Source organism: Phascolarctos cinereus, unplaced genomic scaffold, assembly GCF_003287225.1.
Source record: "Phascolarctos cinereus isolate Bilbo 61053 unplaced genomic scaffold, phaCin_HiC Scaffold_3;HRSCAF=262, whole genome shotgun sequence".
In the NCBI taxonomy this organism is placed as follows: Eukaryota; Metazoa; Chordata; class Mammalia; order Diprotodontia; family Phascolarctidae; genus Phascolarctos; species Phascolarctos cinereus.
In genome coordinates, this window is record NW_027555736.1 from 213,482,188 (window position 1) to 213,554,276 (window position 72,089).

Genomic DNA, 72,089 nt, shown 5'->3' on the forward strand with positions numbered 1-72,089 from the left:
ATTATACTGCATTTTGCTTGGAACACTGAAATGAAAGGCTCCAGGGAAGTTGGTACATATGCCTCCTTCTGAGCACCTAGGAGCAAAAACTAGAGTTAAGTTTTGCTTTGCTTTAACTCTAAAATGCTCTAAATTGAATGTGACAATTTACTTATGGTAGAGGAAACTACTCTGAAACCTGACATTTATGTGAGTTTTTCCTTTTCTTTTTTTTTTTTTAAGGCAGTTAAACATACATCAAACTACTCCCCAATTTCACAGAGTGGGGGACAAATAGCACAACATTAGACATCCAATGTCTCCAAAGCTATCATCAAAATAAAACTACAAACCTTAGAATATTTTTTGTAATGAGAAATTCCTTTTCTTTAAGTAGTGTACAATGTTTATATCTGAATATATGTTAATGCCTCATTTTTTTTTCCTAGCATTGTCATGAAATTAACATTTAGCCCAAGAAGTAAAATTTCCAAGTTGTAGAAGTTTATCCCTGTAAGTTATACCACATTTTTAAAAATGTCAACCACTTTTTATCAAAATCTTTCTAAAATGTATTACAGACTTCCTTGCCTTCTTAAAGGATACTGAACAAAATTTAACTTTTTTCTTGATGACTCAGGGGAGTTATCATGGACATGAGTTCTTAAGATATGGAATTAGAAGTAACTTTTATCATTTCATAACTGAAGAAACTGAGGCTCCGGTTGCAAAGAGTGGGACCAGAGCTCCAAACCAGGTCCTCTGACTCTAAGCTCACTGGTCTTTTGGTGTAGTTGTGTAAGCAAATGGTTAAATACCGGGAAGATAATAGTCATTACAAGTGGGCTTTCTCCTTTGGTCATCAAGGCAGCAAAAGTGGAAGGAATATTTCTGCAATGTCAGATAAAGGTATTTCCTTGAAAGAACTTGGGACTATGGAGTGGGACTGAGGCTATCCAATGTCAATTTCCTAATACACTCTTACTTTCACTATAATGAATCACTTTCCTAACAACTCCCCTCTCGTATTAACAATAGGAAGCATTAACATAGCCCCTTAAAGTTTTCAGATCATTTTAATAAATGCTATCTACCTCTGATCCTCACAACAACCCTGTGAGGGAGGTGTTGTTATTATACTCATTTTATAATCGAGGAAACTGAGGGAAAGAGATTAGGTGACTTGCCTAGAATCAGAGATCTAGTAAGTGTCTGATGTAGAATTTGAATTCTGCCTTTCCTAATACCAAGCTCTGCACTTAATAACTATGTCATCCAGCTGCCTCTAACCTGCAGTTCCAGAAAAACAGACACTATTTTTTCCTCTGATTCTAATCTCCCTTCTACTTATATTCTGAATCTGACACTTTTCCACCTTCTTGGGTCATTGCTCTGATGATTATTCCTGTCTTCTCTAGTATCTTCAATTTCTCCTTATTTTCCTCTTTTCTTTTTTCCTGCTTTCAAATGTGCTATTATTTTATCCATTTATTTACTTACTCTTCCATTTATTTATTTACTAATTTGTTTTTAATGTATCAAGGAATAGATATTCCAATTCAATGAAGACCAATTATTGTATGTAGAACTATTTCAAACATACAAAATGCTACTTGACAACACTCAAAATTGAAAGCAACTGATATCATGCTAAGAAATATATATACACATACTATACATTAAATATAATATGTATATATACATATATATGCAATACTTGATTTATAAAAAAATTGACTTGGTGAAAATGATTCTGTAAATATTCGATCTGGTGCATATTGTTTTGAAAATAAACATACATACACACAGTTCTTCCTTAACTTTGTGGCAATTCTTTTTCTTTAGCTTTATTTCTCATAATTCCTTTTCACTACCATGGGGGAACTTACTACCTTGCCAGGAAAATAAGGTAAACATATAATAACAATAATACAAATTAGAATGCCTGGGGTAGGAGCTTTGTCTCTGGAGGCAGAAGATCTGGGTTCAGTTCTCACTATGTGACCTTGGGTAAGTCATTTAACTTGCTTGGGCCTCACTCTCCTCATGTAGAATGAAGGAACTGGACTAGAAGCCCTTTGAGATCTCTCTGGCTATAGAGCATTGATCCTAGATTATGTAAAGGGAGGTCAAAACAAATTCTTTGCAAGATTAGAAGAGGGAGAAGTAATTTGCATTTGGAATTAAGAGAGGTTCTTTTAAAGAAAGTAAGTAATTCAACAGATACAGAAATTGGGGGCCTTCATTCCAGGCAAGGGGACAAGTTCAAAAGGAAAAGTGAAAGAGGACAGGATAAGAACTAGAAATAGGAATTACTCTAATTTGACTAGACTATAGAGTGTGTGAAGAGAATTATTTCGAAACAAAATGTAAAAGTTAAGGTGTATACTCATTTCCCACACCCTAACTAGGGATTTTGCTAGGGTCAAGCCTAGCCACGAGCTATGGCTCAGATTTCTTCAAGTAAAGGGGAGCAATTTGACTAGTTGAAAAAGTCTAAGCAGGACCATTTGCAGTGGTAAAACTTCCATTAATTAAGGGATTTAATTAAAAACTAAATGGTGAATTGTTCAAAGACATAGAGTCATTTCTTATAAGGTAGCAAGCAGGCAGAGAAAATATGCATGAGAAGTATCCAGGGTCCAGAGATATGATTTGGCAGTCACAGGATTAAAGGAGGAAAGCAAACAAACACATAGCCTAAGATCAGGCATACCACCTAGAAAATGAGTGACTAAATAGGACTGATCTTATTTCAGAGATATATTTTACAGTATTACTTGCTTAACACATTAACTACACCAATGTCTTTTTGTACTCTAAAGGCCAGAACTAGAGAGAGGCTATTGAGACTTTGTCCCTGGGTACTCCCTTTCTGCATTCGTCCAGAGACCACTCTCTCTGTACTTCACAACCCTTTGCCAATCTGTGCCACCTTGTAGAACTCTGCTTCCACAGTCTCATCCCCAGAATATGATTTTGATGTTGTGTTTCTTTAAGGGATAATGTCTGGAGTGTCACGCCTGCCACAACACCATTAGAGTCAGAGATTTCTAGAACAAGGCTACTCTGTCACAGCACAACCACTGTCTTCAGATGAGCCTATATCTCTACAAAATGTCTTCTCTCTTTGGCGTGTGGCCAATGTATTAGGTTGGGTGCAATGGAGGCAACAATGCAGTAGAAAATTTAACCTCTTCAAGGAATTTCTTGTCTAAGTAAGGACTAAATATTACACTAAATATAGAACTAGTAACATACTCAATGAGATGTCCATCCCTAAATGTGTCATCCATTTTGCCATGCTTTTCTTTTCCCCTTTTTTTCCCTTTCAAGCTGGAAAGGCTTGAACAGATGAACTCAGTGCTGTTTGTACATTTAATAAATATGTGTTGCTAGTCTAATTGGTTGGCTTGCATTATGAAGTCACCCTTGTTAGGCCTTTTCTTTTTGAGCACCTGCTGGGTAACTGTCAGAGATTGATACTGCTGAAATACAAAAGATGTTTGAGTCCAGTAACAGGATACAAAACAAATCTACAAAAATCATCACCAGCTGTGCGCTGAACTCCTCCTCTTCAATGCAATGTCCAAGAGATAGCTCAAGCACAACGTATATCAAACAGAATTCATTACCTCCCCCCAAAACTTTGTAAACCCTTCCTTCTTTATTCTTTGCTATTCTTATTCTTTCCTTCTTCAAATGATCTTGTATTTATTTATGTTTACCATTGTATTCCTTAGTGGAATGCAACCTTCTTGAGGAAAGAGCTTTTTAAAAGCACTATTGGGAGTAAAAAGAAGATCAGAGAAGAGATGACTTTTTTGGTGAATAGGATAGAAATAACAGGTGAAAGTGAGAAGAAAACATTATGGGCCATCTTATATTCTTCATTTTTTTCCCCTTGAGACTAGGAAGGATAAAGCAAACAGCAGAAGGAAGTGAAAACTGGAAGAGCAAAGACATTAAGAGAACATCTAATTGATCATAATTAATTTGTCGTTAGGACTGGTTAAATGATATCTCAGGATAACAAAATAACTGTCAGATATGATTGCTGAGCCACTATCAGTAATCAATAAAAAAAAAATTGTGGAGAAAAGGGCATGTGCTGCAGGACTGGAAATAGACAAATGTTATTTTTATTTTCTAAATGAGGGAAGAATGTTGAGCCTGTAAATTTGATTTTAGTTCCTGGTCTAATTAACATTTAGTAGTATTATTAATTATTGTTATTTAATATTAGTATTATGTTAATATTCTGACTCATTCTCCTAGGGGCAATCTTGTTGCATTTCTAAATCTAGTTTCTAAGGTTTCCTCAGGGATTTGAAGAACTCTCCTCTTTAATTCTATTAGCTAGACCCTCCCTACTGGTTATGTTGTCCTCAATATTAACCTCAGATCCATCTAATCACTTAACATAGATTAGCTTTTTTTAAAAAAAAAATCAATCTTATTTTCAGCTCCAAATTCTCTCTCTCCTGTTTCCCTCCTTTCTCCTTCCTTTCCCCCACTGAGAAAGCAAGAAGAACAAAACCCATTACAAACATGTGTAGTTAAAGCAAAACAAATTCTGGCATTAGCTGCGTCCAAAAAGAAATACATCTCAATTTGCATTCTTGAGTTCATTGCCTCTCTATCTGAAGGTGAAGATATTCATGATGTTTTATCAAGAGTCCTCTGGATTCATTATTGGTCATTACACTGATCTGAATTCCTAATTCAAAACTGTTTGACTTCACAATAATTTTATTTTTGTGTAAATTGTTCTCCTGGTTCTCCTCATTTCACTCTGCATCAGTTCATACAAGGTTTCCCAGATTTCTTTGAATCCATCTCTTTCATCATTTCTTACAACACAATAGTACCATCCCATTCATATATTATAATTTGTTCAGGTCACTTCCCAATTAATATAGCCTCTCAGTTTCCAATTCTTTGCCACCCCAAAATGAGCTGCTACATTTTTGTACACATAGACCTAGTATTGTTGCATCAAAGTGGATGCACAATTTATACCAGTTTTCCTACATTCTCTCCAGCGTGTCATTTTCTTTTTTTCCTCTGACTTTGCCAATCTGATGGGCGTGAGGTGAAATTTTACAGTTGTTTTAATTTGTATTTCTCTAACCATTAGTGATTTAGAGCATTTTTTTTTTCATATGGCTACTGATAGTTTGTATTTTTTCCTCTGAAAACTGCCTATTCATATCCCTTGGCCCTCATATATCTTTTAATTTGTGTATGTGAAAGGTAGACATCACAGTCCAATAATGTAGATATCTGTATAAAATAACATCTGGGATCCAAACATGATAGCTGAGCCCAACTTACAGGGAAATTCTGTCAATGCCTCTAGTAATTAAACATCTTGGTTGGAATGCAAAACAGACCCTCTACAACAGGGCAATTTCTTGCCTTTGTGAGTCACTTTCTAGTAAGGGACTAGATTTCTCTACATCTGTGTCTGCATTACCAGTTTATGACAATGCAGTATTTTGCCTGACTGGCATTTCCCTTCTCAAGGCCTCAGTTTTTCCATCTGAAAAATGAAAAACAAAAAAACATCAAAATAAAAAAGGCGCAAAAGGGCTTAATAAAATATGCCTAACATGCTATTACTATAAAGGAAACCAAAGTTGGACTCACTGAACTTTAAGGTCCCTTCTGGCTCTAATATTCTATGAGTGTCTCAGCAATAAGAGCTTAAATTCAGGGGCTGAATGAGCTTCTATAACATTTTGTTTAGTAACATCAACCACCTTGATGTTTTATTCCTGAGCAAAGATACTCTAGAAATGCAAACTCTGCTTGTTACACTGACTCAAGATCAGAAAGTTTTAATTGATGGCAAATGTTTTTAGCTGAAATATCAAAATCTGAACATTTAATGGATTTATTTTATACTTTAACACTTAAATATAGCCTATTGATGAGAGAACCTTCCTTAATTACTTGACTAATTAAGATTTCTATCAGAAACTTTTGAAATAACCGTAGGCCATAGAGGAAAGACACATTTTACTCATCCAGTCAACAACCTTCTTACCCAATAACAGACAGTTAACTGAATCTAGATATAGTATCAATAGGAAGGTTTTAATTACATTTTGAAATTAAGATAGAGTGGGATAAAAACTTAGTCACAGGATGATTAGATCCCAGTTATTGAAAACATGCAGTAGAGGATGGCACCTTATTCTTTTGTTTCCTCTTCCTGATGTAGATCTTGAAGTGCTTCACTATGACAATCTTTCCCAATCATTTCTAACAAGCAGTGAACCTCAGTGTTGCTTTATAGAACATTCTTGTTACTGGTTGACTTCTCATTTGTGAAATCTCCAACTGCCCTTACCTCGAGGGTATCCCACTCAAAGATTCCCGTGGATGATAGCTGAGGGCTGTTATAAGTAGAACAACTAGGATTTGCTTTGTTGTGTCCTTTCCCAAAATCATAATCAATCCAAAGCCTAAAGTAATTAAATTGACCTCCCATGCGCAATCCATTTGGTATAGTCTGTTGTCCATAATTCAAATACATATAATGATCATTTGTGTATGTGTACCTTGCGATGTTGGGGGAAATGGTAAACAAGATTTGTCGTTCCTTTGAAACTGGTCCTTGACTTCCCAGGAATGAGATGAAAAGCCACCAAATATATAGCCATCCCTGTCCTTTAACACTAATAATCATGGACCTTTGTCTATAATATTCCCACAAAGTTTTGCAAAGCTGTAGCCATGAATTTGAGAAGAAAAAAAAATCAGTTTCCATGTGTGCTGTAGTTTGGTAGGCAGGTTGATTTAAAGAATGATATGAATGTTAAGAAGGGTCATGAATTCTTTATCAAGCTCTGTGTGAGAATGCAAAAGAAGGAATACTTGTCGATGATCACATGTAAAAATGTGGAGATCTGGGACACTTTAAGCAGCCAGTCACCAATCAAGTTGTTGTCATAGCACCTGTGTGTGCTCTTCAACCTGGGCAGGGCAGGAGTTGGGAGGGGGGGTAGGGCTGGTGTTTGTTTCAGTAATAAGAGCAGTTGAGCCAACACCTTTACACCAGAGGCAAAATCTTGCCTTTTCTTCACATTCCACCCTTTCAGTTCATTGCTATAGTCCTGCACGTGTACTACAGAGGTAATCAGATCCTCTATAAACTCTTGGATATGACTTGCTTTCACATGCTCAAATGGTACATGTAACATCTTCCTGATCATGTAGCTCTTCTCCCCTGCATTTCCTTTTAATAGTTCTAACATCAAAATTACAAACTATTCTTTGGTGACATATTCACTAGTATCCAAGCTAGTCCCCAGCAGGTCACTATTTCTCATTCCTTCATAGAGCCTGGCTCTCATTTTCTTAGGTAAGACATCCCTAGAGTAAGCTTATGATGGAATCCTGAAGTGGCCAACTTGCCTCAAGCAAAATCCTCTGGCCTGGCCAGTTGCCCCTGAGCTCCCTTGTAAGGCTTTCCAGCCCTGAGGGCAGTGCTGGACCACAGCAGCCATCCTTGTCCCATGCAGCCACTCCTCCAGCCACCATGGGCTCAATTAGCATTTTAAAAGGGAGATTTGCAATAGAGAAATTCCATTTAAAGTTACTGTAAACAATAAAACATATTTGGGAGTCTACCTGCCAAGACAAACCAAGAAACTATATGAACACAATTATAAAAGGCTTCACACAAAGTCAGATCTAAATACTCTGAAAAATATCAGTTGCTCATGGGTAGGCTGAGCTAATATACTAAAAATGACAATTCTACCTAAATTAATTTATTTATTCAGTGCCATACCCATCAAACTGCCAACAATTATTTTATACAGCTAGAAAAAAGTAGCAACAAAATAAATATGGAAGAACAAAAGATCCAGAATATCAAGGGAATTAATGAAAAGAAATTCAAGGGAAGGTGGCCTAGCCATACCAGATCTTAAATTGTATTATAAAGCAGCAATCATCAAAACTACTTGGTACTACTTGGTACTGGCTAAGAAATAGAGTGGTGGATCAGTGGAAAAGGTTAGATACACAAGACATAGTAGTTAATGACTATTAATAGGCTGTTTGATAAACTCAAAGACTACAGCTTCTGGAATAAGAACTCCCTATTTAACAAAAACTTCTTGGAAAACTGGAAAATAGCATGGTAGAAACTAGATATAGACCAACATCCTATACCGCATACCAAAATAAAGTCAAAATGGTTACAAGATTTAGATATAAAGGCTGATACTGTAAGCAAATTAGGAGATCAAGAGATAGTTTATTTGTCAGATTTATGGAGAATGGAAGAATTTATGCCCAAACAAGAGATAGAGAACATTATGAAATGCAAAATGGATAATTTCGATAGCATTAATTGAAAAGTTTTTGTACAAAGCCAATGCAACCAAGATTAAAAGGAAAGCAGACAGCTGGGAAACAATTTTTACAATTAGCATCTCTGATACAGGCCTCATTTCTAAAATATATAGAGAACTGAGTCAAATTTATAATAATACAAGCCATTCCCCAATTGATAAATAGTCAAAAGATATGAACAGGCACTTTTCAGAGGAAGAAATGAAAGCTATCTATAGTCATGAAAAAAATGCTCTAAATCACTACTGAATAGAGAAATGCAAATCAAAACAACTCTGAGGTAACACATCACATCTACCAGATTGGCCAACATGACAAAACAGGAAAATGATAAATGTTGGAGAAGATGTTGAAAATTGGAAAACAAATGCATTATTGGTGGAGTTGTGAACTGATCCAACCATTCTGGATAGCAATTTGGAACTGGGCTCAAAGGGCTATAAAAATGTGAATAACCTTTGACACAGTAATACCACTTCTCGGTCTGTATCCCAAAGAGATCATACAAATGGACAAAGGACCCACATGTACAAAAAGATTTATAGCAGCTACTTTTGTGGTGTCCAAGAATTGGAAATTGAGGTGATGCCTATCAATAGGGGAATGGCTAAGCAAGTTGTGGTATATCAATGTGATGGAATACTATTGTTCCGTATGACATGATGAACAAGTAGACTTCAGAAATACCTGGAAAGACTTTTATGAACTGATTCAGAGTGAAGTGAGCAGAACCAGGAGAATATTGTACACAGTAACAGCAATTGGGTGATGACTATCTTTGATACACTTAGTTCTTCTCAGCAGTGCAAGAATCTAAGACAACTCCAAAAGTCTCATGATGGAAAATGCTATCCACATCCAGAGAAAGAACTGTGGAGTCTGAATGCAGATTGAAGCATATTATTTGCTCTCTCTCTCTCTCTTTCTCTTTCTCTCTCTCTTTTTGTTTCTTCTTTTTCATGGTTTCTCCCATTGGTTCTCATTTTTCTTTACAATGTAACTAATGTGAAAATATGTTTAATAGGAATGTATATGTAGATTTTACATTAAATTGTATGCCATCTTGAGGAGAGGGAGAAAATTTAAAATTCAAACTCCTATGGAAGTGAATGCTGAAAACTAAAAATTAATTAATTAATCAATTAATAATTAAAATTTTAAAAAATAAAATGGAGATTTGCTTTGGAGATAAAACAAGGACAATGGTACAAAGATCTTCACTTAACAGTTCAAGAGTACAGTCTTGGGGGCAGCTAGGTGGTGCAGTGGATAGAGTACCAGCCCTGGAGTCAGGAGTTTCTGAGTTCAAATCCAGCATCAGAGACTTAACAGTTACTAGCTGTGTGACCCTGGGCAAGTCACTTAACCCCAATTGCCTCATCAAAAAAAAAAAAGAGTACAATCTCCCATAAATCACCTAAATCTCTAGGAAGAGTGGGCTATGACTTAGTACTGTTTCTACATAATTTTGGTGCTGCCACCACCACCACCAAACAAAAACACCAGCTTATAACATTTATGTAGCACTTCAAAATTCAGAACATGCTTTTCAAATATTAAATCATTTCACCTTTGCCATAACCCTGGGAAGCAGCAGCTATTGTCTTACCCTTTTTACAGATGAGGAAAATAAGGTATATAGAGGTTTAAGTGACTTGCCTAAGGTCAAATAATTAGTAGACATCCTAGGCTTGTTTGAACCTAAAGTCTTCTTAACTCCAGGGCCAGACCTCTCTGCATTGTGCCACTTACGTACCTCCAAGTTACACCATCTTCACATCAAGATACTCGTGTGACAACACAAGAAGTCTTTACATCAAAACCCTTTATGTGGATCCTGAAAGATTCTCTCAAGGTCACATTTTCCTCCTTTCCCTATATCAGTGCTGGGCTGACTGCAAAACCTGGCATGAACTCTGACTCCTTGACTCCGGATTCCTAGACAACTGGAGATTCCCTCCCCTGACCTTTTACATTCTCAAGCTTAGGTTCTCCAGATTAATTTCTTTCACCTAAAATGAAATAAAATATACCAAAGCCTCTCTCTCAACTGTATTGTTTTTCAACAAATGTTGCCAATATTTCTGTTCAAAACATTACCATTACATTTCATCATGCTTGTTTTTTTGTTTGTTTGTTCGTTTTTTCCTGAAACAGGCTTCTTAGAGCTTGTTCCATATGAGGAAATTGCATCTGTCAAGCATACAGATGCACTCTGCACATGTGCTAGTCCTTTTTTATATTGGTGAAATTAGAGGATTGTTAAGATATTAGGAGACACCCTGTTCTTCAGGCTGTGCCCTGAGCTTGATATAACAACAATCCTTTGCACTTACTCTCTTCATGATCTCAGCCTCAGCAAAATCCCAAAATTGTTTCTGGTCGTGAAATTCTGCTATGAATCAAACTTGTCACATTGTTGCTGTTACCCTTCAATGTCAAGGCTACTGCGTAGCCATAGGTATTTGTGTGGAGATGTCCCCACACTTCCTAGGCTCTCCCCACTAAGGGTGAGGCTCCAGCACCTGTGTCCTTGCCTACAAGCTGTTTCCTTCACTTTGAAATTAAATTTCTGTTGCTTTCTCTAAGCTGCTTTTTTCAGCTCCAGCCACCCACAGGTTAGAGACCAGTTCCAGTTTGGTTGACAGAATATATTATTAAGGATATGGCTTAGCAGCATCCATTAAATTATCACTAAGAGCAAAAAAATTAAGAACATATACAGCCAGACTGTCCTCATTTTATTTTTTGGACAAGATAGCTAAACCAGCAAGTGAAAGGAAAGTTGTAGATATAGTATACCTCAATTTCAGTAAAGCATTAATGAAACAAAATAAGCAAACAAACAAAAAATAACAACTTTGCAATGCTGTGACTGTGGGCAAGATGGAAAGATATGAAATTGATGACTATGCAGTTGATTGAAATCTATAGTAAAGGATCCCAGGGTTCTATCATAGGCCTTATACTGTTTAGCAATTTTGTCAATACATTGAATAGAAGCTTGGAAAGAATGCTTGGCAAATTTGCAAATGATATACAATTGGGAGGAATGAACATCCTGAATCCTAATCTTGAAAGACTAAACAAGGACAAATTTAACATGCTACTGGCAAGCATCACTATGTCCCTCCCAGCATAACATTAGACTCTACCCATCAAGTCCCAAGATTTAGTAGGTAAGTTGTTTTATGTTGCTAGAGACCAGCCCTTCCTACAATTTCTCAAGGCATACTTATGCCACTTCCTTTACCTCCTTCTCTTCCCTTAGCAAGATACTCATTTCTTAAGAGAAGGGACTGTCTTGCCTTTCATTTGTAACCCTAGTGGTTAGAGCAGTGCTTATACATAGTACACATTCAATAAATATTCTATCTATCTACCCGTCTTCACTTTAAGATTACTCCTGAAATTCTAGACTTCAAAACCAGCTATTGTCTCATCCTTGAATTTCCCTCAGGTTCTGGGGCCCTCTCACGCTAGAATATCCATCCATCTTGATAGCCTTCTCTCACATTATAATATCTCTCTGCCAGACCAGCCTCCTCTCTCCTAGGTCAGTTTCTCTTGGGGGTCTCCATTTTGTGAAGGGGTCCACTGTCAGCCAGCTTCCATCACCTTCCAGGTCTGCTCCTTACTTTCTAAACCTCAAAGCCATACCAAGTCATTTTTAGAATCTTTTTCTGTATTGTCTTCCACACAGGGACAGTCTGTCCTTTTACTTGTATTTATATTCCCAGTGCTTGGCACAGACATTTCTTGAACACTGTGTATTGTTTTGTTATTTTTTTTCTTATCCATTCTTTCTTTTCCTCATTATTATGTTGTATTATTTAAGCCATTCACATTTAAATTTATGATTGTTAAGCTTTTGTTTTCTTCGTTTTTTTTTCTGTGTTAATTTTATTTCTTTCTGTTAAATCAGGTACTTTATCTCTGTAATTAGTTTTGGTTACACTAGTTTAATCCACAAGCTCCCCCTCCCTGGGATCTTATGTGCCTATGCTGTCCTAAGTTCCTAGAGTTTACAAATTTACATGAAATTTTTCTTTCTTTTCCTTCTTTCTTTCCTTATATCATTTTTCTTGCTTGCTTTCTTCTTTCTACTTCTTCCTTCCTTTCTTTATCCCTTAAGTTTTTTTTTCCTTTATGTATCAATTTCCCCTTTTAATTCTTTTCTTAGCCTACTTAGCTAATGTTATGGTTCAAAATCTTATGCTTTCCTCTACAAACCTCCTATAACTTCCTGTTCTGTGTATTTTCTTTGTTGAACTTTTCTCCAATAAATTTTTCTTTTTTTTTCTCATTATTTCTTCTCCTTTTTTTCCTGAAATTTTTTCATGGAATATTTCATCATTTATATATATTTTTACTGTGTTCCTCATAATCATATAAAAGAGTATAAAATTGAAATAATTTCTCTATCCAGTTCGAGTATATTTGTAGCTCTTAACCCATCCTCCTCTTTTTCTTTTCTGTCTCAAGCCTAAAATACCAAATCAAAATTCGCAAAGAAACAATGCCAAAGGGAAGCAATATCTTATGATGGGGAGAATTACAAAGATGAATGCTATTTAATAAAAATGCTTTGAATAAGGAGTTGAAGGGTCTCTGGTGTGAGAAGCAGTAAAGTAGCCTGTGCCACTGGACAATATAATACATGTAGGGAAATTAAATTGTTAAAAAGACTGAAAGGTAGAATGAAGTCAGGTTATGAAGAGCTTTAATAGACAAGTAGAAGGTTTTATATTTCATGGAGGAGGTAGTAGAGAACCACAGTAGTTTATTGTAAAGGGGAGTGGCATGGTCAGTCCTATGCTTTAGAAATATCAATTTGACAGATGGATAGATGGTGGACTAGAATAGGCAGAGACTTGAGGCAGAGAGACCAACCAGAAGATGACTGTAATAATCCAAATGTGACATGATCATGGCCCATACCAGGATGGTTGAAGTGTAAGATGAAAGAATTGGGCGTATATGAGAGATTTTTATGGCATGATTTGACAACTAACTGGATTGAGAGAAAGACAGGGTCAGTGAGAATGAAGAGTTGAGGATGACACTTTGGTTATGAGACTGGAAGGACTGCAGTTAAAGGAGTGAGAAAGTGGGAAGGGTTTAAGAGTAAAGATAATGTTTTGGACATGTTGAGTTGAAGACGACTAGAAGACATTCAGTTTGTGATATCTAATAGATAGTTGTAGATGTGAGAATAGAGATGAAGAGAGAGGTTAGGGATGGATAAATAGATCTGAAAATTCTCTTCATAGAGATTATAATTGAATCTTTGTGAGCTGATGAGATCATGTAATGAAGTAGTTGTTGTTCAATCGTTTTTCAGTCATGTTAAACTCTTTCTGATCCCATTTTGGGTTTTCCTGGCAAAGATACTAGAGTGATTTGCCATTTCCTTCTCTAGCTCATTCTATAGATGAGAAACTGAGGTAGAATTAAGTGACTTGTGGAGGGTCACACAGCTACTAAGTGTCTGAGGTCACATTTAAACTTGTACAATGGGTCTTCATGACTTCAGGCCCAGCCCTGTATCAAATGTGCCACCTAGCTGTGGGTAAATGAAAAAGTACAGAAAGATAAAATAAAAGATCCCAAATAAGAGTTTTAGGAGACACTCATAGTTAGTACCGAGAAGAAGATTCGGCACAGGAGACTAAGAAGGAGAAATGAGACAAGTAGGAGAAAAAAACCCACAGGAATGAATAGTGTCATAAAAACTAAATACAAACAAATAAAATACTATCAAGGAAAAGAGCATGATAGACAATGTCTCAAAAGGCTACAAATTGTTCAAGAAGGATGAGGATGGAGAGAAGGCCATTAGATTTGGTAATTAAAAGATCAATGGTAACTTTGGAAAAAAAGCAGTTTCAGTTGAATGATGAATTTGGAAGGCAGACTGCAGAGTGAGAGGATAGAAATCAGAGGCACTGATTATAGAGATCTTTTTAAAGGAGTTTAGTCATGTATAGGAGCTGAAATATAGGATGACAGTTAGGTCTTTCATGAAATACCTCTTTTCTGATCTCCTGCCTTTCTGACTGAACCTCTAGATCATTTGCTAGCTTATCAACCATATCACTTCTTCTAATTATGGATAACTCAAAGGTTCTACACTTTCTTAGTTACATCATCAGCTGCCATGGGTTTCACTATCGTTTCTATACAAATGACACACTCTCTCTCTCCTTCTCCCTCTCTCTGTCTCTCTCTGTCTCTCTCTCTGTCTCTCTCTCTCTCTCACTCTCACTCTTTCTCTTGTGTGTATGTATACATGCATGCATGTATGTATGTATGTATGTATGTCTCAGTCTCTTCTCTGAGATTCAGTCCAGCATCACCAATTGTCATTTGAACCATTCAAAGGGGTGATCCTAGGGACATCTTAAATCCAAAATGTCAAAATTGTACTACTTCTCTTCCTCTTCTCCCAGGTCCCTTGACTTATGAACTTCTATATTCCTGCAAAGGCAGCATCATAATTCTGATGACCTTGGCATTATGCTCAACTCCTTACTCTCCCTCTCCCCACATATGCCATCAGTTGTCAAATCTTGCCATTGATACCTCTACCATACCTCTTACCCCTGACCCCTTCTTTCTACAAATAGAAATACTTCCTTAGGTAAGGTTACACCTTGATCACTGCAGCAGTCTCCTAGCTCAAATCCCTCACCAGTTCAGTGCATCCTACATACTACTGACCAAGTGATTTTTAAGTGAAGATCTTACCATATGAATCCCCTACTCAATCAGTTCTAATGATTTTCTTTTTTTAAATTTTCATATTAGTCATGTTGTAAAGAAGAATTAGAACCAATAGGAGGAACCACAAGAAAGAAGAAACAAAACAAAACAGAAGGGAAAAAAAGAGCAGATAGTATACCTCGATCTGTATTCAAACTCCATAGTTCTTTCTCTGGATGTGGATAGCATTTTCCATCATGAGACTTTTGGAATTGTCTTGGATCCTTGCATTGCTAAGAAGAGATATGTCTATCAAAGTTAGTCATTGTACATTGTGGCTGTTACTGTGAACAATGTTCTCCTGGTTCTGCTTACTTTGCTTACCAGCAGTTCATTCAAGTTTTTCCAGGTTTTTCTGAAGTCTGCCTGCTCATCGTTTCTTATGGCACAATAGTATTCCATTACATTTATATACCACAAGTTGTTCAGCCATTCCCCAACTGATAGGCATCCCCTCAATTTCCATTTCTTGGATGCCACAAAAAGAGCTGCTATAAATCTTTTTTGTACATGTGAGTCTTTTCCCCATTTGTATGATCTCCTTGGAATACAGATCTAGAAGTGATATTGTTGGGTCGAAGGGTATTCACATTTTTATAGCCCTTTGTGCACAGATTGCTCTCCAGAATGGTTGGATCAGTTCACAACTCCACCAACAATGTGTTAGTGTTCCAATTTTCCCACATTGTCTCCAACATTTGTCATTTCATGCTTTTGTTATGTTAGCCAGTCTGATAGGTGTGATGCAGTACCTCAGAGTTATATTGCTTTGCATTTCTCTACTCAATAGTGATTTAGAGCATTTTTTCATATAACTATAGATAGCTTTACTTTCTTCATCTGAAAACTGCCTGTTCATATCCTTTGATGATAATGGTTTTCTATTTACTCTAGGATAAATAGCAAAATCATCTGTTTGGTATTTAAAATCCTGTACGGTTTGGCCTTAATGTATCTTTCCCACTTTATTGGACATTACTCCTCTTCTGGCACTCTGTAATCTAACCAAATTGGCTTTCTTATTGCACCAGACACACCATTTTCTGTCTCTGGTTATTGTGCCTTTGTATTTACTTTCCCACATGCCTAGAATACCTTCTTTCTGTTCACCTCAGAAAAGTACATTTCTTCTTTTAAGTTGCAACTCAAGACCATCTTTTGCATGGAATTTTTCCAGAATTATCCCAACTGCAAGTGTCTTCCTTCCTCAATTACTTTTATTTAACTATATATTTTTTCATTTTTTGTTGGCATTATAAATATTTATATATGTAGTTTCTCCTCCATAAGAATGTAAACTCCTTGATTATTTCATTCAGGAATTATTTACAACCTTGTACTTGTACCCCCAGTGCCATGCATAGTGTCTGGTACATACTAGGTATTTATAGACACTTATTGATCGATCAATTGATCTTCTTTCTATAAGCAGTTAAACTGCATTCATCCCCTGACCATAAAAACAATTCTTGTGTCTGTATCACTCTAATATACCGTAGCTTGTCACACTCAAAAACAATCAGCAAATATCTCCGAATGTTCAATCAGATGATTTGTTTCTCTTAAAAGACTGAGGAGATTTACTCAGCATATGAAAGGGCAGTACCTTAAAAAGATAGCATCTTGCAGCAGGGCAAATCATTATTTTTAACACACAGTACAGTGACTGACACATGGTAGTCATTTCTATATTAATGACAAACTCAAACATTACTTCTTTCAGCACTGACTACTTTGTGTACTACTCCATTGTGTGTGAGACATCCTCCTTGTTAGACTCCAATCTTCTTGAGAACAGGGACTATGTTACATCCCTAATGTCTAGCATAGTGCCTGAGAACAGTGGATGTTTAATGTTTGTTTGTTCAATCTAATCTGAATGATGTATGTGCAGTAGTGTTGAGACTAGAGTAAATCATAATGTGGATGTTGAATATTGAGAAATAAGATTGTTCTGATAGCTATTGTTACACTAGGTTATGCATAAGTCTGAAAGCCAGGTAGTGGAATCTGGGCTTGATGTGGGTGGCAATGAGTTGTCGTATGTTCATGAGCAAGGTAGTGAGATCACAAAACTGATTTAATAATTTTAAAAAGTGTTTGAGAAAGATTAGGCTGAAAGAAAGGCTTTTACAATGATAATCCAAGCATGAGTTTATAAACATATGGACTGGAGTAGTAGCATTCCCATGGTGTCTGATTGTTCTCTTCAAAAGAAACCTATGGAATGTTCCATGATATATTGAACATTCTACATGTCATATACTTTTTCAAAGACAATTTCATCATGAGGTAGAGAATGGGGAAAGAGAAAGTTGGAGAGGCACATGGCTGAGTTGGCTATAGTGCTATAGTTTAGGAATTTTTGTATTTTTTTTTGAGAACCATAGAGCAAGGGAAAAAGTTCAGAACTATGGAAGAGAGGAACTGAACCAGAACAACTGATGTGACAGGAAGCTGTTTATAGATCGGGTACACCTGAGAGCTTGATTCCTCTTGGTGCAGGCAGGTGGTCAACTTCTAAGCTTATTCAAGCAGTGTCCGTGCTGGAGTAAATACAGTCCAGTAAAAGCTTCCATGCTGGATGATGAAACTAGGCTGATACGTGACACGGAATAATTAGAATCTTCACCATATCCTATTCAGCACTGTAGGAGAGGTATATATATATATATATATATATATATATATATATATATATATATATATATATATATATATATATATATATATAAAAATGTGAGTTTTCTATGTATTTATCCCTTTATTCATTGGCATGTGAGTCAGGAAGGTAGGGGTTAGAAGAGTTTGTGTGAAGGGCCTTAGGATGATTTTTACCTCAGGCAAGTTATTTAAATTCCCTGGGGTTCAGTTTCCTCATAACGAGGTTATTAGCATAAGATTTAGAGGGTAAATTCTACCACTTTTGTAACAATGACGTTTAACAATGTGCTTTTCCAATTGTATTTTGTGCTGTGTATTGAATGTGAGTTGTCAGTCCAACTGCATGTCACAATCTGAACAACACACATTTTTTTCATCCACTTGGCCTTTCCTGTGGCATTGTCAAATCAAACTCTTGAGTGATTATGGCTTTGCAAAGTCCCAAACCCTGGTGAAAAACAAATGATGTTATCCAGAGGAAGGAGTGCCTAAAAGACCTGATCATCTCCAGGAAATCCACCTACCATTGCATTCTTTACTGGTTCTCCTTTTCCACAATGGCATAAACCTTTGGCAAACACAACGCTCCCCCTTTTTATGTCTCTCTTGGCATTTTTGATGAGAAAGTTATTGAATAAGGTTATTTTTTATTGGCATGTCTTATTAAAAAGTTTTTGAATAATCTTGATTTCCCTAATGCATCTTGTTACATCCCAACAAATGGTCACACAACAGTTTCCAGCCACTGTTGGGACATTCCTTAATGCTATGACCTGACTGGTTATTTTTTTTTTCTGACTTTAAGTTTTACTATCTTTACCACAATGTAACAGTACTATGTAAATAGAGTTGAATAGAGGAAGAATTGATTTCTCCAAATAGTGAAAGAAATAATGCTAGGGATACAGCTTAGAGATAGACTATGTCAACATCTAAAAGTAATTTTGAGTGTCAAACCAGAGACTTTATATCAAAAATCTCACAGATTTGTGCTGAACAAGTCCTAAATCTTAGATCTAAAAGGGACCTTAGAGATCCTCTAGTACAACTCCTTAATTTTACAGCTGAAGAACTGAGGTCTAAAGAGATAATGTGATTTGCCTAAGGTCACAAAGGTAGTAAGAGTCAGACCTCCTGATCAGACCTTTACCATGCCACTTCTGGACAACTACAAACTATCTCAGTTTTTGGGACTTGGCAAGCTGCAGATTCCCTGGTGTAAACCTGGCCTGCCTGTTGGATTGCATTTGTTCTTTTCCCAGTTCCTCCGCTATATCTTTAGCCTTAGGAGAAGATTGTCCTCCATCATGCCCCACTACTACAATCATTGCCACCTGTTGACCTTGCCCCAGGAGAGATATAACACTGTGAGTCTAGGGTAGAAGGGAAGTTGGATGAAACCCAAAAGGATCATGGTGGGAAGAATTCAATGGTGGACCCAGATGCTGCTCCTGGGTTCACTGAATCAGCAATTGTTTCTCCCATCTGCTCTTTTCCTGAATGCCACTAGAGTAAGGGGAAAAAAAAGAGTCAGGTTTTCAGGAGCTAACACCTTCTTCTCCACTAGCGAGTGAGGCATTTTCTCCCTCCAATCAGCCTTAGGAAGAGAATTATTAGGAGGAGAGTGGATAGTTAAATATTACTTGCTTGGATGGTAAAAGGGGAAAATTAGGGCAGATGGCAGGACAGATGGAATCAACTGTCACCTAATTCAATTTTTTCCCTGTTTTTTGTTTATTTGTTTCTGATCCAACAAAGTCTCTTCCTACTTTGACTAACCAGCTGGCATGGGAATGGAATGCTTGAGTATACAGCAGATTATTTAATCTCTACTCTTAAATCTCTCATGCTACCTAAGTAGCAGAAACAGAGATTGAGGAGAATGCTTTTATACTGTTTTCGATTAAGGTAATGGGAGGAGGTGTCAAATTTCTTTTCTATTAATCACGTCATTTTAATATTATAATTTTGTCGATGTTCATTTCACATTAATCGATCTATAACATATTTGAATCTATACAATGAGCTCTATAATAAATCAATATTTTAGCTTATTGACTTGCATTAATCATTTTCTTTTGAAAATATCCTATATGGACATCCCTTAAGACTTCAATTTAATATTCTTAGATTTTCTAGTTCAAGTCCTTAGCAATAAGGATCTTCCATTACATATTGTATTAAGATGAGTGTATGTACAATAAGTGTTTATTGATAGCATGAACGATTGAATGAATGAATGAATGAATGAATGTGCAAAGTTAAAAAGTCTGGGGCGATATTAAAACATAGCATATTTTTAGAATTTTTGGACTAGCTAAATATTTCTTGCTAACAGCATGTTATATATACACCCCAGAGAAAGAGAAAGACATGTATGCAAATCCAGCATCTGACACAATGGCTACATGACCCTGAGCAAGTTTTTTCAGCTCTCAGGCAGCACTCTAAGACTTCAAATTGCAGAGACTGTCCTGACTTGCATTAGTAAATAGAGTTTCCTATGTCAAAGAAATCATAAATATTTCTTATATGCACTCAATGTCTTAGAATAGAAAGTTAATGTTTTAACGAGTTATTCATATTATGTGGTTTGAAAATGTCAATTTACCCAAATAATAGCAGTATCAGAAGCAGCAGTAGTAGTGGTGGTAGTAGTAGTAGCAGCAGCAGCTAAGATTTATAGAGTACTTACTATATGTCAGGTATTATGCCAAATGCTTTATAAAGATTGTCTCTTTTGATCCTTAACAATGCATTATTATCCTCATTTTAGTGAGGAAACTGAGACAGACAGAAATTAAGTGACTTGCCTACAGTCACATAGCTGGCAAGTATCTGAGGCCAGATTAGAACTCAGATCTTCGTGACTTCAGGCCTAACTCTCTATTCATTGTGCCAGCTAGCTGCGAAGAAACATATTAGAAAATTATTCATTAGAAAAGTGCCTATTTATCATATTTTTAATCAGGATGAGAAGTTGCAAGAAAACTATTAAAAGGCAACTTGGAAAACTTATTTATTTGACTTTTATTTTGAAACAATAACATCTTCATATCCAGTTGCATGATTACTTTGGCATTAGACTCTTTTTTCCCCTAAACATTAATGTGGAAACCTTCTCCCCAAAATATTCCTAATCCTATGTCTTATCATGGTGTTACCTATTAAAAGCAATGCCAGAGAATTCCAATTTCTGAAAGTTCTGAAAGCACCATGCTAGAAATAAGTTGAGTATGTCCCCAACAATAGATTGAGTTTATGTTCGAAGGCTCAACCTTGAAAAATTGGAAGAGGCTGCTTCATTATCAGAAGGCAAGGTCGTATGGGTATGAAATATTTGGCCACAAGGATCCATAAAATAAAGAAAAAAATAATAGACTAGTTCTGATAGCTTCTCCTACTTCTGTAGTGGCAGAAGAATCAGTGAATATTAAGAATCCCACAGTTTTTGAAATATCTGCAAACTTAAACTTAGCTTTTTGTAAGCTAAATGTGAGTTCCTTATGCAATGACCAGTAATTGAATCCACCACAGAAAGAACTGCATCATATCGCTATACTCATTCTTGCTATAAATAACATTTTTTTAAAAAGGAAAAGACCATTGGAACTTAATGTAAAAACCAAAAAAAAAAAATAGAACAACTCTCTAAGATATTTGGAACATTAGTTTTTTACCAGTGTTTGCTGCAGAGGATAATGAGATAGATATAGTTAATCAAAAGCTTATAAAACCTTCTAAACTAAATAAACATACACTTTGGTACTCAGTCACTTAAAGTTTAAAAAAATAGAAATATTTAAAGATAGTGAATACCACATTGGTAAACAGGAATGAAGAAAAAGGAATGAGGGAGACCAAAGGATAATAGACTACAATGAAGTAGCTTTACAATGTTTGTCATGAGTACTTTCTTTGACAAAAGAATTTGTAAGTGATGGACATAAGTAACAACCATTAAATTATAAAAATGAAATGCGTTATATTTTTAACTGATAGAAAATAACCCATTGCTGATATGAAAGTTATTCCTATAAGAAGGTAGGGGTCCACCTTGACCCAAACTAGCATAGAAAATCCAGACTTGTCAATTAATTAATTTATCAAATTTATGAATTAGATGAGAATAATTCTTAAAGATCCTTATTAAATAAACTAAAGGCATAAAGGTCTGTAACTACTTTGGAAAGATTAAAAGGCTTTCAGTTAGCAGATGAAATGAGATGGCAGTGATTGAATTGAGATTGGTGAGATTCAGTCATGCCCTGTGGAAATCGGATAAAATAGCAAGCTCTCTTGAAATAGAATATTCCAATTGCACTTCAGCCTAGTGTTAGAACAGTTTCAACCAAGCTCCTGAGAGAATGATTTGAGATGAGGGAGGGAGGAGGAGGAGTAAGCCTTTATTCTGCACACCTTGACCACAGTGTGGTTTTGTGAACTTCAAAAGGTCAAAATATTTGGAGTTTATCATTGGAAACCTAGCAATGTCTTCAGAATAACAATGGCTGACATTAGTATCTGCATTGAGAGACTAGGATAAGCTAGAAGCAAAGGGTAAAGGATGCTTCTTGACTTTTTCAGGAGTATAGTAAAAAAAATGCATATACATATATACATACATATACATATATACATATACTTACATACATACATATATACATATACATATATACATATACTTACATACATACATATATACATCCATACATCCATATATATATATATATATATATATCAAGAACTTCATGAGCATCTCACCAAGAGAAAAGAGGACTCCTTCCAAGCAGAAGCTGTGTTACCCTTTGTCATATGTGCTCGGTGAAACTTGAACCCATTTTTCCTCTGGATGCTGGATATATTTGTGGCAGAGTGTACCCCTGATTTGGAACATGTTAAGTAGCAATTATTCTTACTATTTCACATTAGTAAATATTGGTTACTAAAAGCTAGGTAACTTTGGCTGGCTAATTGATATTAACTAATAATCAAAGAAGAATATTGTAATGTGGGTTCATGAGTGACAATGTTAGAGAAATACCTCCCCCAATCCAATCATCAGAATTACCCTTAGAACACTGGGAGATGAAGAAGAAGAAAGTTCCCTTACTTCAAAAGTTGAAGAGGAGATAAAACATATTCCTGGATTTAATTCTCAGTGAGAGAATTAATTGTGAAAGAAGAAATGATTGAAACTCTGGAAAAAAGTAACTCTCTCTTGGAGTTTCCAATAGATGAGAAGAAATCCAAGCATTTCTGATACCTACTTAGATTTTGGGAAAACTGATTTCAAAGAGTTCATAGGAAAGAAATGTAGGTTCCCATCATCAAAAGTGCTATAAGAAAAGTCATACTCAAAGAGATATACGATGGTCAAGGATGATATTCTGAAGACATAAAAGAAAATAATTCCAGTGATGAGAAAAAATGGATGTGAAGAAATGGAAGATATGGATGCAATAGTAATCACTAAATCTAGTAAGATTTTTAAAATGCACAGAAGATATGCCAAACAACAGAAGATAAAAGTAAGAGTATGGCATGATTCCATAAAAACAGTATAACAAATGTTAAATTTCAGTTTCAGCTGAAGCAATTCAGTAAAGCTAAGGACATTAAAAAGAATATTTTGTTTGGTGGTGTTGGTGGTGGAGTTTTTGGGGGGATTTTCTTTGTTTATTTTTTCTGCTTTGGGGAAAATAGGATCAAGGAAGAGATAAGTCCTTTGATGATGGTAGATAAGATAAGGATAACTGAAAAGAGAAAAAAAGACTAAATTCTTATTTTGTTTCCATTTTCTCTCACAAAGAAAAAAAACACCTTTGTCATAGGGATGATGGAACAAAATGACTAATAGGCTATTCCCAATATAAATAAAACATAGTAAGGTTTATGAGTAATAATGTTAGAGAAGCCACCTCTACATTCTCAGGGTTACCCTTAAAATCCTGAAGGGGAGGAAAATTTCTTTTAATTCAAAGTTGAAGGAAATAAGGAATAAGGAAATAAGAAATAAGGAAGAAAAATTATAGTAATTCTCAGTGAGAGAATAAGTTGTAAAAAAAGAAATGATTGAACCTGTGGGTTAAAGTAACCATTTTCTATTAGCTTTGCAATAATGAGAAGAAATCCAAGCTTAGTCTCACACCAACCCTTTATTTTGAGAAAGATGATATCAAAGAATTCATAGGAAAGAGAGATAGCAAACCGTGATTAAGTCACCTGGTCCAGATGAATTATATCAAGTACTGAAAGAATAGGCAGACCTGATTATAGAAACAGTCAGTTATATTTCCAAGATCATGAAAAAAAGAGAGTCACAACAACCTAAAAGAAAAAATTTCCTGCTTTTCATCTTCTAAACAGGGAGGTAGGAGGGGAAGGGGTTAAGAGAAACAGAGTGTGGTTGTGATAAGAGGGAAGTTGGGAAATGGTCAGAAATAAAACAGACTTTTGAAGAGGGGCACAAAGGATAAATAGAAGAGAATAAGATTACCAATCACAATTGTAAATGTGAATAGCATGAACTCGCCCATATAATGGAAGAGGGAAGAATATATTAGTAACTAGAATCTGATTATATGTTGTTTATAAGAGACACACTTGAAATAGAAAGATTTAAAATAAGGGACTAGAACAGAATATATGATGCTTTATCTGAAGTAAAAAAGGATAGGGGTAGCAATCATGATCCCAGACAAAGGAAAAGCAAAAATAGATTTAATTAAAAATGATAATTAAGAAAATTGTGTGTTGCTAAAAGGTATCACAGATAATGAATTAAAATCAACAATGAACATATGTGCACCAAATGGCAGAGCATCCAAATTCTTAAAAGAAGAGTTAAGTATGTTATTAGGAGAAATATACATTAAAACTATAGTGGTGGGGGACCTTAACTTTCCCCTCTCAGAAATATCTAACCATAAAATAAATAAGAAAGAGTTAAGCAGATGATCAGAATTTTAGAAAGATTAGATATGATAGACCATTGGAGGAAACTGAATGTGGACCATCATACAAAAAAAAAAGTATTTTCTGAAAGACTCTTGGAAGTATACATTAAAAATTAATTGGAGACAAAGTTCCATAGGCAAAGCCAAAATAGCGGAGCAGAGAAAGCACTTAACTGAGCTCTCCCAACATTTGCCTGCAAACAAATTTAAATTAACACCTCAACTTAAATTCTAGAGTGGCATAACCAAAAAAAGGAGGAAAGGAGGGAGGGAGGGAGGGAGGGAGGGAGAGAGAGAGAGAGAGAGAGAGAGAGAGAGAGAGAGAGAGAGAGAGAGAGAGAGAGAGAGATTCTTGTAGCCCAAGAGAACTTAGGAGGTAGGAAAGAGAGACCTGCACACAGAAGTGGAAGCTGACCTGAAGCCCACATGAGTGTAACACCAATGATGGTACTATGTGATAAAAGAAGCAGTAGTAGCTTTGGGAGCTCTCAAGTCAGAGAACTGGTAAGGAGAGCTGGCAAATGGTGAAAAAGAAATACAGGGGATCCCTGTGCTAGCACTGGATGTAGGAACATATGCTGTTTGGCAACTTTATTACATATACCCACTTCTGGGTCATATTTTAAATGTGGAGAGGAACATTTTCAGTCAAGAGAAAGTGGTAGCCTTGCGGCACAGTATTATTTCTAGTCCCGATGGAACAGAGACCTTTTTGGACAAGGACAAGAGTGAAGACCATTAGAGCAGTGAGCCAACCTCTCCTTAGATCACATCACATTAAAGAACCAAAAACTCCTAAATCTTCAGAAGTAGCTCTGAAAACAGCAGTGTGAAAAAATCTGAAAGCTTGAGAAAGTCCCTCTTCCTGTCCCTATGCCAGAAACAGAGCCTAAATTTAACATAAAGTTCAAAGTAAAAAAAAAAAAGAAAGAAAAAGAAATGTTCAAACAACAAAAAATAATCTACCAAAAAAAAAACTTCTATGGTTATGGGTAAGTTCCAGGTACAAATTCAGGAAAAACAACAACACCACCAACAACAAATGAAGTGAAAACAGAAAGAGGGAAAGCCTCAAAGGAAAAAAAAAAAGAATTTGACACAATCCAAATAAAAATCCCTGGAAGAACTCAAAAAGTTTTTTTTTCAAAATCAAGTAAGTATGGTGGATGAAAAATTAGGTAAAGAAATGAAAACAAAGGAAAAAATGTATGAGAAGACAATGGCGTGGCAGAGGAGGCGCTAAAATACTAAAGAAAATAAGACTTTACAAAAACAGAATTAGCCAAATGGAAAAAGAGGTACAAAAATTTGCTAATGCAAAGAACTCCTTAGAAAGTAAGAATTAACCAAATGGAAAAGAAAGTTACAAAAGCTCACTGAAGAAAAGAATTCCTTAAAAATTAGAATTGGACAAGTAGAACCTAATGATTCCCTGAGGAATCAATAAAACACTCAAATAATGTCAAAAGACTGAAAAAATAGCAAAAAAAAAAGAGTGAAATATCTCCTTTTGGTGGTGGTGGTGGTGGTGGTGGTGGTGGTAGTGATGGTGGTGGAAAAACAACTGGCCTGAAAAATAGATTAAGGACAGAGAATTTTACAAGTATTAGAGTACCTGAAAACCACTATTAAAGAAAGAGACTAGACATTATATTTCAAGAAATCATCTAGGAAACCTGCACAAATATCCTAGATAATAACCAAGAATAATCAACCCAACAAAACTGAGCATAATACTTGGAGGGGAAAAATGAGTTAATCAAATAGAGGACTTTTAAACATTCCTGATAAAAAAAAAAAAGACCAGAGCTAAGTAGAAAATTTGACTTTAAATTCAACAGGAGTGTCTATTATCATTACTATTATTCAATGTTGTACTAGAAATACTAGCTATAGGAAGCACTTGAAATTGAAGTAATAAAAATATGCAACACAGAAACAAAACAATCATTCTTTGCAGATGATATGTTGATATACTTAGAGAATCCTAGAGAATCAACAACAACAATAAAAAAACTATTGAAACAACACTTATCAGAATTGCAGGATATAAAACAGACTCACAAAAACCACTGGCATGTCTATATATAAATAATAAAACCTAGCAGGAAGAGATAGAAAGGGAAATTCTATTTAAAATATCTGTGTACAGTATAAAATACTTGGGAGTCTATTTTTCAAGACAGACTGGAATTATATGAACATAATGATAAAATGCTTCACACAAATAAAGACATCTAAATAATTGGAAAAAATTACTTTCTTATGGGTGGGCTGAATCAACATAAAAATTATGATATTATTTACCTTACTTAAACTAATATAAAATTACTTTAGAAACCTAGAAAAAATACTTAGCGTGTTGATTTGGAATTACAAAAGGTTAAGGATATCAATGAAATCAATAGAAAAATATGAAGAAAGGTGACTTAGAAGTATCATATCTCACACTATTTTGCAAAGCAGTAATCTAAAATTTGATACTGGCTAAGAAATAGAGTGATCAATCAGTGGAACAGATTATGTACTTAATATGGAGAAACAAGTGTGCACAGTAGCCTCATGTTTGATAAACCCAAAGATCCTAACTATTTGAGCAAGAACTCACAATTTCACAAAAACTGCTGGGAAAACTGGGAAATAGTCTTGCAGAAACTAGACATGGACCAATGTCTCACATTGTGTACCAAGATAAGCATAAAATTGGTACATGATTTAGACATAAAAGGTTATATTGTGAGCAAATTCTGGGAGCCTGGAAGAAATTACTGTGACCCATGTATAGAAAAAGGATTGGTAAACAATCAAGAGATACAGAGGTTCGTAGGAGGAAAAATTCATATTTTTATTACATTAGATTAAAAAGACTTTGCACAAACAAAATTAATGTGATCAAAATTAGAAGGAAAAACAAGAAACTAGGAGGAAATTCTGTAGTAAATTTATCTTATTAAAGTTTCATTTCTCAAATATACAGGGAACTAAGGCGAATTTATAAGAAAAAAGTTATAATTGCTAAATAGTCCAAAGATATGAACAGGAAATTTTCAGAGTAATAAATCAAAACTATTGATAGACATATAAAAATATTAAAAACCAGTAATAATTAGAGAAATGCATAATAAAACCACTCCAAGTTGACATTTCACAACCATGAGATTGTCTAACGTGACGGAAATGAAAAATGATAAATGCTGGAGAGGATGTGGGAAAACACTATTGGCAGACCTGTGAACTAGTCCATTCATCCTGAGAACAATATAGAACTATGCCCAAATGGCTAAAAATCTGTGCATATGCCTTGACCCAGCAATACTACTAGTAGGACTATATCTTAAGGATTTTTTTTCAAATAAGGAAAATGATCCACATGTACAAAAATATTTATAGGAACTCTTTTTGTGGTAGCAAAGAATTGGAAACTGAGGGGATGCCTATCAACAGGAGAATGGCTGAACAAGTTATTGTGTATGAATGTGATGGAATTCTATTGTTCTATAAGAAATGTTGAGCAGGATGCTTCCAGAAAAACCTTGAAACATCCATATGAATTGATGTAAAATAAAGTGAACAGATCCTGGAGAACAATCTGTACAGTAATGGCAATATCATAAAGAAAATTAATTGTGAAAGATGTAATAACTCTGATCAATATAACTATACACCACAACTCCAAAAGATTAATGACACAAAATTGTATCCACTTGTAGACAGAGAACTGATAGATCCAGAGTGTGTGTGTGTGTGTGTATACACTTCCTTTTTTTTTAAAGAACATGAGCAATGTAGAAATATGTTTTACATCACTACATATATATATATTAGGTATCATTTCTTGCATTCTCAATCTATATGGTAGGGGATAGAGGGAGGGAGAGAATGTGGAAATACAAATAAAAATTAAAAATAAAATCAGAAAAAAACTAATACAGTGGAAATCTTCACTTATTTCTTGACTAGAGAAGAATAAATAGATTTAATCTAAGCCTGTTCATGTGATACAAAACTGGATTGAAGAAAAGACTCATTTGGTCAATATTTTACAACTAGCTACTTAAGTGATATATAGAAATAGTAATCCCTCTTCCCAGTGCTGCCACCTTCACAGATCACATCCCATTGAGCACATATAATTTTCTTGTACATGTGCCCAACCTCAGTTTTAATGACTGTTTCTGTAAAGAATGTCCCCCCATAATATTCTTTCCCATTTTATTGTTGTTTCAAGTGGTTTAGAAGAATGTATTTTCTTCCTCATATTAAGGGGAAAAAAGAATGTTCTTGGAGTTGATATTTGAGGACTTTTCTTCTCCCTTCTTAAACGCAGAGAATTGGAAGGGAGTGATAGTTTGTGGTTTCTGTCAAAAGTGAAATAATGCCCCTGAAAGCTATTTTCGCAGTTACCAAAATGTGTCATGTTGACTCTAACCTTTTCAAAAGGAAATGCTTTGAGGAGTTTTGATTATAAAAAAAAAAAAGTGTATTCCATCCAAACATAGAGAGGATGAAGAAAGTAGAGAAAATATGAATTAAAAGTCCTACTACAGAACATAGCAACTGGCTATTAAAATGAATAAAATCTTAGTATAAGATATATGAATAAAAACTTAGTTTACAGTATTTGTTACATATCAAAATGGTGACCTATTTTCAGGGTTACTTTTCTAAAAATTCACCATATATCCCACTTGATTATGATTATGGTTATGAATGAGATTTACAAATCATCATTGAAAAAATGAAAAATATAAAATGGAGAAAGTAATAAAACCTATCTGACAGAGTTATAAGGTTACGATGTCATAGTGTAGACAAGACAATTAGTAAACCTAAAAACCCTATATAAGCTGTTATTATTATCTCTTTCATCTTACTCAATGAGATGGCCAACATAAAGTTGTAATTTTGATGTTATTATTCCAAATCAGGTAGATAAAATAATTATGTCATTATTGGTAGTATTAGGTGGAAGCTGATAGACTGTTTCAGATGGAAGTGCCATTTAATGCAACCTCTTAATTTCATGGATGAAAAAGTTAAGAGTAACATAAGTGACTTGCCCTAAGTTACATAACTAGCACATGGAGAAACCAGTACACCAATTAACTTCTAAAACAAAGTGCAATATATTGTCTTCACAACGACAAAACTCTAGATGGTTGGAAACTTTTGTTTGGACTGAATTTTTAAAACTTCCATTCTGACATTTTACAGGAAGAAGGAAGCAAGGTAAAGAAATAAACATTTATTAAATACCTGCACTATACTAGGCACCTTACTGAGCATATTTAAAAATATTACCTCGTTTGATCCTCACAACAACCCTGGGAGATAGATGTTACAATAATCTCTATTATACAGTTGAGGAAACCAGGAGAAAAAAGAGGTTAAGGGACATGCCCAGGACCATACAGTAAGTCTCTGAGATTGGATTTGAACTCAAGTCTTCCTGGCTCTAGGCCTATTACTGTATTCACTACACCACTTAACTGACAGAGGGGATAAAACTGGTACATTATTTTGAAGAATCTTGACTGATAGGCTAAGGAATTTTGATTTTATTTAGGAGATGCCCAAGAAGTTTTGAATGTTGCTTGCTTGGTGGTTTTGGTGGTAGTTTTCATTGTTAACATTTATTTTATAATTTTTTAAAAATTTATTTTATTTTTAATTTATAGAATAAAACAAACATTTCCATAACATAGTACAATAAAAAAAATATGATTGCATGTGAAACTGCAAATCTACTATGCACAACTTGCAATTCCTTTCAAATGTGAAATGAAATGATTTCTTCTTTTTCCCCTTTTTTAAAATTCTTCCCTACCCCCTGCCCTAACATTATAAAGGAGTATGTATGTGTGTTTATAATAGACAAAATCACTTATTTGCTTTTTTTTTTTGCTTGGTTTTAGCATCAAAGTGACATCATTAATATTTTGTTCCTGGAATATTGATCTAACAACAGAGGAAGCAGAAGCTAAAGAAAGGGAAACTATCATCAATAGAATCCTAGCATTTGGAGGTAGGAAGAACCATGGAAATCATACAATTCAGGGGTGTCAAATTCAAATAGAAAAGGATCACTGCCACATATTGGCTTAGAAAACCACAAATTAACATTATCTATGTTTTATTGTATTTTATCCCTTTATCTAGTTAATTAGTTAGCTAAACATTTGCCTATTTCATTTAAATCTTATTCAGCTACATTTAGGAGTTTTGCAGTTGCTTACAACTTATTGGTTGTGAGTTTGACACCTCTGATTAGTTAAACATCCTCATTTAACAGATGATAAAACTGAGACTTCAAATGGTTTTCATTCACCAAAAGTCATACAGGTTTTAGTGGTAGAGCTGGAACACCAAATCTGGGGTTCTATGAAATATTACTATATGATATTGGAACTAGATACATGAATCTCAGAGTTTTCTGTATAGGGATTCCCACTGAAGATGTTGCACCATTTGAGATAAGCAAGAGAAAGGATAGAAAGAAGAGAATGGGTTTTTTTAAATTAATTTATTTATTTTTAGTTTTCAACATTAACTTCCACAAGATTTTGAGTTCCAATTTTTCTCCTCATCTCTCCCCTCATCCCACCCCAATATGGCTAGCTTTCTGAATACCCCTCCCCCCAATCTACCATCCCTTCTATCACCCCCTTAACCTTTCTCTTTCCCCCTTCCCATTCTATTTTCCTGCAGGGCAGGATACCTTCCTATACCTCATTACCTGTATATCTTCTTTCCCAGGTACATGTAAAAACAATTTTTCATATTTATTATTAAAACTCTGAGTTCCAAATTCTCTCTCTTCCTCACTCCCCACCCACTCTCATTGAGAAGGCAAGCGATTTGATCAAGGCTATACATTTGTAGTCATGCAAAACACCTCCATAATAGTCATGTCATGAAGACTAACTACATTTCCCTCCATCCTATCCCACTTCCCATTTATTCTATTCTCTCCTTTGACCCTGTCCCTCCTCAAAAGTGTTTGCTTCTGATTACCCCTCCCCAAATCTACCCTCCCTTGTGTCATCCCCCCCCACTCTTATCCCCTTCCCCCCTACTTTCCTGTAGGGTAAGATAGATTTCCATACCCAATTGAGTGTGTATGTTATTTCTTCCTTAAGCCAAATCCAATGAGAGTCACATTCACTCATTCCCTCTTACCTCCCCCCCTTCCCCTCCACTGTAAAAGCTTTTTCGTGCCTCCTATGTAAGATAATTTACCCCATTCTACCTCTTCCTTTCTCTTTTTCCCAGTACAATCCTCTCTCACCCCTTAATTTTATTTTTTAAATATCATCCTTTTGTATTTAACTCACATGGTGCCTTCTTTGTATGTGTGTGTGTATATATATATATATATATATATATACACACACATTATATATACACACATTATATGTACACATGTTTTACATATATATATATGTATACATATATATATATGTATACATATATATATATATATATATACATATATATATATATATTATGTATACATATATATACATACATACACACACACCCTCTAACTGCCCTAATACTGAGAAAAGTCGCATGAGTTACAAATATCATCTTTCCATATACGAATGTAAACAGTTCAACTTTAATAAGTTCGTTATGATTTCTCTTTCCTGCTTACCTTTTCATGCTTTTCTTGAGTCTTGTATTTGAAAGTTAAACTTTCTATTCAGTTCTGGTCTCCTCATCAAGAACGCTTCAAAGTCTATTTCATTGAATGTCCATTTTTTCCCCTGAAGGATAATGCTCAGTTTTGCTGGGTAGGTGATTCTTGGTTTTAATCCTAGCTCCTTTGACCTTTAGAATATCATATTCCAAGCCCTCTGATCCCTTATATGGAAGCTGCTAAATCTTGCATTATCTTTATAGTGTGTCCACAATACTTGAATTGTTTCTTTCTGGCTGCTTGCAATATTTTCTCCTTGACCTGGTAACTCTGGAATTTGCTATAATATTCCTAGGAGTTTTCCTTTGGAGATCTCTTTCAGGAGGTGATTGGTGGATTCTTTCCATTTCTATTTTACCCTCTGGGTCTAGAGTATCAGGGCACTTTTCCTCGATAATTTATTGAAAGATGATGTCTAGGCTCTTTTTTTGATCATAGCTTTCAGATACTCCAATAATTTTTAAGTTCGCTCAGTTGTTTTTCCAATGAGATATTTCATGTTGTTTTCTATTTTTTCATTCTTTCATAGTTGTTTTACAGAGTCTTGATTTCTCATAAAGTCACTAGCTTCTAATTGCTCTATTCTAATTTTTAAGGAAGTATTTTCTTCAGTAAGCTTTTGGGCTTCCTTTTCAATTTGGCCAGTTCTGCTTTTTAAGGCATTCTTGTCCTCATTGGCTTTTTGGACTTCTTTTGCCATTTGGGTTAGGCTATTTTTTAAGGTGTTATTTTCTTCAGTATTTTTTGGGGTCTCCTTTAGCAAGCTGTTGACTTGTTTTTCATGATTTTCTTGCATCAGTCTCATTTCTCTTCCCAGTTTTTCCTCTACTCCTCTTACTTGCTTCTCAAAATCCCTTTTGAGCTCTCCCATGGCCTAGAACTGATTCATATCTTTCTTGGAGGCTTTGGATGTAGGAGCTTTGACTTTGTTTTCTTCTAGTTGGATGTTTTGATCTCTTTTGTCACCAGTGTGAGATTCTATGGTCTGACTTATTTTTGGACGGTTTGCTTATATTCCCAGCCAGTTACTTAAGTTTTAAACTCTTTGTTAAGGTAGGGGTCTGCTTCCAGTGTAGAGGGTGTACTGTCCCAAGCTTCAGGGGTGTTGTGCAGCTGTTTTCAGAAATACTTCTAGGGACCAATAAAAGTTCTTCTAAGGTGGCATGATCAGAGGTGAGGTGTTTACTCTTTTTCTGGCCTGTACTCTGGTCTATGAGTGACCACAAGCACTCTTTTCTGCTTTGGAACTATGCCTCTATCCACAGCCACCACAAGCTCTGCCATACCAGCGCTCCTCCTTGCCCCAGGACCGCCACCCAGTACTTTGGCCCATATCCAAACACAAGCCAAGCAACAAAATCCTGCATTAGCACCAGAAAAGAGATCCCTGCAATTATTCTCTGATCAGCCATTTGATCCACCCACCATCTGTGGGTCAAGAGGTCCGGAAGCTATCATCATTGCCACTGCCCTCAAACTGTGCTAGGCCTGAGGCCTCACCATGCTGCTCTCTCACCCAGGTCGAACAGAACTTTCCTACTGATCTTCTAAGTTTTCTTTGATGTTTGTGGGTTGAGAAGTCTGGAAACTGCCACAGCTGCCAGTGATTCAGTCCCCTGAGGCCTGTTCCAAGGTTTGCCCATGCTAAACTGTGCTCCTTTCCCTGCCTGGCACAACAGACCTTTCCCATCAACCATCCAGGTTGTCTTGGGCTAGAAATTTGCTTTGCTCTGTATTGTTGTGGGTTCTGTTGCTCTAGAATTTGTTTAGAGTCATTTTTGCAGGTACTTGGAAGGGTCTGAGGGAGAGCTCAAGCAAGTCACTGCTTTTACTCTGCCATCTTGGCTCTGCCAAGAGAATTTTTTTTTTTAACATAATGACTTTGGGGAAGTCTATATTGAGGAGGCAAGAGTAGAACAAGGAGCAAGAGAAGAAGTCATGGACTTTTCAGAGATGTAGGAAAACAGTGGATGTTTGCACGTCACCCCAACATCTGAGGCTGATAGATTTCGATTTCCACTCCCTTTCCTATATTATCATTGGGAGAAATATAATTCTAATCTAATTGAGCATGGATCTCTCTCAGTAAGGCATTTCTTTTCTTCATTTGTTCTGCACTGGAAAAGGCAGCATGGTATAGTGGGGTAAAGAGCTAGCCATAGAGTCAGAAAGACCTGGGCAAAAATTCTTCCCCTGACACATATTGTGCCTATGATTGAAAAAAGTCACTTAACCTCTTACTGCCTTGAAGAATGCTCTAACACTCTAAGTTACAGAGAAGTTGCTTATCCACCTTTATAGAGAAAGCTTCTCACATTCCTACACAGATGAAATCACTGGTTGGGTTAAAAAAAAAAAAGATGGTTCTTTAGAGATGATTCTTTATGGTGATTAAAATGACATAAATGGGAAGGCATACAAGGCATCACCTTCCTCATATTTTTGCAGACTCTGATTCATCACTTTCCTTTATCTGACAGTGAATGGTAACTGACAAACCATTGGAAATAAAAACCAGATGCTTTATCAAGTAATTGTGGACACAGACTGACAAAAAGGCAGGACTATGGAGAGCCAAGAGTGTAAAGAGAGGCTATAAAACTACTTATCATGTAGGGGATAGAGCAGACTAGAATTTTTGATAGGGAGCCAAAATTATTGGATGATGTTAGTCTTCTTCTCTGTCCTAACAGGAGTCAGTGAGGCACATAGGAATGAGCATAAAGCTTCTGGGTTCTAGTCCTCTTCTGACACATTTACTTTGTGGTATTAAAAATGACTTTAAATATCTCTATGCCTTCTGTAAAATGGAGATAAGAATACTTGTCTTTCACTAATTTCAAAGGGACCTTCTGAGAAAAATGTGATTACAAAGTATTAGGCTAGAAACAGTAAATAAGACTGATAGGAGAAAGTAAAGGAAATGAGTAGTGGAGCTTCATATGGTGAGTATCAGCTTTAGGAGCAGAAGTTATGGTGGTTTCAAACCAAATTAAAGGTTTGTGTTGGAGTTGTGAACTAATCCAAACATTCTGGAGAGCAATTTGGAACTATACCCAAAGGACTATTAAACTGTGCATACTCTTTGACCAAGCGATAGTAATACTAGCTCTGTGCCCCAAAGAGATCAAAGGAAAAAGAAATAGACCTATATGTGCAAATGTATTTATAGCAGCTCTTTTTGTGGTGGAAAAATATTGAAAATGGAGTGGATACCCATCATTTGGGAAATGATTAAATAAGTTGTGGCATGTGATTGTGATGGAATACTATTAAGATATAAGAAATGACCAGTAAGATGCTTTCAGAAAAACCTTGGTATACTTACACAGGCTACTGCAAAGTGAAATGAGCAGGACCAGAACATTGTTCACAGTAACAGCAATATTACATGATAATCAACTGTATATGACTTAACTGTTATCAGCACTATAATGATCCCAAACAATTCCTAAGAACTTATGACGAAATGTTATCAACCTCCAGAGAAAGAACTTATGGCATCTGAATACAGAGTGAAACATACTTTTGTAAACTTTATTATTCTTGGTTTTTGATCTGTGTTTTCTTTTGCAACATAGTTAATATGGAAATATTTTGCCTGACAGCACATGTATAATCTAGATCAACTTGCTTGCTTTCTCAAGCAAAAAGGAGGAGAGGAGGGAGAAAATTTGGAACTCAAAATTTAAAAAAAAAAAAGTTTAAAATTTTGGTGCACATGTAATTAGGAAAAAAATTAAATGTTAAAAAAGTTTTGTTTTGGTGTTTTGACCTGCATTTTCTAAAGTTTATAACCATTCATTTAACTGAACTGAGAAGGAAACAGGAGATGAGAATAACATATAGAGTATTCTAGTATAATATCCACATAGACTACAGGGCCTTTTGGTCTTTATTTGATATATTGAAATGTCTTACATTTATGTGATGATCCAGCAGGCAATTTCAGAGTTCTAGAATAGGCTCTAGCACAGGACACCAATTAATCAATCAATCAATAATCAATATTACTTATCATATGCCAGGTGCTGTGTTAAGTTCTTTTTTTTTTTTGGCTAGGCAATGGGGTTAAATGACTTGCCCGTCACACAGCTAGTAAGTGCTATGTGTCTGAAGCCAGATTTGAACTAGGTCCTCCTGAATGCAGGGCCGGTGCTCTATCCACTGTGCCACCTAGCTGCCCTGTATTAAGTTCTAAGGATACAAAACGAGGCAAAAAACAGTCTGTGCCCTCAAGGAGTATATAATCTAGTGGACATAACAGTTCTACTGTGCCCTGCCCTGATTAGAACACAACTGGAGGATTGTTTCACTTCCCAATACCTAGCATCCTGCCTAGAAAAATAGTAGATGCTTAACAAATGCTTATTTGTTAACTAGGTCTGGTCCCTGTCCTGATCCTCTTGATTGAAGGAGGGTTGAATATTGCCTTGACAAGATCTCCTATGAAATGGCATGGGGATCTATGCTCTGATCAAGGCATTTTAACATTTTTATCAATGACTGGAAAAAAGTTTGACTAATCAGATTTATAGAGATTACAAAACATAGAAGGACAGCTAACACATTTTGGATGACAGAGTCAATACCTAAAAACATCTTGACAAATGTAGAAGACTGGAGCAAATCTAATAGGCTGAAATTCAGTAAGGCTGAAGCCTTTCCCTGTGCCCTAGGAGTTTATTTCTATAAGATCAACAATGGCTGCTCTTTCAGTTGGGTCCTTCAATGAGTTCTAAATATGCTACCATCTAGTCCACAACTCTTCATCTTTTTCTCAAGACCAGCGTGAGAAATTTGGTCAAATAGTGCTAAAATCTAGGCAAACTATAGCTATAACAAAACTACGCTCTAAAAGTAACAAGGATAAGGAAACACTCAAACTTTTGCTATTACACTGATCAAAAGTTGTTTAGTTTAGTTTTTGTAAAGTAATGAAAATAACTAGCCCTCTACTACATTATTAGACTAGAACACTTCTTCCTTTAGAATTAGATTAATTAATAAGAATAAAAACAGAGATACTCATTCAAGCACTCCCTGTGTCATGAATTAGATGTTTCTGTAGAATAGAAAGATGGGTTCCTATGACTGCCTAAAGTATAAATCTCAGAGTCATTGGGGAGGTAGGAAAAAAAAAAAAGGCCAGGTACAAAAGTAACACTCAACAAGACAATCCTGAAATGTATGAATCATAGTGAAGAAACCATGTGGTCAAGCTCTGTTTGTTCCTTTTGAGGAGTGAGACGATTTCTCCTCTTGCATTTCACACATTATCTAAGATGTGTCAGAACCACGTTTGGAAGGGGTATGAAAACAGTTGTCTTTCAGCCATACCAATTTCCACAACAGAATGGAAAGGGCACTACTATCTATCTATCTATCTATCTATAAATAGATACAGAGATATATATATCTATATATCTATATATCTATATCTATATCTATATCTATCTATCTATCTATCTATCTATATATATATATATATAAATTACATGTACATATATATGTTTGGAAATTCTATTCTAAATTGTGCTTTGAATGAACTCAGAGAAGTGAGAGCTTTTTTTTTTTTAAATAATGCAATGCCTAGGAATACCAGTTTTAGGATTTTAAAAGTGATTTTTCCAAACATCTATGAATTTAAATGTCTCTAATCAAGGGCTCTTCTTTCTACTCAACTGTTGTTTCTTTGTTATATATATATATATATATATATATATATATATATATATATATATATATATACACACACACATACATACATATATATGTATATATATATGTATATACATATATGTATATACACACACATATAGGTATATATATGTACATATGTGTGTATATGTATATGTGTGTGTGTGTGTGTGTGTATATATGTTCTTTAGTTTATTTCTTTTGTATATAACAAAGGGAATTGCTCCAAAGGTTTAGACACCAATTTCAATATTTAGATGCATAAGTCAATATTAGACAGGGTTGTTTTTCTGTATAGATGTGGCTGATAATGTTCATCCAAGTCCATTACTGGACTTTGTTTTGAAAGATAAGCAGCCGTTTTGGACATTCTTCATCTTGCCACTATACTCTTTTGTTTTTTAGATTCATATACTAAATGTTAGAAGGTTCCTTTGAGGTCGTGTAGTGTAATCCCTGTATTTGACAAATGAGGGAACTGAAGTCCAAATTCAATTTCAAATTACTAATATTCTGCTTTTTAATTTTGTAAGTGTGTTAACTTCTTCTTAACCTCCTACTAGCCAGTAAGCTCCATGAGGGTGGGGTGCATGTCTTATTCATTTGTATTTCTACCATGCATGCCAGGATGGTGGATGTGAGCAGAATATAAGCCATGGTAATGGAGAGTAATGCCAAAATGCCATAATGTAAACCAGGAAGAGTGAAAAACAATAGATGAATAACTCATATGCTCAACTTATAGCCATGTAAAGTAAATAAAATGTGAGTGAAGCCTCTAAAATTAGGTAGATCTTCTTTGGCAACTTTATGGAAAGAAATGGATCAGAGTTCCATAGAATAATCAGACATGAGCGAAATCTATAACATAGAAATGATAAGCACCAGGAAGAATACTAATCCACTAGACTAACTCTGCAAGTGCCTAGAGGAATGCTTTCTGTGTATGACAGGGATTTCATAAATTTCTTGAATTGAACTGGAATAATTTGCAAAATGAAAGGATTGGATTAGGTAGTCTTTAAGAACGCCAGTAGCTCTTTATCTGGAAGGCAGCTTGGTGGTATGATGGATAGAATGCTGGGCCTTAAGTAAGGAAGAGTCTTCCTGAATTCAAATCTGGCCTCAGACTGCTGTGTGATCCTGAGTCGAGTTACTTACCCCTGTTTGCCTCAGTTTCTTCATCTGTAGAATGAGCTGAAGGAGGAAATGACAAACTACTCCAGTATCTTTGCCAAGAAAAACCCTAATGGGGTCACGAGGAGTCAGACAAGCTCTTAATCAAACCTCTTAATCTATGATCCTAAAATGGCTGAGTAGTTACCAGAAGATAGCTTTTTGGTTAGATAATGGGACAGCCCTTCTTCTTCTAACTCTAATATTTGTTGCCTTTTATTGCAGGCCATGTTAAAGGCTATTCCACTTCCAGAACGCATGGTGGTTGCAAGTTATCCTTGCTGCTATTACAAAGGCTCCATTTACTTATTTGAAAGATATCTGAGTGTTACAATCCAATGTGAAAAATAATTACTTCCCCAAGATGTAAAATGAGCTTTAATTAAGGAAGAACTGCACCAAAATAAATATTTTCCAATTATGTTTGTTGTAATTGTTTCCACAGAGTAATGTTGCCTGAAATCACTTTTAGCAGGCTAAAGATGTGTTGGTATTTGAATGGTATCACTGCAGGCTCGCTCTTAAATTAGACATGGCATTTGAAAAGTACGTTCCACTTCTATGTCCTTAAACAAATATACATGAAAACTTGTGTCTCTATTTAGACTTTCCATGGTACTTCATTAATTCATCCCTGCATTGCCTTTTCACCCTGTAGAAGTCCAGTCCTGTAATAATGGGATATGTGATGCAAGTGAATATCCTGCTTAGTAACCTGGCATACCACCTGTACTAAAGGAGAAACAACTTGTTCAACCTTAATATGAAAATTTTGACATTCACCTGAATGAAAGACTTACAGACCTGTTCACCACCTCCAACTGTAAAATGAGGGAAAGGTGGCCTATAGAGAAGAACTTTTCCTGTGGTTAAGAAGAAAAAAAAGAAAAAAGGCATAGGATTTACACATAGAAGTCAAACCCAACCCCTAGTTTTTCTGTTAATGTTGTTGTTGTTCTGTTATTTTTTGTTGTTTTTGTTTTTTACAACTTATTGAATTCATCCTAACTGGCATGAATAGAAGCAATTAGACATGAGATCTGGTTATGTGTGTATGTATGTGTGTGTGTATATATATATATATATATATATATATATATATATATATATATATATATATATATACACACATACACACACAATGTATAATATATTATATATAAGTGTATATTATATGATATTATATATATTAATTATATATTATATAATATACATTATGTGTGTGAATGTGTATATATATATATATATATATATATATATATATATATATATATATATGTATTTCATTCTTTCCTGGTTAGAAAATTAGGATTTCTAAATCTCAAAGGTTTCATTTTCTAATTTCTTGCAACTTTTCTTTTCTCTCTCTCTTCTCACTCCCTTCTTTCTATCTCTACAGATGTACAGATAAATAGATATTATTTTCTTATTTGAAACATCTACACTTGATTTTCTGAATCTTGTCCAGTTACTTTTTTTCCAACTTAATACTGCTCCCTTTCCTTCCTAAATTTGTGTTTTCATTATCTATAAACAAAATGATGTGTTGAAGATCAAGATGATTTAGCACCCAAGGCTCTGGGGCTGTGGAGAGGGTACTGTTTCTTTGCATTCATGAAGACCCGGGAAAGAGTATCTCCTTGTCTCTGTCTGTAAAAACTCTACCTCTACTTCATAGGACTGTTCAGGCTATGCTTCCTCTATGAAGCCTCCTTGGATCTCGCTAATTGAAAGAGTTAATCTCTTTTCAAATACCACTTCTACTCATAATTGAGAATCACATAATTTGAGAACTGGATAGGACTTTTCAAGGCCATCTAGGCAGATCCATATTTGAAAGAAATCTCTCTACTATAACATAACCAATAAGTAGTTATTCAACTCCTGCTTGAAGATCTCCACAAAGGGAGAAACTACTGCCTCTTTGAGCAGCCCATTCCACTTTTAGACAGCTCTATTTGTTAGAAAGGTTTTGTTTTTGTTTTTGTTTTTTTTCCTGACATTAAGCCTAAATTGTCTTCTTTTCAGCTTCCATTCATTGCTCCAGTTTCTGCTTTGGGGGACTAAGTTGAACATGTCTAACCCCTTCTCTACATGACAGCCCTTCAAACATTTGACAAATTATTATGTCGCCACTGAATATTCTCTTCTCCAATCAAAGTATTTACATTTCCTTCAGTTAATTCTCATATGATTACCTGTAAAAATAAAGCCCCTTCATAATCTCAGTTTGGACATTCTCTAGCATGTCTCCATGCTTGTTAAACTACTTAGGGTAAAAGGTTAAAAAAGAGCAACAGCTTGTCCCTTAATTGGATAACTTAATATTTGTTGGTACTCTGTCTACCATATTCCTAGGCCATTGCCAGTCATCTTGACTTTGGTTTTCCTATTGGACTTTGATGACGCTGGAGGAGACAGAGTGAAGCTAATGATTTTGGGCAGCTCTGCCTCACTTAAATTCGATTCATGCATAAGTCAAAACATCACCCTCATGATGTCATTGGTCCTCTTCATGAATGAAGAATGAACAACTAACTTTGGCAACCAAAAATGATCATACTATCTCAGATGAAGCTTAATGAGAGTTAGCATAAATTGGGATGATCATCTCCTTATTCCTGGAAGCTATGACCTTCTCAATGTAGCTCAAGATCACATTTTTTTGAACCAAATCATATTGCTGACTTATTGAGTTTGCATACTATTATGATTCCCAGCCTTTCTTTCAGAAAAATTGCTATCTAATCATACCTTCCCCCACTTAATACATGTGGAGCCTATTTATTTTTGCCTACTTATAAGACTTTTTGTTTATATCTATTGAATTACATTTCATTGAAACAGCCCAAAGTTATGAAATTATTTTGGGTCTTGACTGTCATCCAGTACATTAGCTCTCATTCTATAGTTTTGTGTCATTTGAAATTTAAGGAAGATCCTATCTATTCCTTTCTCTAAATCACTGTGTTGTGGGTGTGTGTGTGTGTGTGTGTGTGTGTGTGTGTGTGTGTGTGTGTGTGTTTTCTTTTGTTTTTATATGTTAAACAACAGAGTGACAAGAACAGATCCCTGGAGTACTCCACTAGAGACCCACTGCCTTCTTGGCATTAAACCAGTTGAGTCTTCCCATCTAACCACTTCTAAATCCATCAGATTGTGTTATAGTTTAATCTATATTTCTCCATCTTCAGAAGAATAGCATCTGACACTTTATTAAAAGCTTTGCTAAAAGCTGGTTTGGCTGGTAAGTCACATCCATGAGATGGGGAGGAGAGAGAGAAGGGGAGGAGAAGGAGAGAAGAAAGAAAAGAGGAGAAAGGAAAAGAAAGGAAAAGAAAAGAAAGGAAAGGAAAGGAAATGAGGCTAGTCTGGCATGACTTATTTTTGACAAAATCATGCTGGCTTTTTGTTATCAACACCTCTTTTTAAAAAATGCTCACAAACTCTTTTTTAATGATGTAATCTAGAATTTCCCCAGGAAGTAAAGCCAAACTCAGTGGCCTATAATTTACAGGTTCTGTTCTCTTTTCTTTAAAATAAAAACAGGAGATCTGCCCTTTTCCAATCCTGTGATACTTCTCCTGTTTACCATGGCTCAGAAACACATATGCCAAGCTTTTATTACACAAGGATGTGGTCAATCTGGGCCACATGATTTGAATTTGTATGGGGGCAGCTAGGGTTCCATTACTATTTCCTTGCTCGTCTTTGTTTCAATTTCCTGTTAAGCATTCATTTCCAGTATAAAGGCCATTCCCCTTTGTAGAGAAAACAGAAACGATATAAGAATTCAACAACATTGCCTTCTCTATGTTGTCAGTTATTGTCTTATCTACCCTAAGCAAATGTCCCATGGCCTTTAAGTTGTTCTAATGAGAGAGACAACAGGTGAATAATTCTATGCATACAAGAAGGAAAGTCACCAGAACATGGGCAATTAGAAAATGCCTCTCAGAAAAGTAGGATTTGACCTGAGTCTTGAAGGAAACCAAGAAAGTAAAATACAGAGGTGCAAAAAGGGAACATTCCAGGTAGGAGAGATGGCCAATGCACAGAAACTGGACCAGATGGCTTGTCATGTGTGGTTCACTGGAAGAAGGCTGTATAGATGAATTATAGAGAGTATGTAAGTGAGTAGCATGAAAAGAGATTGGAAAAAAAAAGGAATGAATGGGCCATGCTATGAAGAGCTTTTGATTCTAAACAGAGGGCTTTATATCTGATCCTAGAGGTAATGAGAGTTCATTGGGGTTTATTGATTAAGAGGGAGATATAATTAAACATACACTTACACACAAACACACAGTTGTGCAGCTGAGTGAAAAATTATTTGGAATAAGGAGAAGCCTGAGGTAAGAAGAGCAATTAGAAGGCTATTGAAATAGTCAAGGCAGAGGAGGCAGCTGACGGCTCAGTGGATAGAATGCTGGGTCTGGAGTAAGGAAGACCTTAGTTCAAATTTGACATCAGACACTTATTAGCTGTGTGGCCCTGAGCAAGTCTCTTAATATCTATTTCTTCAATTATAAAATGTGGAAAATAATAGCACCTACCTCTTGAGGTTGTTGTAAGGATTAAAAACATATAATATTTAAAAAGGGCTTATCAGAGTGTATGGCATATAATAGGCACTAGTAGAAATGCATTTCCCTTTCCTTTCTCCCAATGAGGGCTTTAACTAAGATGGCAACTTTGTGAGTGGAAATATATGAGACATACTATGAAAGAAGAACTAACAAAATTTTGTAATGATTTGTATATGTAGGGTGAATGAGAGTGGGGAGTTAAGGATGACACCAAGATTATAAGGCTGGATGAGTGAGACAATGGTGGTGCCCTTGAGAGTAATAGAAAAGTACGGAAGAGGGGAGGGTTGGGAGTAACAAGGGGAGGGAATGAATTATATCTGGGACATACTGAGTTTGCCTGTGGGGCATCTGATTAATGATATCCAAAAGCTAGTTGCTGATATGGGTCTATAGCTGAAGAACCAGATTAGACCTGGTAGAACTGGGAATCATCTGCATAAAGATTAACATTGGACTTCTATAAACTGATGAGCTCCCCAAGTAAGGTAGTATTGTAGAGGAAAAAGAGAAGGGAGTCTATGACAGAAGCTTAGGGGATACTCATGTTAAGTGGGAACATTAATAAGGAACCTACAAAGGACACTGAGAAATAGTGGTCATGAAAACACATGAACAAGAGAACCTCCAAGAGAATAAGGAAATTAACAGTTTCGAAAGCTACAAAGAGATCAAATAGGATGAGGATTAAGAAAAGGACGTTACAATTATGAGATCATTGGAAACCTTAGATCATACAATTTAAGTTGAATGATGAAGTCAAAATGAGATTGCAAAAAGTTTAAAGAGTGAGAAGAGAGGAAGAAGTGGACTATGAATTTGTGTATTATATTGCTAATCTATTATTAAGGAGCTTAATTTAAAAGAGATGAGTTCTGGTAATATAACACAAACTTAGACATGAGATGTTAGTAGTGATAAAAGATTGATTCTCTCTCTGTCTCTCTTTGTCTCTCTGTCACTGTCTCTGTCTGTCTCTGTCTGTCTGTCTCTATCTCTGTTTCTCTGCCTCTCTCTCTGTCTTTCTCCCTCTCCCCCTTCTCCTTTCCCTTTCCCCACCAAAGCAGAATAACTGATAATTTATTTTATGTAATGATAAGAAATTATCATCTGAAATTCTTCAGAAATAAAGAAAATGCTGTGGTTTTTTTTTACTGTCTCTGCTCTCAAGGAACTTTCTAACTAGTAAGAAAGCTATGCTACTTCCCTTAATAAATTATATTACAAAATAGAAGACTGAAAGTTGGCAAGAGAGCTAAAAAGTTCTTTGAAAGCTCAGAAAAGAAAGATTGCTTCCAGCTGTGGGCAGGCTTCATAGAGGAGAAAACATTTGCCCTGGGTCTTGAAGAAAGGGTTGGATTTTGCCATACAAAGATGGGACCCGGGAGGAGAATATTACAGTTGGAAAGGAAAAAAAAAAACAAACTTGAGCAACATTAGAGGCAAGAAGGGAAAACTTGTTTGATAAATGGTAGGTGTTCCAATTGATATGGATCATAGGATGTATAAAACAGGGTATGTGAAGATAAAGCTCAATAGATAATTGGAGCCATAATCTGAATGCCAGGCTAAGGAATAGATAGAGGAAGAAAATTCAAGGTTTCTGATCAAAGGAGCAAGATTTTCATTGCAAAACTTTCTTGGAAATGACTCTTTGTCATTTTGGACATGGAGCTCTTTCTGAGATATAGATGGAGGTCCTGACTTTCAAATATAATTCCAAAGCAAATTGAGTTCATACGGTAGATGCCATGGGTCAAGTTAATGCAGATTTGGTCAGATCAGCTGTCAAAGTAGACTGCTTGACTGTTTCCTTCTTTACTCTCCAAACCAGCCCAATAATTTTCAGGACCTACCTGACTTTTGCTAAAGATATATAAATTCCAAACAAAACTGCATTATTCTCTGCCTACTATGCCACTTCACAAATAGCTGCATTTTGCTTATCCTCCTACCTGTCTCTTTTTTACAGCAGCTTCTAAATGTGGTGTCTTGGCACTAATGAATGTTCTGACCTAAAGAAATCTATAAAAGAAAAAAAAGTCTTTAAACAGTCCTCACAGAAAGCATGCCAAATGCTAGACATAGGATATTTTTAGATAACATCTCCCTGTTGTGTAAAAGATTTTTTTTTAGTTAGAGGAAAACTGCAATGCATGATAAAAGATATTCACAAGCTACAACTACAAGAAAGGGAAAAAAAACATCACAGGCACACTTACAAAGTACTTTTTTGAAAGTAGCAGATCAAAAAGAAATAGAAAACTGCCATGGTAACATTATAATAATGCAGATTAACACAGAGGAAATTTCCTAAAAATACTATAGGGAAATGGGATATTTCCAATTATCGTAGTATAGGACACATCTCTTAACAAGAATGTTAGCACAAATAAATCTGATCAACTGGTGTATTATTGATTTCAACTAACAATTATGCTTGTTGTTGCCTTTTTTTATTGTTGTCCTATACAAAATGATCCTAATAATTTATAATCAGATTAGTACTGCTGCCAGGAATAATCTGTAAAATTGGAGTCTTTACTAAACTGTCTCTACATATTGTCTCCATTCATAAAGAAGAAGCTGATTTTAATACTTAGGTTCACTGAGAAGCTATATATACATGATATTATTTGACAGGATATGGAAATAACACTAGCTCAGAAGTCAAAAGGCTTTATTTATATCCCACCTCTGATATGTGAATACATGTGACTTTGAGGAAGTCACTTAAACTCTCTGGGTCTCAGTTTCTTCATCTGTAAAAGGAAGGGATGGGATTAAGTGGACTGTTTCTGTCTAGCTCTAGATTCATGATCATATGAAGTTCTCATCCTTATCCCCTCAAACTCACTACCCCTCCAAAACTTCTCTCTGACTGATGCCTAAAATGTCATCAGCAGCAGCAGAAGCAGCAGCAGCAGCAGCACCATTATTACCCCTACCACCACCACCATCATCATCATCATCATCACCATCTTCATCATCATCAGCACCACCATTGTCATCATCATTATCACCATCATCATCATCATCATATTTGAGGGTTTGTATCCAATTAAAATGTAGCTATATCTTGCAGAAGTAAAGAATTAGACTGGGGGGTGGGGATCAAAAGATTTAAGTAAGTTCTGTCATTGATTATTTATTTGAAACAGATCTCACCAAACCTCTCAGGGTCCAGTTTCTTTATTTCTAAAATGAAGCAGTTGAACTAGAAGGCTTCAAAAGTCCCTTCCAACTCTAAAATTGCATAATAATATAGTTCAAGGTTCTTAATCTTTATTGTATCATGAGCCTCTTTGACAATTTGGTAAAAAGTATAAGCTACCTCTTAGAATCCCATTTATAAATACATTAAATATATGTGTGTGCGTGTATATATATATATATATATATATATATATATATATATACACATATGCATATATAATTGTTTGTATCAATATGTATCCGTGTATATATGTATATATATATATATATATATACACACATATGTGTGTGTATATGTGTATATATCTGTGTGCATATATATATATACATATATATATACATATATATATATGTATAATCACAGAACACAGGTTAAGAACCCCTGCTTCAATCAACATATCCCCCCATTCAACAGTTCATTCACTCTCTTTTCCTTCACTCCAGTTTCTGATGAAGAGACAGCTCTTCTCACCAAAGCCAACTGATACATTTATAACCTCAATTCCATCACATCCCTTTTTATACAGTTACTCCTTATTTTAATCTTTCATCTCTTGATATCCATTATCTCATTATAAACTGCCTTGAAACATGGTTTGCTTATATCCTTAATAATTGTACTTGCTAGCATTGACATTGCATGTTAAAGTTTGCAAAATATTTTAGAAATGTTCACTCACTGGATTTTCACAATAACCCTCTGAGCTGGGTGCTATTATTATCCCCATTTTATAGATGAGTAAATTAAAGCACTGAACCATTAAGTGACTGGCCCAGAGTCACACAGCTAGTAAGTAATAAATGTCTGAGGTTGGATAGGAACTCAGATCTTCCTGACTCCAGTCCTGGATTCTATCCCATGTGCTACCCAGGTGCTCTTCAAATAACCTTCTCTTGACTCTCCCATTCCCTCAACTTACCATCTTTTGTCTTTCTTCCCTTTTACAGACAAATTTCTGGTATGGGAGAGGAAAGGGAGGAGCTGCCTTCACTTCTTGCCTATCATTTACCAACCCCTTGAAATCCATCTTCCCACCTTGTGATAGGACTAATATTTCCCAACATTTCCTAGTTTCTTTCTCTCCACACACAACATGCCCAGGCCTTTCCTCCTTCTCTCCTAAGGCATAGATTAGCTTTTCCTAAAAGGAAACAAAGCTGCCTCTAGGACCTGATTGGCCTGCCTTTCCTGAGCAGCTTCCTGGCCACCTAAGAGCTTAAAAAGTCCCAGCTACCTGGAGTTTAGTTCCTTCACAGTTGGTGGATTCCTAAAGACTAAACAAATGCTATGTCTTTCAACATATCTTGATCTGTATAACCAGATGAATTTCTGTAGGAAAATGAGATGGGGCCTCCTCCAGAGAACTGAAGTGCCACTGCATCCTTGTTGTATATCCTTGGTATGTTAGGGTAAAGTAAAGCTAATTTTCTTAACGGTTCAGTGCTTATCTGACTGCCTCATTTTGCCCCAGTATTAAACCTGAATGAAAAGAGTACTGGAATAAAAGCTACATCCAACACACCTATCATCCTAGTGAAACTCATCTCTTTAAGTTTAACAATTAGTTAACTCTTAATTTCAAAATTCAATAACTTTTTCTCAACACCCATACTTATTGAACTTGCTGCAATATTTGATTGAAGGGGTCATTGTTCTTTCTAGGTACTCTCTGTTCTCTGGATTTTAATAATTCCACTCTCTGGTCCCTTTAATGACTCCACTCAGCTATTCCTTTTCTGATGATTTCTTTTAACTCTACACCATCAACATCTTGCTCTCTTGATATAGATGTACCCACAAAGCACTGTCTTGAAATGTCCTCTGCTTCTCCATCTTTTCTCATATCATTCCTTTTTCCAGAAATTCTTTCTTTACCCAAATCCACCTTTCAAAATTCTATTCACCTTTCAAGATCCTCATCAACTGTCATTTCCAGCATGAAATATTCACCAATCACTTTGGCTGGGGACACCCTCTCCCTCTTCAGCAGTATTTTATTTATGCCATATACATGAAAATTATTTTATAGTTCCTGGTGTTAGTTAGGCATGTCTTTTCCCCCACACTTTATTATAAATTACTAGAGTCTATTTGTGTGATTTATGCTTCTTTGTTACCCTATAGTACAGTAAATTAAATGTAAAAAATACTCAATAACAATTTATGAAGGAAATGACCATATGTCCTGATTCAGAAGTGTTCATGTATCAACCCTAGGATGCTCTTGTGAATAAACAGTTAATTGGAAACACTGGATAACACCATATTATGAATGACAACTGTATTTCCTGTCAGTCACATGGTATATTCAATGTTGTGCCTCATGCCATATCTTATGTAAGGAACCCATTCTAGCTAATGGATCCTTCAGCTGGATGGTTGACCAATTAACAGAGGAGATAAATTTTTCCACAGTCTCCTGCAAATGTAGATAACATTCGAATTCAAGGGGCCACCATGTCAGTAAGCCCTACCAAAATCTGTAATTGGGCATGTAATTACATGATATTTGTCATTCAAGTACCAAATAAAGGAGAAAAATGTCCCCTTTGTGGTAATGTGGTCTGCAAAGTCACTTTGATTTTACTACTGTAAACCATCATTTTGAGTAGTGATGTGGATAGCCCAACTGGGTTGTTTCCAAATTAAATCATTTCACTCTCCACCATCAGAGTTTAGCTCTAAATACTCATGAATATACATGGTCAAGGTCACATTTTTTTCCCCCAACATTCAAAGACCTATTCATTTTAGTCAAAGTCTTAAAGACAAAACAAAATCCTTAAAATATTGCTCATTACAAGTACCACAAGGTATATCATTTCAACTTTATTCTAGCATAATGAAGTAGTGACTTCTAAGTTATTATTCCAAAAAAAACATTGTTGTAAGTACAAAATACACAACACACACACACACACACACACACACACACATATATATATGTAGCATATATACATACATACATTCACACATATGGTTAGCATCACTAATATCTCTAGTTACTATATATATAACATATAAATACATATATATAAATATATATTTGTCATCCTTAATGTCCCTAGTTACTATATGCCTGTAAATATTTGTGTATGCGTGCATACGTGTACATATAATCATTATCACTAGTATGTCTAGTTACCATCATTGTACATAGATACATACATAACCCACATATAAATGTATGTGGGTACATATATATATTTGTATTAGTAATGGATATTCATTGTTATAGGAAATCCCAGATGAGGTTACTCCTATAGTTTCAGAAAGCTATCTAGAACATTGAGAGGTTAAGTAATTTGCCTGAATCATATAACCAGCATGTATCAGAGTGAGGCCATCTTGGCTTTGAAGTCAGCTTTCTGGCCACAATGTCATGATGCCTTTCAAAGAGCCCAAGTTATCTGTAACACATATGACAAAACAACTTAGGAAAAAGGTGAGTCTACCAGACACTTTGACATCGTCTTGAAAATGCAATAAAATGACAAATTTGGTTTTTCATTGGCTGATTAGATAATCATCGACTCTAAATCCAGAGTTCTTCATTCTCCTGTTAATTCCAACACCCTCACTCTTACCACCATCACCACTCCTTCCCTGCCACAAAGATTGGGGAAATCAAGTTGCCATTTTTTGTCACCTGAATGTCAGACATATTTTTGATCCAAATGGTGGTATTGCATAGGCACAAAGAATTCAGTTTATCTTCAGTGAGCTAAAGAATGGCAACTTTTTATCGAATCTTATTCAATGCAATCCCCAGATATTCCATGCTGATTTCTGGAAATGCAAAGACAAAAATGGAAGTAGTCTCTGTCTAAAAGAAATTTATATTCTGCTAGGGGAAGTTGTAGGGGGATATAACATGTAAAGATGTGAGTTTATACATGATAATTTAAAGAAGGGGGAGAGCACTAGCAAGCATGCCTTGAAGAATTACAGAATACTATCCACCTATACTATGCATCTTTCTGGATTTAAATTTCTCTTCTGAGGAAAGCTTTTTAATTCTGAACATATTTGCATTTGCAAACAAAATACATGAAACCATATTTTCTAAGTGTCCAATTTAGAAAAATTCAAATAAGCACATATTGATTCTTAGCAGAAAATTTGGGGGTCAGGGTCTTTGGGGGGTACTTCTTCCACAAATCCCTTTGCTTCTTTTTCCTATACCCCTATTACCCCATCTGTAGTTAGTTGAAAGTAAAGGTTAATTTAGAAAAGCCAGCCTCATACTATTTATACAATGAAGCTAAACACTGAATGAAGCACACTTGTAAAAACAACAGTGGCCTTTACTTGTGCAATGTAGGATGTGGTCAATCATTTGGCAATTCAGTTTTGGCACATCATGAACTATTTATTTGTTAAATCCAGTACTTGAGACTGCAAAGACTCTGGGAGGATTTTTTTTTCTCTTTTTACTGGAAACTATTAAATTTACAGAGCCAAATGTTTATTTCACAGTGAAACATGTTGTATTGTATTGATAAATATTTAATGGTACTGGAGCTCAGTGGTTATTGCCTAGAATGTTTCATTTAAATGGTGTTTTATTACTTTGAGAGTGTCATATGGTCAATTGAGGAAGAATAAGAAACAAAAAAAAAAGAAGAAACTTTCCATTCAGAGATGACATAGGGCTCAATTTCAATTTGGAGCAAAGAAAGAAAGAAAGAAAAAACAACCAACCAAATGTATATATTTTTTCTGAGGCCCTAAAAGCTTGTGGTATAACAAAGTTTCCATTCAGAGGAGGAAAAAATAAAAGAAAGAATACACTTATGGAGTTCTTTACAGAGACTGTAGAATTGTATAGGTTGAAAGGCCCTTATAGTAAATTGGATAACGTAACTCATTGCACAGAAAGAAAATTAGTTGGCTGGCAGGTGATAGGGTCAATACTGAGGTTTTTCCTGATGACCTCTACTTAGATCATTCAGTGAATCAAATGGAGAGAAGAAAGGTAACATCTGTATAAAGCAGCTACCATTTTTTAATAAATGAGGTGTATATACCTATTATAATGTATATGTTAATCTCTGAATGAAAAGAATCCAGATGTATTTCTAAGGAAAGTTAATATAATTGCAAGTAAAAATGAATCACAACATAACAAAAATCATCCAGAAAAATCCTTGTGGAGAATCTCAAATGTCAATTCAACCTCCTGCCTCATCTCTACAGATGCAGGTATGTATTTAGATGAAGATGAGCAGGGGCAGATCATAAAGACTACTTTAGCTATATATGGTATGTTTTGTAGCATGAAAAGCATTGCTTTACATTTGAATCATTTGCCAAGTCATTTTAGCAAGAGCATACATAGGAAAAGGACATGGCCAAGTGTCAAAATTTGGAAACAGGTATTCAGATGAATTTCCTTTTTACTTTATAATAAGAGGAGGAGGAAGAAGAAGTGAAAAAGAAGTCCATCCACCTCTCACTGGGTTTTCATTCCTCCTGAATGATCATTTTATTTATCATGCTTCCCTGAACCACTATTCCAAACCTGCCAGTCTCTTTAAGCTTCTTATTCCTGACTTGGAGTCAGGAAGATCGAGATTTATTTAAAGCCTGCTTATGGTACTCACTAGATATGTGACACTGGGAAAGTCTCAACTTCCCTCAACCTCAATTTTCACATTTGCAAAATAGAGATAATTACAGCACCTACCTCCCAGATTTGTTGTGAGGATCAAATGGGGTAACACATAAAGTGCTTTATAAACTAAGTGCCTATTATTATTATTGATAATACTAGTTATCAATCAAATCATTATTCATTTTTAATTATTAGTCTTCCATCTTTAAGCCCTCTTTGCCAAAGGTTTTCTATTTTCCTGAAGTTAAACTTCTCTTCCTCAAATTTTATTTTTTTTTTGCATCTCCTGTCTCCACCTTAATACTGTCAAGTACCTTGACTCATGTTTTTCCTTTCCTCTTCTGTCAGAGAAAGAAAGCTTTCCTTTTCCAGGGTTAATCTCTCCACCTATTCTCTTAATCCCTTCCTTCCCAGTCCAGAACCTTTCTTCATCAATCCTATCTATCTTGCTTCTTCAATCTCTTTCTCTCGAGTTACCCCTTCCTCTTCATTAAATGACAAATTGGTCTCACTTATCCTTAAACAAACAAAACTCCCACCAACTTTATTAATTCTTTCATTTAGACTCCTACCTCTTTACTCTTTTTATAGACAATTTCTAAGAAAGAGGAGATTCATTTTACTTATTTCTTACTCATTCCTCAAGCCTTATTTTTTCTATCTTGAAAATTTATTTTTTTCTATTTTAGCATAGCAATCACTTTCCTGTAAATGAGATATTTAACATTTCCTTCTGTTTTTCATTATTAGATTTTGTTTTATTGTTTCTTGATGTCTTGTGGAATCATTAGCTTCCACTTGCCCATTTCTAATTTTTAAAGAATTATATTTTCTTCAGGGGGCTTCTGTACCACCTTTTCCATTTGGCCAATCCTACTTTTTAAAGTGTTATTTTCTTCAGTATTTTTATGCCTCCTTTATCATGCTGTTGACTCTTTTCTTATTATTTTCTTACATCACTTTCATTTCTTTCTCAATTATTTGTCTACCTCTCTTACCCAATTTTAAAAATCCTTTTTGACCTTTTCGAGAAAAATCTTTTTTTTTTGGTCTTCCTTGTCACTATAGTAATTTTCCATGGTTAGGTCCATTGTTATTGTTTGCTCATTTTCCCAGCCTAATTCTTGACTTTTAATGCTCCCAGGGTATCATAAGCACTGTCCCAAGCTTTAGGGTTTTTGTGCTACTGTTTTCAGAGCTAGTTCTGGGGGTCTATAAGTTTTCAGTTCTTCCAAGGTGATATGATCTAAGGAGAGGTGTAGTCACTGCTCTTCTGGCCTGTGATCTCGTCTGTGAGTGAGCATAAGCACATTTATCTGCCCTCCAAGTATGGCTAGAGTCTTCGTTGTCCTGAAGCTGTAAGCAGTAGTGCTAGTGCTCCTCCTTGCTCTGGGACTGTGGTCTGGAACTGCAGGTGGACAATGCAACAAAGTCCTGCACCCAGTGTCAGCAAAGGCTCCCTTGTAATCTCCTTCTGACCAGTTATCCAACCCTTACTGTCTGTGGAATAAGAGCTCCTGAAGCCGCTGCCACAGCTGATGCAGCCACCACCAAGATCCACTGCTGACTTGCCAAAGTGTGGACTTATGCTATGCTGCATTATGCTTCAGGCCTGATTATCACTTCTGTGCGACAGGTCTTTCCTCCCAACCTCCTAAATTGTCTTGGGCTTGAAATTTGTTTCACCCTGATTTTTAGTTGATTCTGCTGCTCTACACATCTATTTGAGACCTTATTTTGTAATTGTTTGGTGGGGGTGGGAGGGGAATTTGGAAAAACTGAAGTGAGTCCCTGCCTTTACTCTGCCATCCCAGATCCACCCATCAATAAATTCTTTCAATGCATTTTTTTTTTTGTTGAGGCAATCGGGGTTAAGTAACTTGTCCACGGTCACACAGCTAGTAACTGTCAAGTGTATGAGGTCATATTTGAACTCAGGTCCTCCTGACTCCAAGGCTAGAGCTCTATTCACTGTGCCACCTAGCTGCCCCCAATGCATTTTTATAGCAGCAATTGTTAATAAAGTCTTTCTTTACTTCAAAGTAAAAGCTAGTTCTCTGTAACTTCCATTAGTTCTTCCAATTATGGTCAAACTAAAAAAGTTCAATTCATCTTTCATACTTTAACCCTTCAAACACCTGAAGCTATTATACTACCTCAAAAACTATCCCCAGCTCCTTCCATTAATTATTGTATGAAAGGTCTTTGGTCTTTTCATTTAAGTGGTATAAAATGTTTGTTGAATTAAATTGTTGTATAGAATCAACATGAAAAAAGCAAAATAAGAAATTGGTAGAGGAATATTCAATGATATAAAATATAACCATTTTCTAAAGAAGTTTAATCCATATTAAATCAATTACCATAATGAATCAATCACTCCTATTTAAAAGTAACTTTGATCGGGACACATTTGGTCTATTTACCTCATGGGAAGATATGGTAATCATTGTATATGCTACTTGTGTATATGAAGATATTTTTGAAATATTGTGGGGAAGGATATTATATGCTTATGAACAGTATTGCCTAAAAAACAAACAAACAAACGAACTATGAGAATGAATAGAGGGGAAAAAATACAGAAAGCTTACTTTGAGATGCAACTTAAAAAAATCGTCTTCAGGAAATTTAAAGTTTAAAATAGAAAAATAGAAAAGATCTATATACAGATTTAACAAATTCTTTTCATCATCAAGGCTGATGGACTCATTATATTTTGACTAACATATCATAGTTTTATACTGTTTGATGAAGTAGACCTGGCTTTACTACTGCTATTACTACTACCACAACTATTACAACTACCGTCACAACCACTACTACTATACTACCATTTATTATTGTTATTATTATCATATATAGAATACATAGTGATGTAATGCTAGTAAAATAATTTAATATATTATTTCACTTTCTCCACTATGCCACATGAAAATAAGAATAATAGTTGGATTATGACATATACAAAAAAGGTCCATGCTTATGATGACACAATTTTCAGCATCTGAGGAGGATATCAAAATAAAAGGGAAAATCTCAGGATTTGCTTTTATGCCCACATAAATATATTTATAATATAAATATTCAATAAACATGCTATTTATAATAAACTAATAATAAATACATATAAATATAGATAAAAAGTAATGGGCAGAAAATCAATTAATTTATTTTTAATTTTCAACATTCACTTCCACAAGCTTTTGAGTTCAAATATTTTCCCTATCTCTCCCCTCTCCCCACCCCAAGGTGGCATGCATTCTGAATACCTCTTACGCTGATATGCCCTCCTTCTATCATCCTCCCTTCTCTTATCCCCTTCCCCTTATATTTTCCTGTAGGGTAGGAAAGATAGATTTCTATACCACATTGGCTGTATATCTTATTTCCCAGTTGCATGTAAAAACAATTTTTAACATTTGTTTTTGAAATTTTGGGTTTCAAATTCTTTTCTTTTTTCCCTCCCCACTCACCATCATTGAGAAGGCAAGCAACTCAATAAAGGTTATACATGTGTAGTCATGCAAAACACTTCCATAGCAGCCATGTTTTGAAAAAAAATAACTATATTTCCCTTCATCCTATACTGCCCCCCCATTTATTCTATTCTCTCTTTTTACCCTGTTCCTCTTTAGAAGTGTTTGCTTCTGATTACCCCCTCCCCCAATCTACCCTCCCTTGTATCATCCCCCTCTCTCTCATCCCCTTCCCCCACCCCAATTTCCTGTAGGGTAAGATAGATTTCCATATCTAACTGAGTGTGTATGTTATTCCCTCCTTAAGCCAAATCCAATAAGAGTAGATTCATTCGTTCATTCCCTCCCACCTCTGCTTCTTCACCTCCACAATTAAAGATTTTTCTTCCCTCTTTTATGTGAGATAATTGGCCCCATTCTACATCTCCCTCTCTCCTTCTCCAAGTACAATCCTCTTTCACCCTTTAATTTTATTTTTTAGATATCATCCCTTCATATTCAACTCATCCTGTGCCCTCTGTCTATATATGTTCCCTCCAACTACCCTAATACTGAGAAAGGTCTCATGGGTTACAAATATCATCTTTCCATGTAAGAAAGTAATCAATTCAACTTCAATAAGTCCCCTATAATTTCTCTTTCCTGTTTACCTTTTCATGTTTCTCTTGAGTCTTGCATTTGAAAATCAAATTTTCTATACAACTCTGGTCTTTTCATCCAGAATGCCTGAAAGTCCTCTATTTCACTGAATAGCAATTTTCCCCCTTGAAGGATTATACTCAGTTTTCCTGGGTAGGTGATTCTTGGTTTTAATCCTAGCTTTCTTTACCTCCAGAATGTTACATTCCAAGCCCTATGATCCCTCAATGCAGAAGCTACTAAATCTTGTGTAATTGTGATTGTGGTTGCACAATACTTGAATTGTTTCTTTCTGGCTTCTTGCAATATTTTCTCCTTGACCTGGGTACTCTACAATATTCCTGGGAATATCTACAATATTCCTAGGAGTTTTCCTTTGGGGATCCCTTTCAGGAAGTGATCAGTGGATTCTTTCCGTTTCTATTTTGTCCTCTGGGCCTAGAATATCAGGGCCGTTTTCCTTGATAATTTCTCAAAAAATGATGTGTAGGCTATTTTTTTGATCATGGCTTTCAGGTAGTCAATTAATTTTAAAATTATCTCTCCTGGATCTTTTTTCCAGGTCAGTTGTTTTTCCAATGAGATATTTCACATTATCTTCTATTTTTTCATTCCTTTGGTTTTGTTTTATAATTTTTTGATTTCTCAAGAAGTCATTAGCTTCCATTTGCTCCATTTTGATTTTTAAGGAAGTATTTTCTTCAGTAAGCTTTTGGACTTCCTTTTCCATTTGGCCAATTCTGCATTTTAAGGCATTCTGTTCTTCATTGGCTTTTTGGACCTCATTTGCCTTTTGGGTTAAGCTATTTTTTAAGGTGTTATTTTCTTCAGTATTTTTTAGGTCTCCTTTAGCAAGCTGTTGACTTGTTTTTCATGATTTTCTGCATCAGTCTCATTTCTCTTCCCAGTTTTTCCTCTACTTCTCTTACTTGCTTCTCAAAATCCTTTTTGAGCTCTTCCACGGCCTGGAACTGATTCATACATTTCTTGGAAGATTTGAATGTAGGAGCTTTGACTTTGTTTTCTTCTGGTTGGATGTTTTGATCTTCTTTGTCACCAATGTAAGATTCTATGGTTTGACTTTTTTTTTGCACTGTTTGCTCATATTCCCAGTCAATTACTTGATTTTTTAACTCTTTGTTAAGGTAGGACTCTGCTTCCAGTGTGGTGGGTGTACTGTCCCAAGCTTTAGGCATTTTGTACAGTTGTTTTCAGAGATACTTCTAGGTACCTATAACTTTTCAGTTCTTCCAAAGTGGTATAATCAAAGGAGAGGTATTTACTCCTTTTCTGGCCTGTGCTCTGGTCTATGAGTGACCACAAGCACTCTTTTCTGCCTTGGAACTGTGAGGAGGATATTCTCGCCAGTGCTGCCACAAGCTCCACCATGCCAACACTTCTCCTTGCCCCAGGACCACCACCCAGAACTGTGACCCAGATCTAAGCATGGGCAAAGCAAAAGAATCCAGCACCAGCAGAGAGATCCCTGCAATCCCCCTGTGATCAGCCACTTGATCACCTCATGATCTGTTGGCTGAGAGCTCCAGAAGCAGCCTCTGCCCTAGGGCTGTGCCAGGACTGGGGCCAGACTATGCTCCTCTCTCACCTAGGTCCAACAGACCTTTCCTCCTGACCTTCTATGTTGTTTTTGGTGTTTGTGGGTTGAGAAGTCTGGAAACCACTATAACTGCTAGTGATTCAAACCCCTGAAGCCTGCTCCAGGTTTGTTGTGGCCTGGTTGCCCCAATGCAGAACTATTCTCCTCTCCCAGCCTGGCATGACAGGCCTTTCTCATCAACCATCCAGGTTGTCTTGGGCTGGAAATGTGTTTCACTCTGTCTTTCTGTGCATTCTGCTTCTCTAAAACTTGTTTAGAGCCATTTTTTAGAGGTATTTGGAGGGGCCTGAGGGAGAGCTCAAGCAAGTCACTGCTTTTACTCTGCCATCTTGGTTCTGCCCCCTAATTGACAGAATATTAATTATTATCACATATTACCACAATTGTTATGATCAATTAACATTTATTATGCACCTATTATGCCACTGGGGATAGAAATACAAAGAATGAGACAACCTCTTCTCTCAAGAACCACATATGTCTTAGGTGGTGGCATTGTGTGCATAGCAATGGAGCAGGTCCATTGTCCCTCAGGTATCATTATCTCTTTTGACATAACCAGCTCATTATCCCCACCCCAACCCCATTCACTGCTTTCCAGTGTGACTTTCTTTGCACAGTTTCTCCTGTGCACCTCCTCATTTGTATTGTATAATAGTCAGGATACATAAATGCAATATTCCTACTACTTGTTGTCTTTTTTTTTAGATTTTTTTCTTCAGATTTTATTAATTTATTTATTTTTAGTTTTCAACATTCACTTCCACAAGATTTTGAGTTCTAAATTGTCTCCCCATCTCATCCTTTCCCCCACCCCCAGATGGTGTGCATTCTGAATATCCCTTCCCCTAATATGCCCTCCTTTCTATCCCCCCCTTCTCTTATCCCCTTCCCCTTCTATTTCCCTATAGGGCAGGATAGATTTCTATACCCCATTGCCTATATACCTTATTTCCCAGTTGCATTTGAAAGCAATTTTTAACATTTGTTTTTAAAACTTTGGGTTCCAAATTCTCTCCCTTCCTCCCTCCTCCCTACACTCTCATTAAGAAGGCAAGCAACTTGATACAGGTTATAATGTATAATCATGCAAAACACTTCCATAGTAGTCATGTTGTGAAAATATATATATATATATATATATATATATATATGTATATATATGTATATATATGTATATATATATATATATATATAGATATATACATATCTATATCTATATATATATATACATATATATGTATATATATAGATATATATATATATATCTATATATATATCTATATATATATACATATATATGTATATATATATATAGATATAGATATGTATATATATCTATATATATATACATATATACATATATATATAGAGAGATATATATATATATCTATATCTCTCTCTCTCTATATATATATATATTTCCCTTCATCTTATCCCTCTCCCTGTTTATTCTATTCTCTCTTTTGACTCTGTCCCTCCTTAGAAGTGTTTGCTTCTGATTACCCATTCCCCCAATCTATCCTCCCTTTCTTATCCTCTTCCTCCCCCCTCCAGCCATTTTGCTGTAGGGTAAAATAGATTTCCATATCCAATCAAGTGTGCAGGTTATTCCCTCCTTAAGCCAAATCTGATGAGAATAAGATTCACTCATTCCTTCTCACCTTCCCCCACTTCCCCTCTACTGTAAAAGCCTTTTCCTGTTTGTTTTATGTGAGATAATTTACCCCATTCTACCTCTTCCTTTCTCCTTCTCCCAGTATAATCCTTTCTCACCCCTTAATTTTCTTCTCCAGATATTACCCCTTCATCTTCAATTCACCCTGTGCCATCTCTGTCTCTGTCTCTCTGTCTCTCTGTCTCTCTGTCTCTCTCTCTCTCTCTCTCTCTCTCTCTCTCTCTCTCTCTCTCTCTCTCTCTCTCCATACATATATTTTTTCCCCCTCTAACTACCCTAATACTGAAAAAGATCTCATGAGATACTAATATCTTTCCATGCAGGAATGTAAACAGTTCAACCTTAATAAGTCTCTTATGATTTCTTTTTCCTGTTTACCTCTTCATGCTTCTCTGATGTTTTGTATTTGAAAGTCAAATCTTCTATTCAGCTCTGGTCTTTTCATCAAGAATGCTAGAAAGTCCTCTACTTCACTCAATGGCAACTTTTTCTCCTGAAGGTTTATTCTCAGTTTTGCTGGACAGGTGACTCTTGGTTGTAATCTTATCTTTGAGCTCCAGAATATTATATTCCAAACACTCTGGTCCCTTATGATATCCTCATTGTGTTTCCACAATACTTGAATGGTTTCTTTCTGGCTGCTTGTAATATTCTGTCCTTGACCTGGGAACTCTGGAATTTGGCTACAATATTCCTAGGAGTTTTCCTTTGGGGGTCTCTTTCAGGAGGTGAGTGGTAGATTCTTTCCATTTCTATTTTACCCTGTGGTTCTAAAATATCAGGATGGTTTTCCTTGATAATTTCTTGAAAGATGATGTCTAGGCTCTTTTTTTGATTGTGGCTTTCAGATAGTCCAATAATTTTTAAATTCTTTCTCCTGGATCTATTTTCCAGGTCAGTTGTTTTTCCAATGAGATATTTCACATTGTCTTCTATTTTTTTTCATTCTTTTGGCTTTATTTTAAAATGTCTTGATTTCTCATAAAGTTACTAGCTTCCATTTGCTCCATTCTAATTTTTAAGGAAGTATTTTCTTCAGTAAGCTTTTGGACTTCCTTTTCCATCTGGCCAATTCTGGTTTTGAAAGCATTCTTCTCCTTATTGGCTTTTTGGACCTCTTTTGCCATTTGGGTTAGGCTATTTTTTAAGGTTTTATTTTCTTTATTATTTTTTGGGGGATCTCCTTTAGCAAGCTGTTGACTTGTTTTTCATGATTTTCTTGTATCACTCTCATTTCTCTTTCCAGTTTTTCTTCTACTTCTCTTACTTGCTTCTCAAAATCCTTTTTGAGCTCTTCCATGGCCTGGGATCAATTCACATCTTTCTTGGAGACTTTGGATGTAGGAGCTTTGACTTTGTTTTCTTCTGGTTGTATGTTTTGATCTCTTTTGTCACCAATGTAAGATTTTATGGTCTGACTATTTTGGGGCCAGTTTGCTCATGATCCCAGCCAATTACTTAAGTTTTAAACTCTTCATTAAGGTAGAGGTCTGCTTCCACTGTGGAGAATGTACTGTCCCAAGCTTCAGGCATTTTGTGCAGTTTTTCAGATACTTCTAGGGATTTGTAAATTTTCACTTCTTCAAAGGTGGTATGATCACCCTCTGAGGGCGAGGTGTTTACTCCTTTCCTGGCCTGTGCTCTGGTCTATCAGTGACCACAAGCACTCTTTTCTGCCTTTGAACTATGAGGAGGATTCTCTTTCTACCCCCGCCCCCACAAGCTCCACCATGCCAGCACTCCCCCTTGCCCCAGGATTGCCACCCAGAACTGTGACCCAGATCTAAGCATGGTCAAAGCAAGAGAAACCTGCCTCAGCACCAGCAAAGGGATCCCTGCAATCCCCTTCTGATCAGCCACTTGATTCCCCCTCTATTTGTGGGCCAAGCTCAGGAAGCAGCCACTGCTCCAGGGCTGTGCCAGGACTGGAACTGAGCCTGATCTTCTCTCTCACCAAAGTCACAGACTTTTCCTACTGACCTTTTAATTTGTCTTTGGTATTTGTGGATTGAGAAGTATGGACATCTCCACAGCTGCCCATAATTCAGTCCTCTGAGGCCTGCTCCAGGTTCACTCAGGACTGTTTAGGCTGTGTGCCCATGCTGGACTGTGCCCTCTCCCAGCCTGGTGCAACAGTCCTTTCCAATGAACCATCCACGTTGTCTTGGGCTGGAAATTTGTTTCACTCTGTCTTTTTGTGGTTTTTGCTGCTTTAAAATTTGTTTAGAGCAATTTTTTACAGATATTTGGATGGGTTTGGGGGAGAGCTCAAGCAAGTCACTGCTTCAACTCAGCCATCTTGGCCCCACCCCACTACTTGCTGTCTTAATAACATAGTCCTCAACTTAAATTCTTCTGCAACTGAAACTTTGCATTAATTGCCGACATGTGACATTATCAGGAAGGAAGGTAATAAGCATTTATTAAGAGCCTACTATGAACCGGGAACTGTGCTAAGAACTTTACAAATAATATCTCATTCGATCCTCAGAAAAGCCTTGCAAGATAGATGTTATTATTATCCCCATTTTACAGTTGAGGAACCTGAGTCATACAGAGATAACTGAATTTCCCAGGATTGCATAGCTAGTAAGTACCTGAGGCCAAACTTGAACTCAACTTTTTTCTGGCTCCAGGCCTAGCCACCTAGTTGTTGTCATTGAAAAAAAATATATCTATTTTTAAGAAAACGGAGCTATATTTGGGTTATTGAAATATCTGAACTGATCTGGTTCCTAAAAATCAATCAAACCCATTCTCCTCATCCTGTTCAATTCTGAGATTAGATTAGAGTTCATTTGCAGCATCCATCAATGATAAATGTATTAATGGACTAGTTTTATGAATGTCCACTCAACTCTCAAGTAAACTGGAGATAGGCTTTAAGCATAATAGGTAGAGTTCTCCTCTCTTCTGGCAGATTTAAAGGACAAAAGCAAGATTCACACAGAACAGACAAGACTGCATCACTGGAGATAATATTATATTGAAGAAATCTCAGATCCATTGGACTATTGAATTAACTGTACAGTTCATGCACTAAATATACAGTCAGGACTTTAGAGCACTCTAATGTTCATATTATAGTTCATTTCTGAAGCACTCATTTGAAAATCAATGATTCAGCCTTGCCCAAATGTATATTACTTCCCACAGTCAGCAATTTTATACTCTCAGTGTTGTGATTAAATTTCTGAAAAGAAAAAAAAAACTAAAGATCATTTGATTTAGGTAAACTTTTGTAAAGATTTTCAAAACTGTGACAGATGTCTGATATTTTATATTTTTTCTTTGGTGATGATTCAAGAAGAAGAGACATGGAAATTTGAGTTTATTTGCTTTAAAATTATTTTTCTTTTTATTTTGTCCTCTTTTTTTAGTTTCTGATTTCACAGACTTATAGATTAACAACTGGATGATACCTTACAGGTCACTGAGTCCAACTAACTCATTTATAAATGAGAAATTTGAAGCTGAGAGAGGGAGAAAATAATTTGCCCCAAATTCCACAGCTAGCATGTGGGAGAGCCAGAATTTGAAAGTATGTCTTTTGACTCCAGACTTTTAGCAAAATTTGAGATGGAACGTTTTGGTAAAAATTAAGACATAATGCTTGTTTCGGCAAACTGGTTTAGTCTCTGTTTTTAAAGAGAGGGAGGCTATTTACTCTTCAGGATACATGGAGACAGATGAGAGTGGCAATGGCAAGTTTAAAAATGTTTATTTTTAAGCGTTTGTGTTTTTCAAGTATGCCATACCTTTTTTTTTTAATATAATTGAACTTTTAATTTCACAAACTCCACCAGTGTTAATTGTGAGTTACTTTGCCCTTGTGGCAAAGCTTCTATGACAGAATAATTTTCTCTAATGGCTAAACATCAGGAATGGAATTAGTCATTTATACCACCTACCTAGTTGTCTATACTTCCCATCCCATGATACCTCTCTTTTATCTGAAATTATCAAATATGTCTCTGAAATTTTACCCATATAGTTTTAAGGCAACTCTTGTCATCTGCCTCTTCACTACAACTATTCTCTTCAATGAAAAAATGTTAATCAAACCAAAAATGTTAATAAAATAAAATCTGTTTTCATTTAAATGATGGGTCCACAATGATGCCAAAGTAGTGTGGTAGGGCTCTGACCTCTTTACTTCTCATGTTTCATGATGGGAAAGGCAACTGAATACTGGTCAACAACTCTGGGGGTGGAAAAGGAGGACAATTAGATGATACAATATGCTAGCTTCTGACTAAGTTCACCAGACTAACCACATGCAGAAGTTCTTAGCTTTGGATAAAGGGATGCAGAAATGGTAACAATTCCAAAGCCAGTATAAATCAATCTTTCATAAGCATAAATGAGGAGCTTGTAGACCCACTGCACAAAAATGTTTGGCTTTTTCATGGAATTTTAAAATTGCCAACCAGGGTTATTGGTGTTTGTAGATTCTACATAACCTGACTATTCATCAAATGAAACATATTGTTTACAGAAAGATAAATGAGAAACAGCCCTATTCTAAGTGCTAAGTTGTACTGGTGGAGTATATTATTAATTAGAACTAGCCTTTATTTAGCACTTTAAGATTTATAAAATGCTTCAAGAATATTATCTTATTTTATCTCAAAACAACCCCCTGGGAATTTGGTACTATTATTAATGCTATTTTATAGATGAGGAAACTGAGATACAAATTAAATGACTTTTGCAAAGTCACATGGCAATTAAATGCCTGAGGCTGGTATTGGACTCCAGTCTGCCTTAGCTAAACTCTAGCACTCTATAATCTCTTTCTCCTAATTGCCTCTAAAGACAAAAGGAATTTTCTTTAAAAATTTTCTATACTTTTCTTTCTTTGGTTTTGTTTAACTACCAGCACATTTGTGTCATAAAAGGAATCTGGTAGGACTCCTTTATCTATTTTTCCAAATAGTTTTATATAGTATGATAATTAATCATTCTTTAAACTTACATGTAAAACCATCTTGTTTTAGAAATTTTTTTTTCTTTAGGAGCTCATTTATGTCCTGTTCAATTTCTTTTTTTAAGCTAAGGTTATTTAAGCATTCTATTTTCTGTTAATTTGAATGACATATTTTTGTAAGTATTCATCCATTTCATTTAGTCAAATTTGTTTGCATATAAATGAACAGAATAGCTCCTAATAATTACTTGAATTTCATCTTCATGGGTGAGACATTCACTCTTTTTGTTGTTGATACTGGTAGTTTGGTTTTCTTTTCTTAATCAAATTAACCAATGGTTTATATAATTGCTTGATTTTTTTTTATATAATCAGCTTGTTATTATAAGCAGACCAGGAGAGCAAAGAGTACTTTACCTGTCAGATCTATGGGGAATGGAATAATTTATGAATAAATAAGAGATAGAGAATATTATGAAATGTAAAATGGTTGATTTTGATTACATTAATTTTTTATTCATTTTATTTTATTTTATTTTATTTTATTTGGTGAGGCAATCAGGGTTAAGTGACTTTCCCAGCATCACACAACTAGTAAGTGTCAAATATGTGAGGCTGGATTTGAACTAAGGTCCTCCTGACTCCAAGGCTGGAGCTGTATCACTGAGCCACCTAGCTGCCCCTTGATTACACTAAATTGAAAAGTTTTAGCATAAGCAAAGTCAATGCAACTGAGATTAGAAGGGAAACAGAAAGCTAGGAAACAATTTCTATAGCCAATGTCTCTGATAAAGGCTTCATTTCTACAATGTATAAAGAACTGATTCAAATTTATAAGAATACAAGTCATTTCCCAATTGCTAATTGGTCAAATGATATGAACAAGAAGTTTTCACATGAATAAATTAAAACTATCTACAGTCATATGAAAAAATGCTCTCCTATTAATTAGAGAAATGGAAATCAAAACAACTCTGAGGTACACATCACACCTATCAGATTGGCCAACATGACAAAACAGGAAAATGATAAATGTTGGAGAAGGTGTGGGAAAATTGGAACACTAATGTATTGTTGGTGGAGTTGTGAACTGATCCAACCATTTCGGAGTGCAATTTGGAACCATGCCTAAAGGTCTATAAAACTGCACATACCCTTTGATCCAGCAATAATACTTCTAGCTCTGAATCCCAAAGAGATCATACAAATTGGAAAAAGACCCACATATACAAAATATTTATAGCAGCTCTTTTTGTGGTGGCCAAGAATTGGAAATTGAAAGGATTCCCATCAATTGGGGAATGGATGAGTAAGTTGTGGTATATGAATGTAATGGAATACTATTGTTCCATAAGAAATGGTGAGCAGGTGGACTTCAGGAAAACCTGGAAAGACCTGTATGAACTGATGTTGAGTGAAGTGAGCAGAACCAGAAGAACACCATACACAGTAACAGCCACATGGTGCGATGACTAACTTTCATAGACATGACTCTTCTCAGCAATGACAGGATCTAAGACAACTATAAACACTCATGATGGAAAATGCTATCCACATCCAGAGAAAAAACTATGGAGTCTGAATGCTGATCAAAGCTCACTATTTGATCTCTTTTTTAATTTGTTGTTTTGTTTTGTTTCTTCTTTCTAGTGGTTCCTTCCATTGGTTCTAATACTTCTTTACAACATGACTAATGTGAAAATATATTTAATAGAAACATATAAAGTCTACATCAGATTGAACAGTCTTGAGGGGGGAAGGACAAGAGGGAGAGGAAGAAAATTGAAAACTTAAAAGCTTATGGATGTGAATGTTGAAAACAAAAATAAATAAAATTAAAAAAAACAAAATCAGCTTGTAGTTTTATTTATCAGTTCAGTCGTGTTCTTAATTTCAGTTTTATTAATCTTTCCTTTGATTTTCAAGATTTCCAATTTGGCGTTTAATTGGAGATTTTTAATTTGTTCTTTCTCTGATCTTCTTTTTAGTTGAATGCCCAATTCACTGAGCAGTTCTTTTTCTCTTGTATTGATACATGAATTTAGGGATATGAATTTTCCCTAAGCACAGCTTTGACTGCATCTCAAAATTTTGGTTGTTGCATTATCATTCTCTTTAATGAAATTACTTAACATTTGTATGATTTGTTCTTTTGCACACTCATTCCTCAGGATGAAATTATTTAATTTCCAATTTTTGGCATTTATTTTTCAAAATATTTTCTAATTTCATGTAAAAACAATTTTACATTAGTTTTTTTTAATGAGTTACAAATTTTCTCCCTCCTTCACATTTCTACCCTACTCTTTATTGATAACTCAAGTTATTTGATATAGATTATGTATGTGCAGTCATGCAAAACATATTTCTATATTTGTCACACTGTAAAACACACACACACAGACCAAAAAAAAAAACAGCCAAAAATACACAAGAAAAATGAAGTAAAAAAAAAAGTTTGTGTCGATTTGCATTGCAACTCATTAGTTCTTCTTCTGTGGGTGGATAGCGTTTTTGTCATGATTCCTTTGGAACTGTCTTAGATCCCTGTATTGCTGAGAATAGCTAAGTCATTCATAGTTGATCATCATACAATATTGTTATTACTGTGTACACTGATCACCTGGTTCTGCTCACTTCACTTTACATCAGTTAATCTAAATCTTTCCAAGTGTTTTTTTTTTTTCCTGAAAGTGTCGTGCTTGTCGTTTCTTATAGAATAAAAGTATTCCATCAAACTATGTAGGACAACTTACTCAGTCCTTACCCAAATTATGGATATCCTCTCAATTTCTAATTCTTTGACACCTCAAAAAGAGCTATTATAAATACTTTTGTGTTTATGTATGTATATGTATATGTATATGTATATGTATATGTATATGTATATGTATATGTATATGTATATGTATATGTATATGTATATGTATATGTATATGTATATGTATATATGTATATGTATGTATGTGTGTGTGTTATTTTCCTATATACTTTTAAATCTCTCTAGGGTATAGATTGACTAGTGGTATTGCTGGGCCAGAGGGTATACACAGTTTTCTATCTCTTTGGACATAGTCCCAAATTGCTCTCCAAAATGATTAGATCAGTTCATAACTCCACCAACAGTGCATTAGTTTCACATTTTTCCCACATCCCCTCCAATATTTGTCTTTCTTTTCTATTGTATTAGCCAATTTCATATGTGTGAGATGGTATCACAGAATTAATTTAAGTAATGTTTCTTTGCTCAATAGTGATTTAGATCATTTTTTTAATATTACTATAAATAGTTTTGATTTCTTCTTCTGAAATCTACCTGCTCATATCCTTTGACCATTTATCAATTGGTTAATTATTTGTATCTTTATTAATTTGACTCAGTTCTCTATATATTAGAGATATGTAGCCTTATAAGAGAAACTTGTAACATCCCCCTCCCCGCCCCAGTTTTCTGCTTGACTTCTGTATTGGCTTTGTATGTGCAAAAGCTTTTAAATTTAATATAATAAAAATTATTGATTTTCTATGCCATAATGTTCTCTATCTTTTATTTGGTCATAAACTTTTTTCCCCATGGATCTGGTGGGTAAACTATTACACATTCCCTTAATTTGCTTGTAGCATCACCCTGTATGTGTAAATTATTTAATCAACTCTCCTATACTTTTTCATTTTATGAGTGAGTTCATCCCATTTGCATTCATAGTTATGATTACTAAGTGTATATTTCCCTCTCTTAGTTTTTGACTCTCTTTCACTCTGACTCTCCTTAAAAATGTTTTGCTTCTGACCAACAGCTGCTATAATCTTTCCCCCATTCTATCAGCCCCTTCTCTTGTACCCAATTCCCCTTGATTCCCTGCAGGGCAAGATAAATTTACATGCCCAACTGAGGGTTTATGTTATTCCCTCTTTGAGCTTATTCTGATGAGAGTAAGGTTCAAGCATTGCCCGGCATTGTCCCCATCTTCCCCTCCACTATAAAATTCTTTCATTCCTCTTTTATGTGAAATATTTCACCCACTCTTTCTTTTTCTGTCTCTGTCTCTTTCTGTCTCTATGTCTCTCTCTTTCTTTTTCTGACCTTCTCCCTCCTCTTCTATCATATCCCCTCTTCCTCTTATTCTTATCCCTTCCTACTTCCCTGTTGGGTAAGATAGATTTCCATATCCAATTTATTATGCATATATATTTTTATTTCTTTGAAACAATTTAGGTGTGAGCAAGGCTGAATCATTCTCCCTTCTCCATCCCAATATTCTTTTGCATTTTAAAAGGTCTTCCTTACATGCCTCTTTTATGTCAGATGATTTTCCCCATTCTTCCTCTCCCTTTCCCCTTCTACAGAGCATCCCTCTTTCTCTTTTGTGCATTTTTATATCATCCCCACCAAAAATATATATATCATGCCCTCTGTCTATATAGAATTCTAACTTCCTTAATAAAAGGGTGTGATGTCCATTTTCAGTTTTGTTTTTAATGTTACTGTTTTCAGAGCTAGTTTCAGAGTATCTGAAAGCTTTCAGGACTCCCAAGGTGGTATGATCCAAGAGAGGTGAGATCACTATTATCCTGGTCTATGCTCTGGTCTTTATCTAGGAAGGGACCTTGCATCCCTGAAGCTGCAATTGCTAGTGCTCCTCTTAGCCCTCAAACTTTGACTAGGTACAAGTCCTAGTGCTCCTTTCTGCCTTAAAACTGAGAGCAGAGTCCTTCTTCTACTGTGAAACATATACACTCTTCTCTGCCGTGGACCAGGGCCTCTGTTTTCCTGCAGCTGTAAGAACTAGTGTTCTTTTCTGTTTTGAAACTGTGACCACAGTCCCTGGTCTCTTATGGATTTAAATTTTAATGCTATCTTCACCCTGGAATTGCAACCTGGAACTGCATATGGGCAATAAAACAAGGTTCTTTACACAGTTCTAACGAATGTTCCCCTGTAATCTATTTCTTACCCCTTAGCTCCTTAGGTAGAGAGCTGCTGAAGCTAATGCTGCCATTGTCCCAATCACTTGCAAGGCCTCCTGCTGTTGTTGCCATTGCATGGGCTTCACTCCAGGCCAGCCCCTATACTGTTGTCACAGACCTCTTCTGCTGACCTCCTAAATTTCTGGATAAGTGTTTTACACTGACCTTTTATTGACTCTGCCATTGCAGAATATTATTTAAGGTATTACTTTAAGTTTTTTGTAGGGGAATGTTAGGACAATTCGTCTGAGTTTCTGCCTTTACTCCACCATCTTAGCTTCCTTGGTACCTTTTTTTTTTCATTATAGGGCTTTGAGAAGAGGATATTATGTTTATAAGGAAAAAAAAGTATGACATCAAACTGAAGGATACCTTAGTGGCTAGTTAGACTAGAGGCCAAAAGAATGGTAGAGTATTCCAAGAGTCTAGGGGGAATCCCTACTAAGGTCATAACGCTGTGAGCAGAACAAATGAAATGAATAAAAGTGGTAGATAAATAGAATCAACAGAACCTGGTATCCAATTGGTTGTAAGAAATTAGGATTGAGTCAAGTATGACATTAAAGTTTTGAATGTAACAAAACTAGGTGAATGACATTTTTACCGACAAAAATCATGGCAAAAAAAAAATAGAAACATGTGTTGGGAGAAAGATAATGAGCCTGTTTTGAAACAGTGCTAAAATGTAAAATTAGAGATGAGATACTGAAACACAAGAAAGATATCAGGGCTACAAACATAGGTTTGAGAATCATCTGCAGAGTTTTAATAGTGTTAATGCAGCTAAAAAGAATGGGATTCGCCAGATTCTCAAGAATGCTGAGAAGAGAAGCAAACTCAGGACAGAATCTTATTGAACATACTTTAATGAATAGAAAGAGGATAAAGAGCCAATGAAGGAGACAGAACATGAAGAGTTAATGAGAGAAGAAAGAACCAGGAGAGTGTTATATCTCTGAAGGGAAGGAAGGAAAGGACAGAATAATCAACAGTATCTCATGTTTCACAGAGGTCAAGGAGGACGTATCATTTCATCTATGGAGAATAAGAAAAAACTGCGCAGAATTCCAATTAAATGGTTGGAGGAGAATTTTCTTTTTGTCTTGACATGCATTTTGTTTTTTATCATATTCTCTGCCCCACCAGAATGATGTAAGGAAGGAAGGAAAAATAGCATAGAAGCTAAGGAAGAAATAGCCATCAGCAGCAAAATGAAGTGGAGACAGTAGACAAGTTTTTACAACTAAAATAATAGATTAAATTGTTTTTAAAATCATAAGTTTTAATAGTTTTGCTCACTTTTCCAACAATTTTTATGTACTTATCCTGCACTGGAAGAATACACTCTCAGTCATACTAATCATTTTCTGTAGGGTATAGAAGAAAGAGAGGCAGCATGTTGAATTGGCTGTAGTGGTGGCCTTAGAATCACATCCACTTGGGTTCATATTCCACTTGTGACACTTCTTACTGGTGCTGACCTTGCCTGAAGGAGACAAATGTTATTAAGTTTGGAGAGCTGTTCTGGGGATATTTGACCAATGTGACCTTAAAGTTCTATCTTTCAAAAATTGTAGTTCCCTGAAAGGTATTTCATTTTAGCAGAAATGAAAACATATATGGATCAATAGTCATTGAAGAGCTCTGATGCCATGAGATCAGGTGTCAAGAAAACTTACAAACAGAAACTAGGGAAATTAAATACTGAACATGCTCTTCACATTAGTCATGACATCCTTCTTTTCTCAATCCATCACCCTTGTTTTTCACTTTCTTCTGTTTACAATTTGACTCCAGGGTAAGCCAATTCAATAAAAATTACCCTCCAAATTTCACTCATATATCTTTCCTTTGTTGCTTCCCAGATAATTCCTAACCTTCTACTTTTTCATTCCTAATTTCTATAGCCACAAAGTGCAGTTTAAGAAAGCCAGTAAACCATACCAATTGGGTCCACTGCAAATTTGAGCCATCAAATCTCAGCTAGACCCTCCCCACTGCATAATAATCCTTTTATTCATTTTTGATAGAAACAA

At 35.5% G+C, this 72,089-nt stretch overlaps 1 pseudogene; it reads right to left on the reverse strand.

Moving 5' to 3' along the window:
- Positions 1-6,178: 6,178 nt before the first annotated feature.
- On the reverse strand, positions 6,179-39,578 carry LOC110217770 (MTOR-associated protein MEAK7-like; annotated as a pseudogene).
- Between the last annotated feature and the right edge of the window lie 32,511 nt (positions 39,579-72,089).